At 49.0% G+C, this 70,700-nt stretch overlaps 1 protein-coding gene and 1 pseudogene across 3 annotated transcripts; one reads left to right on the forward strand and one right to left on the reverse strand.

Annotated features, from left to right (window-relative positions):
* Positions 1-7,958: 7,958 nt before the first annotated feature.
* Positions 7,959-11,179, reverse strand: LOC106997199 (non-histone chromosomal protein HMG-14-like; annotated as a pseudogene). The gene is made up of 2 exons (XR_003726965.2): positions 10,220-11,179; positions 7,959-9,046 (listed from the first exon to the last, which is right to left on the reverse strand). The product of XR_003726965.2 is annotated as a non-histone chromosomal protein HMG-14-like (transcript).
* A 21,446-nt stretch (positions 11,180-32,625) lies between these two features.
* On the forward strand, positions 32,626-54,820 carry NRROS (negative regulator of reactive oxygen species). 2 transcript variants are annotated; one of them, XM_015132594.3, is made up of 3 exons: positions 32,626-33,695; positions 46,674-46,794; positions 52,570-54,820. In XM_015132594.3, exons 1-3 carry the CDS (start codon positions 33,589-33,591, stop codon positions 54,538-54,540), a joined length of 2,199 nt encoding a protein of 732 aa, XP_014988080.2. In that variant the 5' UTR covers positions 32,626-33,588; the 3' UTR covers positions 54,541-54,820. The 2 variants fall into 2 exon arrangements, with proteins under 2 accessions (XP_014988080.2, XP_077847260.1); XM_077991134.1 differs by having other exon boundaries at positions 33,531-33,739.
* The last annotated feature ends 15,880 nt before the right edge of the window (positions 54,821-70,700 follow it).

Here is a 70,700-nt window from a genome sequence, read left to right on the forward strand (position 1 = left end):
TTGTTGAAGAGTATGAATCTTAGCCATGTAGTCTTTGAAGAATTTTTTTTTTTTTTTTTTTTACCACGTAATAAACATTGTGCTTTAAGAAGACTAAAATGCTTCAGATACACCAAAGGGAGGAGATGGGTAGTCTAGGCCTCATTAAAAGGCTTCCATCTCAGGTGGGTACCCAACCACCTTATATTTCCTTGATCCCTTTTCACACACCTGTATGCTGATTATAAGCCAGATGTTTCAGACATTTTGTGCAAAGATTTTAGTGTCTGGCTATATTTAAATGCTCTGTTTTATTACCTATCCCTCAGAGTCCCCTCCTGTCCTGCCCCTGATGTGGCCACTCTGAAAGGAGTCCCTCTCCCCGGGATCCAACAGTGTTCTCCCAGCAGGGGGCAGCAGCGGCACATGCCAGGTGCTCAGGGTAGGGTGGGGTGCTATGGGGTGCCCTGTGGGGAGGAACTTGGAGGAGGAAACACATAGAATGGAAAAAGTAAACTAGTTCCTCAGTCCCACTTCAGAGTCAAACCCACACCTGTGGTGAGTTGAGCCACAAATATGTTTTCTCTAAAACTGGCAGCCATTTATTTTGGAAGTAGGAAGACACACTCAATATTACTGAGGACATGGCTTTTTGTTCTTTGCTTTTTCCTAATTTCTTATCCTCTGCTTTGGCCATAAATGTTCTAGTTTCTCTCACTCTTCTCTTTCCCTTCCTTCATGTCCAACATTTTCCCATTTTTTCCCTAATGGTCAGGAGTATAGGTCTGGCCAAATAATCACCTTCTAGTCACTCTGGAAATAAGAAACACAGCATAAGGGAAGGGAAAAGCTGATTGGCTCCCCCCGTTCCTCACCTACCCCAGAGGCATCACATTTATCTCCAAGACTATCATCACCTGGAAGGCAAAGGCCTCTCACAATTTCTTACACATCTCTGAGTTCCCCACTCACTTGCTAGACTGGATGAGAACATGGACACCCACCTGCAATCTGGTCTATACCTTTGTCCACACACGCATGGCATGTGGAGAAGGAATGCCTCGGGGTAGGACCTGGGGGGCTGGGATCAAAAACTGTAATGAGGGGTCGTTTTGCAGAAATCCCCAGAAACGTGATCTTAGGACCTTCTCACTGCTTCTCCCTGAAATCCACTGTTACAATGCCCGTATACCGCCTCGGTACCCCGGTATACCACAGTAGAGGCAGCGTGGCAACTGTGTGACCTCTAACCTAGTCCCACCATGGCCAAGGTGATAAACATGTACATGGGAGTTTATTATCTTGGGCATGGTGGAACTAGGTTAGAGGTCACATAGTTAATTTTGGGCAAGTCACTTGCCTTCTCTGGGACTCAGTTTTTTTTTTTTTTTTTTTGAGATGGAGTCTTATTCTGTTGCCCAGGCTGGAGTGCAGTGGCACGATCTCGGCTTACTGCAAGCTCCACCTCCTGGGTTCATGCCATTTTCCTGCCTCAGCCTCCCAAGTAGCTCGGACTACAGGCGCTCGCCACCACGCCCGGCTAATTTTTTTGTATTTCTGGTAGAGACAGGGTTTCACCGTGTTAGCCACGATGGTCTCAATCTCTTGACCTCGCGATCCACCTGCCTTGGCCTCCCAAAGTGCTGGGATTACAGGCGTGAGCCACCGTGCCCGGCCCTCAGTTTTCTTATCTATAAATTAACAATGCCTTTCTTTTTTTTTTTTTTTTTTTTTGAGACGGAGTCTCGCTCTGTCGCCCAGGCTGGAGTGCAGTGGCCAGATCTCAGCTCACTGCAAGCTCCGCCTCCCGGGTTCACGCCATTCTCCTGCCTCAGCCTCCCGAGTAGCTGGGACTACAGGCGCCCGACACCGCGCCCAGCTAGTTTTTTGTATTTTTTAGTAGAGACGGGGTTTCACCGTGTTAGCCAGGATGGTCTCGATCTCCTGACCTCGTGATCCGCCTGTCTTGGCCTCCCAAAGTGCTGGGATTACAGGCTTGAGCCACTGCGCCCGGCCAACACTGCCTTTCATAAAGGCCTCACAGAGGACAGGCGCAGTGGCTCAAGCCTGTAATCTCAACACTTTGGGAGGCCAAGGCTGGAGGATTGCTTGAGGCCAGGAGTTTGAAACCAGCCTGGGCAACATAGTAAGACCCCATCTCCACAAAAAATACGAATTACCTGGGCATGGTGGTGCATGCCTGTAATCCCAGCTACTTGGGAGGGTGAGGCAGAAGGATCACTTGAGCCCAGAAGGTGGAGGCTGCAGTGAGCTGTGATCGCGCCACTGCATTCTAGTATGGTGACAGAGTGAGACCTTGTCTCTAAAAAATAATAATAAATACCTCACAGAATTGAGATACTCAAGAAAGATAATAATGTGAAAAGTTTGCATTTGTGGTGGAGTGTTTTTAAAACATTATTTATCATTACTAGCTCTTTCTCAAGAGCACTTTGGCCCTTGTCTCATGGGCATATTGCTTGAGTTTAAGCCAAAGAATTAGGTTTTGGGACAAATTGGCTTAAAAAACATTTGTTAATTTATTTTTAGAGATATGGTCTCTCCGTGTTGCCCAGGCTGGTCTTGAATTCCTGGCCTCAAGCCATCCTCCTTGCCTCAACCTCAAAGCCTCACTTGCCTCAAAGTGCTGGGATTACAGGCATGAGCCACCAGGCCAGGTCAAAAATTTTTTATTTGTAATTATTATGGATACATAATAGTTGTACGTCTTTCAGATTGAACTCCTGAGGGGTCCAGGGCCATTGAGAGGAAAAACAACACAGAACCAGGTGGATTTATTTCTAGGGATTTGGCTCCTAGCCCCTTGTCAGGGAAGGTGGCTTCTTTCTTTCCCCGGGGCCAAGAGAGACTCACAGAGAGATGTACCTCTAGAATCCGAGGTCTGAATGAGACCACCAAAGGGTCATTGGTTTTAGGTGCTGTTGTTGTTGTTGTTGTTTGCCCCTCACGTTAAGGCTACATCGAAACCACTCTAAAGGGATCAGAAGGAATATGACATATAGTCTGTCTGTTAAATGTTTCCATATTCTTTCCTGGTAATTCAGGACTAAGTATGTTTTACAGTGAGTTCTTCTTTTCAGCCTTTTGGCTGCAATTGAGGGTTGCAAATGCTTTGAGGGTAGTCTATTCATCTTTATATCCTGTCCAAACCCAGCACAATCAGGTCCTAGGGTCCCATCTATTGACCTGAGCTGCATTGTTCTGCTCTCCCTGGAGCTAGGAAATATGCTGGTCACTGTTTTTTGTTGGCTTTAAATACAGTATTTGCAAAGTTCAAAACAAACCTTATGATCATTCGGCTTGTGGCTTCTCTCCTAAATCTCCCTCGTTTTGGAATGGTCAGGATGGCAGGAGGACGTGCCAAGACTGAGCTTCTGTTTCTGTTCAAGGACAGTCCCTGCCATGGCTTCGTTTGAGTTGCCCTCCCTTTACTTATCAAATGAAATCAGCCACCACAGGAAATTGGCTTCTCCAGATTGTAGGAGACAGGAAGCAGCACCACAAAGCAGGGTCCGGTGGGGAAGCCAGAGATGAGAGAAACAGCTCAAGCTCCAGCTCAGTCAGTGCCTGGCCCCCGCCTTGCTTTCTGCCTCTCTGTCTCATTCTTACCATCTCCAGCCTGATCTACCCTTCTCCTGGGTCCTGGTGTCTGAGGCTGAAAGGCGCTGTAGTAGAAGTTACGTCAAGGCCAGCCTCCCTCCCCACTCAGTCACTCCCAACAAGCCTGCAGCATGTGCTTGACCCTTCCAGGGATGGAAATTTTACTGCTTCCCCTAAGAAACCAGCTCCATTTTGCCTTTTATCCATCTGAACCTCTCTCCTCCAGTGTTCTTCCTTAGGTCCACGTGGGCCTCACTTTTCCACGGGACAGCCCTTTCCAAACCTGAGTCTCCAGGCTAAGCCCTTCCAGGGAGGCCTGTTGGTAGAGGCATGAGTTTCTCAGAAACTCAACCAGAGGGAGTCAGGAAGGGGTCTAAGCAGGAAGGAAAGGCGAGAACAATGCTACTCGTGGGCCCTTTCCTTGCCAAGGAGTTACGTGTGGTGGCTTTAACGTGATGTTTACTACAACCTCCGCATGCTTTTCTTCTGCGTGCCTGGTGCCTTATGGGAAGAGTGTCTTCTCTTTAGCTCACTTCATTAATTTTTTATGAAATATTTAAATACATATATAAAGGTATCATGACATTCCACTCCTAAATACTTCAGTATGTATCTTTAAGACATAAGAATATTGGCCGGGCGGCCAGGCGCGGTGGCTCAAGCCTGTAATCCCAGCACTTTGGGAGGCCGAGACGGGCGGATCACGAGGTCAGGAGATCGAGACCATCCTGGCTAACACGGTGAAACCCCGTCTCTACTAAAAATACAAAAAATTAGCCGGGCGAGGTGGCGGCGCCTGTAGTCCCAGCTACTCGGGAGGCTGAGGCAGGAGAATGGCGGGAACCCGGGAGGCGGAGCTTGCAGTGAGCCGAGATAGCGCCACTGCACTCCAGCCCGGGCGGCAGAGCGAGACTCTGTCTCAAAAAAAAAAAAAAAAAAAAAAAAGAATATTGGCCGGGCACGGTGACTTATGCCTGTAATCCCAGCATTTTGGGAGGCCGAGGCGGGCGGATCACCTGAGGTCAGGAGTTCAAGACCAGCCTGGCCAACATGGTGAAACCCCATCTCTACTAAAAATATAAAAATTAGCCGGGCATGGTGGCAGGCGCCTGTAATCCCAGCTATTCCAGAGGCTGAGACAAGAAAATCGCTTGAACCCTGGAGGCTGAGGTTGCAGTGAGCCAAGATCGCACCATTGCACTCCAGCGTGGGTGACAGAGTGAGACTTTGTCTCAAAAAAAAAAAAAAAAAGAATATTTTTCTGCATAGCCAAAATCAAAATATAACACCCAACAAAATTAACTATAACCTCCTAGCATTATTTAATACTTAATCCACAAAATTTCCCCAGTTGATTCCAAAATATCCTTTACTGCTGTTTTGTTCAAACCAGGATCCAGTCCAGGACCATGCACTTCATTTTGTTGTGATGGAACTTAGGACTCTTTTATGGATGACGCTGATAAATAGAAGAAAGTTTCCTTGTTAAAGTGCTCTCTTTTAAAAAATTCATATCAGGGCCAGGTGCAGTGGCTTACGCCTGTAATCCCAGCCCTTTGGGAGACTGAGGCAGGTGGATCACCTGAGGTCAAGAATTCAAGACCAGCCTGGGCAATGTGGTAAAACCCTGTCTCTGCTAAAAATACAAAAATTAGCTGAGCCTGGTGGTACACGCCTGTAATCCCAGCTACTTGAGACACTGAGGCAGTAGAATGGCTTGAACCCGGGAGGCAGAGGTTGCGGTGAGCTGAGATCACACCACTGCTCTCTAGCCTGGGCAACAGAGCGAGACTCCATCTCAAAATAAATAAAATAAAATAAAATAAATAAAATAAAGTAATCAGGCTGGGCACAGTGGCTCACTCCTGCAATCCCAGCACTTAGGGAGGCTGAGTGGGGCAGATCGCTTGAGCCCAGGAGTGTGAGACCAGCCTGGGCAACCTCATCTCCTCAAAAAAATACAAAAATTAGCTGGGCGAGGTCTGTCGCCCAGTTTGGAGTGCAGTGGCACGATCTCAGCTCATTGCAACCTCCGCCTCCTGGGCTCAAGCAACTCTCCTGCCTCAGCCTCCTGAGCGTGCACCTCCTGGGCATGCCTGTGGTCCCAGCTACTCGAGAGGCTGAGGCGGGAGGATCCTTTGAGTCCAGGAGGCAGTGGTTTCAGCAAGCCGAGATCGTGCCACTGCACTCTAGCCTGAGCCTCAGAACCAAACCCCGTCTCAAAAAAAAAAAGCAAAAAACAAAAAGAAAAACCAAACCAAATAAAATACATATCATATATCATCAACATAGTTCATTACGCCATTATTATATCATGGATATAGTTCACATTACACATCACGAGACAGTTGTACCACTCAGATGTCAGACGCCATGAACCTTCTACTTGAGACAGTGAAATTCAAGAATAATTTTTTCAACCAGGCGCGGTGGTTCGCATCTGTAATCCCAGCACTTTGGGAGGCTGAGGTGGGCAGATCCCCTGAGGTCAGGAGTTCGAGACCAGCCTGGCCAACATGGTGAAACCCCATCTCCACTAAAAATACAAAAATTAGCTGGGTGTGATAGCCAGCACCTATAATCCCAGCTACTGGGGAGGCTGAGGCTGGAGAATTGCTTGAGCCCAGGAGGCGGAGGTTGCAATAAGCCAAGATTGTGCCACTGCACTCCAAACTGGGTGACAGAGCAAGACTCTGTCTCAAAAAAATAAGATTTAAAAAAAATAAAAAAGGATAAATTTTACCAGACTCCATCTCAAAAAAAAAAAAACAAAAAAACATGACCTCATGATCCGCCTGCCTTGGCCTCCCAAAGTGCTGGGATTATAGGCGTGAGCTACAGTGCCCAACCAAGAATAATTTTTTTCAAGAAATATTCAGTCTACAGAGTCCCAGTAACGGAGGTAACAAATATACACATGGTAGCATTTCATATTCATGAATTTGTTCAGCTTGGGAACAATGGAAATTCAGTTTTTTCTTTTCTTTCTTTTTTTTTTTTTTTTTTTTTGAGTGGAGTCTTGCTCTGTTGCCCAGGCTGGAGTGCAATGGCACAATCTCGGCTCACGCAACCTCCACCTCCTGGGTTCAAGCGATTCTCCTGCCTCAGCCTCCCGAGTAGCTGGGATTACAGGCATGCCCTACCATGCCTGGCTAATTTTTTTTTTTCTTTTTTTGATTTTTAGTAGAGATGGGGATTCTCCATGTTGATCAGGCTGGTCTCGAACTCCCTACCTCAGGTGATCCACCCGCCTTGGCCTTCCAAAGTGCTGGAATTACAGGCGTGAGCCACCACACCTGGCCAAGTGATGTTTATTTGAAAGTCACAATTAGTCAGAAAAAGGAAAGGCAGATATGTTAGCATTCTCAAGGACATGTATATAGAGAAAAAGATGTTTCTAAGGAATTGGTTCACATAGATTATGGAGGTTGGCTAGTCCAAAATCTGCAGCGTGAGCTGGCAGGCTGGAGAACTGCCTCTTCCTCCAGGGAGCACCGTCTTTTTGTTTCAGGCCTTCAGCGGACTGGACGGGGCCCACTCGCATTGTGGAGGGTAAATCTGCTTTGCTTGAAATCCACCGATTTAAATATTAATCTTTTCCAAAAATATCCTCACAAAGACATCCAGAATAATGTTTAACCACATACTGCTCTGAAAAGTCAATGGGTTCATTTTTTTTCTATTAAAAAACCCCACCACATAGCTGGGTGCTGTGGCCCAGCTAGATATTACGGCAGCGCTGAGAGAGACAGAGTTTCCATCTCTGCTACTGTGTTCTGTTCTTGTGTAAAAATGTAACACTTAGGGCCTCGGTTTTCCTCTTTGTAAAACAAAGGGTTTGGACTAAAAGATCTCTAAGTTTCCTTCCAGCTTTAAAGTTCTTTTAAAAATTGTAGTAGGCTGGGCACAGTGGCTTGCACCTGTAATCACAGCAATCTGGGAGGCCGAGGCGGGCAGATCACTTGAGGTCAGGAGTTCGAGACCAGCCTGGCCAACATCGTAAAACCCCGTCTCTACTAAAAACACAAAAATTATCTGGGCGTGGTGACGCGCACCTGTAATCCCAGCTACTCAGGAGACTGAAGCAGGAGAATCGCTTGAACCTGGGAGGCGGAGGTTGCAACCTCGTGATCCGCCCGCCTCGGCCTCCCAAAGTGCTGGGATGACAGTCATGAGCCACCGCACCCAGCCTTGTGTGTGTGTTTTATAACAGCCATCCTAATGGGTATAAGGCAATATCTCATTAAGATTTTGATTTGCATTTTCCTAATGACTAGTGCTGTTGAGCATCTTTTCATAGGTTTGTTAGTTATTTGTGTATCTGTTTTAAAGAATTGTCTCCTTAAGCCCTTTGCCCATTTTTTTCATAATTGAGATTTTATTGGTTGAGGATCAGTACAGACATTTCAATTTGTACACAATTCTTAACATAGGTAACGAAATTCTAAAAAGCCATGTATTGTAATTATTTTTTAAAGTTATTCCAGTGACTTTCCAGCTTAAAATTTGAAGCAAATTTTCCTTAAGAGGCTATCAAGTACCAGTATCTTCACATGTTGGTCAGCTGTTACATGTGGCCCACCAGTTCACAACTGAATAGCATGTACACTACATATTCAAATCTGTAATCTTTCACAGCACAGGAACGAAGTTATTAGGAAAACGGGACTAACAACCAAAGATGTTACAGAGTGCACACGATTCCGACAGGGAGCGAGCGCCATGATCGAGGGGTGGTTTGCTTTAGGAAACAATTCTACTAAAACACATGAGAATAGAAAAGTAAAATAAAATGTTCAAGACATTAAATGCAGGACTGACTCCATATTGCCATTTAATATGCTTTGTATTATAGGATATAAAAACTAACTCCCCATCTATGGAATGTTAAGCTGACACCAGAGACAGTCAAAGCCTCCCATAATTCAACATCCCACACTAGTTTCTGGTTGTACCAAAAAATAACCAGCAAATGATTTCACCTCTTAAAAAAAAAAGCATTTACACCTAAAAAATGGGATGAGGTGGGATTCCCTCCTTCGTAAAAATGTTTCTAGAGCTACTAGAACACTTGCATTTACAAAATAGTTGATAAAAATATTCCTCTGGATTGTACAAGAAGGGACACGGGGACCACTGGTGAGACGTGGTACATGGTATTAATCAGACGTGGCTTCTTTCTCTCCTGCTTCGTCAGAGGCTGGACTCTCCTCGGTTTTCATTTCCCCGTTTTCTGCAGGTAAATCTTCTTCAGTTTCTTGGTTAGCCACTTCGGCCTGTTTCCCTTTGCTCCCCTTTTCCCTTTTGTTTGCACTTTTTTGTCTGAAGATTTATCCTTCGCTGCTGCCTTTTTCGGCTTCGCTTCCACTTTTGCGGGAGGTTTAGCTGACAACAGCACCCATCTCCTCTCAGGCTCTTCCTTGGCGGCCCCTTCGGCGGAGCTGACCTGCGGGGAGAAGGAGACGGGGAATGGAGGTGGGCCCCAGTCCCAGGACCCGTGCGCCCGCCCGGCCCCGAGAACAATCCCTTTGCCCATTTTTACGTGAGGTTGTTTGTTTTTGTTGTTGTTGTTGTTGAGTTATAAAGTTCTTGATATATAATCTGGATATTAACTCCTTATCAGATGTGTGATTCACAATGTTCTCTCCTGCCTAGTGGTTTGTCTTAGCCCTCTGTTGATTGCATCCTTTAATGCGCATAAACTCCTTTAAGCCTATGAAATTTGGGGTTGCAACTCTTTCTCCCATAGCTACAGGCTGAGGACCTTAACCTCTCTGTCCTACATGAGTGGTGTTCCTGCCCTCCTATCTCTTCGATGGTACGTATTTCAGAATAGAACTCTAAGTTCTTACTGCTGGAATCGGCTTTGGAATTCTTGTCCAACCTCATTTTACTCATGGACAAACAAGGCCCTTTGTGAGCAACAGCTGGATCTAAAGTGTGAGCTTCTCTCTCCATCCAGCGCCCTCTGCACTGTGATGCAGCTTGACGAGGCATCTGGTCGTTTTAATGAGCTCCTCAGGAATCAGAAGCAATTACAGGAAAAGACAACCAGGCTATTAAGAGGGAATTTCATCCTATTGAAACTCTGCTATGGGGAAACGTGTGTGTTTGTTATAGGTAATCTAGTTACATTTTCAAAACCCTTTTTACTTTCTAAAAGCAACTACATATATTCTAGGACTGTGAGTGCTGGTTTCTGGTAAATGGGGAGTTGCTTAGAAACCAGGAATGAGGGATGGAGACCAGAGGTCTCCTGTGGATGAAGTATAAACAGTAATTCTTCTTTTTTTTTTGAGACAGAGTCTCGTTGTGTTGCCCAGGCTGGAGTGCAGTGGCACGATCTTGGCTCACTGCAAGCTCCACCTCCCGGGTTCACGCTAGTCTGCCTCAGCCTCCCGAGTAGCTGGGACAACCGGCGCTGCCACCATCCCCGGCTACTTTTTTTTTTTTTTTTTGTATTTTTAGTAGACAGGGTTTCACCATGTTAGCCAGGATGGTCTCAATCTCCTGACCTTGTGATCCATCCCCCTCAGCCTCCCAAGGTGCTGGGATTACAGGCATGAGCCACCGCACCTGGCCATATAAACAGTAGCTCTTCTAAGGAATCGGTACTAACCTTGGAAAGAAGATGAACATAATTTTTCTCTGCGCAACCTCTACCCCTCTTCTGATGAAAGCACCTGCTTTTCTTGAGGGCCTGCTCCTCCATAAACCTGAGCCCATGTCGTTTGGGTGGAGCTTCAGGAATCGGCATATGAGTCAGTCCAGAAAAATCCGCACATCTCATCGGCCAGCCACAGCGACTAATTGCAGAAGAGGCGTTTGACCCCAGGTCACGCCAAGGGGATTCCGTCCCGGGACTTTTGCTGCACTGTTTTGAAAGAGGCCCTCTTTCCCCTGGTATTGCTAAACTGGCAGGACGTGGGCCTGAAACTGCCAGAACGTACCTTGATCCCAGCCGGGTAGAGTCAGGGGGGAGCAGGGCTGAGAGCTGGAGACACAGATTCCTGAAAGCATTGTTTGAGCGCACGGATCCAGTCTTGCCTTAAATCAGACTTTTTAGTAACATGAGCCGATCAGTTCCTCTGCTACGCCAATTTGAGTTTAACTTATCGTTAGTTAATAAGTATAATCATTTAAACACTAATGATTAAAATAGTCCTCATTAGTCCAGATTGTACTTTAAGTTGCTTGCATACATTATCTGGAGGAAAGTATAAAAATAATAGGCTATCAATAGTGAGACTAATATTAAGTTCTTTTAGGTAATGAAAAGTCAAACTGATGGGAAAAGTTCTGTGGGAAATTGTGTGAAGCTATGTTAACAGTAAGAAAAGTGACTAGGTTTTGCTGTAAGTAAATGGATGGTCACACTTTCGGGAAATAATAATTTAAATTCTATTTCTAGTATGACAAGTGGCAAGGCAAAGAATGAGTCATGAAGGGCTCTTTAAGAACATACAGTGCAAAGATGCTACTGTACCGTAACATGTTAGAAAAATATAGTAGAACTAAAACAGGTAACGTGATGGACGGTGAAAAGGTGTAAAAACAAACAAAAGGTGGCCAGATGCAGTGGTTCACGCCTGTAATCCCAGCACTTTGGGAGGTCGAGGTGGGCGGATGACTTGAGGTCAGGAGTTCGAGACCAGCCTGGCCAACATGGTGAAACCCCATCTCTACTTAAAAATAGAAAGAAAAAAAAATTAGCCGGCATGGTGGCAGGCGCCTATAATCCCAGCTACTTGGGAGGCTGAGGGAGGAGAATCACTTGATTCCAGGAGGCAGAGGTTGCAGTGAGCCAAGATCATGCCACTGCACTCCAGCCTGGGCAGCACAGCAAGGATCTGTCTCAACACAACACAAAACAAACAAAACCAACAGGTAACATTCATCCCACTGTTGCGTAGACTCACAATGGGCCGAATGTATTCCATCCGAGCTTCCAGATCCACGGTCCACCCCCTCCCACCCTGCTCTCCTCTCAGCAGACCTGCGTCCTTTGGCTTCTAGCTGGAGTCCCTAACAGGGATGCCCGTCAGGGAGGAGAGAGTGGTTGTGTGTGTTCCCCTGGTTTCCTCCTACAGGGGGTTCCTCAGGGAGCTGCTTCCCTAGATCACAGGTCACAGGGCTTCTCAAGGAGCCTCTCCCCGGCGTGTGTGGACTCTGCCTTTTGGGTTCAGAGGTCACAGGGCTTCCCAAGGAGCCCCTCCACGGCGCGTGTGGACTCTCGCCTTTTGGGTTCTGATCACCATTGCCTCCCCCAGACCTAGGGATAGTAACAGCCCTTTGGGGCAAGTCCTGGGTTCCCGCATTCCCATGACCACACTGTGTACTGGTCCCTTTATTAAACCCTCCTCGAACTGCCTAGCTTGCAGGTGCCAACTCTTTGCTATAATATGACGTCATATGTCATCATGCACATTCTTTTTTTTTTTTTTTTTGAGACGGAGTTTTGCTCTGTCCCCCGCTGGAGTGCAGTGGCGCGATCTCAGCCGCTCACTGCAACCTCTGCCTCCCGGGTTCAAGCGATTCTCCTGCCTCAGCCTCCTGAGTAGCTGGGATTACAGGTGCACACCACCACGCCCGGCTAATTTTTGTGTTTTTAGTAGAGATGGGGTTTTGCCATGTTGGCCAGGGTGATCTCGAACTCCTGACCTCAGGTGATCCACCCGCCTCGGCTTCCCAAAGTGCTGGGACCACAGGCATGAGCCACAACACCCAGCCGCACAATGCACATTCTATGTCCATATTTGGAAAATTACCTTTGATTGTGAGTGTTTAGCCTCAAGAAAACAGCAAGGCAGGCAAAGTCGAAAGGAGGGAAGTGAAGAGATCAAGAGATGGGAGTGTGCAGCCATTTCGGGACCGATCAAATGTGATGCCTGAGCTTACAATCTTCACATTAATAACTTACAGTTTGATTATAGACTAGAATATTAGTATAGGGAGCACATCTTAAACCCGGAGATATGCTTTAAATAAATAAAATGGAGTATTACCTCATGCAGAAGTTTGTACACTCACGAAATTCATTACTCTAAGAGGCAGTACAATTTGAAAGTAAAAATCAATTCCAAATGGCTTAAATACACAAATGAAGGAATTTTAAGTCACCCAGGGAAACTTGAATTTTGAGGTTAATATCAAGATATGAGAGAGGTAAATGGACTAGAGCTGATCTGGAAATTCTTATGTTTAATAATAAAGGAAATTTTGAACATAAATAAAACTTACGTTAGCTTCTCATTTTCCGCCTTAGTTGGCACTTCTGAAAACATACACCTTATATAATACATTTACCTCTCTCCTTTGAATTCTGAACTACTATCTGCTGCCCTCTCAGGATGTTTTAACCTGGAGTCCATGGATTCTAGGGGGTTTGTGGATAGAATTGTATTTCAGCGTAGTCTATTTCTTCTCCTTGAGTATGTATTTCATTTTCTACATTTAAAAACATGATTCTGAGGAGTCCACAGGAGCTGCCAGAGCACCAGAGGGCTGTGTGGCAAGATGAAGTTTAAGATTCCCTTGTAGGCCGGGCGCGGTGCCTCACGCTTGTCATCCCAGCACGTTGGGAGGCCGAGGTGGGCAGATCACCTGAGGTCAGGGTTTGAGACCAGCCTGGCCAACATGGTGAAACCCTGTCTCTACTAAAAATACAAAAATTAGCCAGGTGCGGTGGTGCACACCTGTAGTCCCAGCTACTCAGGAGGCTGAGGCAGGAGAATCACTTGAACCTGGCAGGCGGAGGTTGCAGTGAGCCGAGATCACACCGCTGCACTCCAGCCTGGGTGAAAGAGTGAGACTCCGTCTCAAAAAAAACAAAGATTCCCTTGTAGACCAAACCAGCTGTCTGGGTTTCCCAGGGCACTGCCTTGCTTCACAATTCTTGTAAGGGTCCTGGTTAACAGGGCACTTCTCAGCCTTTGGAGAGACAGGGATCTCTCTCCACTTTGGTGTGGATGCAGAAGCACAGAGACTAGAGTTGAGGCAGAAATGAGTAAGAAGCTCTCCCCGCCCAGGGCCTGTTTGGGAAGGAGGAAGCTCAGCTGCCAGGATCATCTTCCAGGCCCAGAACAAGCAGCACCTCCCTTCCCTGACTGCTGCCAGCATGGACTCTCTCTGCAGTTCCACTCCCTGATCCCATCCTGCATGACTGGATGCACTTTCGGACCAAGCACTGGGACAAAACTAAATTTAAAAATTTAAATTAGGCCGGGTGCAGTGGCTCACGCCTGTCATCCCAACACTTTGGGAGGCCAAGGTGGGCAGATCACCTGAGGTTGGGAGTTTGAGACCAGCCTGGCCAACATGGAGAAACCCCGTCTCTACTAAAAATACAAAATTAGCTGGGTGTGGTGGCGCACATCTGTAATCCCAGCTACTCGGGAGGCTGAGGCAGGAGAATCACTTGAACCTGGGAGGCAGAGGTTGCAGTGAGCAGAGATGGCACCATTGCACTCTAGCCTGGGCAACAACAGCAAAAATCCATCTCAAAAAAAAAAAAAAATTATTAGTGGAGTGTGGTGGCACGTGCCTGTAATCCCAGCTACTCAGGAGGCTGAGGCAGGAGAATTGCTTGAACCCAAGAGGCAGAGGTTGCAGTGAGCCGAGATCGCACCACTGCACTCCAGCCTGACAAAGACATGTTCTTGAGAACAAAAGGTTTTTTTTTTTTTTTTTTTTTTTTTTTTGAGGCGGAGTCTCGCTCTGTCACCCAGGCTGGAGTGCAGTGGAGCGATCTCAGCTCACTGCAAGCTCCGCCTCCCGGGTTCACGCCATTCTCCTGCCTCAGCCTCCCAAGTAGCTGGGACTACTGGCGCCCGCTTGTATTGTTTAGTAGAGATGGGGTTTCACCGTGTTCACCAGGATGGTCTTGATCTCCTGACCTCGTGATCCGCCCGTCTCGGCCTCCCAAAGTGCTGCGATTACAGGCGTGAGCCACCGCACCCGGCCAAAAGGTTCTTTAATTCCCTACACAGGCCCCTAGTGACCACCGCCATCTCATTAATAAATGGCTTTCATTCTTGGGCTCAGTGAACAAAATGGCTTGTGGCGTGTGGAACTGAGTGTCTTTACGCTTTTGAAAATTGTACTAAATTCTTGTCTCCAGAGGTTTGGCCCTTAGTCAATGCCTGGAGGGAAATTTATTTGCAAAACTCCCCACTCTCTGGAAAATCATTTATTCTGGTCAGATTCCTGGAATTCATATCTAGATACTGGGGTGTCTCACAACGGGTGTCTGTCACAATTTTTTCTGCCACTTTGGGTTGAGTTTTCCTCCGGGCGTGTCAGTTCTAAGAATGCTCCTTCGACAGAGAAAACAGAAGCAACATACGCCGGGGAGTTTCTGCTTTCTCTTGTCACCCACCAGCATGACAACACTGACCGCAAACAGCGTATCCCCTTTTTTGCTTTGAATATGACTTTATGAAGTCCTTGTACAGGCCTCAGTTCACGTGAGGCTTTCACTTTCTCGGAAGCACACTGCCATTTGTTCCATCTTACGTTCCTCTGCGGGCAAAAGCACCCTCTGTTCAGCTCAGGCTCACCTTCTCCTACAGTCACATCGAAGAACATCTGCAACCTTGGGTTTCTTTAAGCCCCTTCCTTCTTTTTTGCTGAATTGAGATTTCACTGGCACAGTGAATGTTCTTAGGAAGTACTCAATTTTTGAGCATCTTTCCAACGTCTCAAGCCATGGTATGTTCTTTTAATTGGTAAAATCCAGGGACCATGTCTAACTGGGCCCCACCATTTCTCTCGCTATTATATACTGGAAGAAGACACAGTTGCTTTCTCCCAAGCTTCCTGTCACTTCCACTCTGCCAACCAATTCCTCCTTTTGGCCAAATTTAGTTCAGAGTGGCAGTTCCCCTTACTACTTCCTCTACTCGCTGGAAGATGAGATTGTCAGCATGCAATAATAATAGCTGACGCCTACTGAGTTCTTTCTGTGCCAGAGGCACCTTTACTATGAGGAAGCAGAGGCACGGAGATGCGAAGTATCTTGCTCAAGTTCACCCATCTGGCCGGGGTGTGGGCATTCGAGCCAGGGTCTGATGCCAGAGCCCAAGCTCTGTTTCTTGCTCTATGCACCTGAAATTGAAGACTCTGATTTCAGCTGGACAGATTTTCTTTATTATTATTACTATTACACTTTAAGTTCTAGGGCACATGTGAACAACGTGCAGGTTTGTTACACATGTATACATGTGCCATGTTGGCTGCTGCACCCATTAACTCGTCATTTACATTAGGTATATCTCCTAAGGCTATCCCTCCCCCAGCCCCCCACCCTACAACAGGCCCCGGTGTGTGATGTTCCCCACCCTGTGTCAAGTGTTCTCATTGTTCAATTCCCACCTATGAGTGAGAAGATGCAGTGTTTGGTTTTCTGTCCTTGCGATAGTTTGCTCAGAATGATGGTTTCCAGCTTCATCCATGTCCCGACAAAGGTCATGAACTCATCCTTTTTTTTATGGCTGCATAGTATTCCATGGTGTATATGTGCTACATTTTCTTAATGCAGTCTCTCATTGATGGACATTTGGGTTGGTTCCAAGTCTTTGCTATTGTGAATAGTGCCGCAATAAACATACGTGTGCATGTGTCTTTATAGCAGCATGATTTATAATCCTTTGGGTATATACCCAGTAATGGGATGGCGGGGTCAAATGGTATTTCTAGTTCTAGATCCTTGAGGAATCGCCACACTGTTTTCCACAATGGTTGAACTAGTTTACAGTCCCACCAACAGTGTAAAAGTGTTCCTATTTCTCCACATCCTCTCCAGCACCTGTTGTTTCCTGACTTTTTAATGATCGCCATTCTAACTGGTGTGAGATGGTATCTCATTGTGGTTTTGATTTGCATTTCTCTGATGGCCAGTGATGGTGAGCATTTTTTCAAGTCTATTGGGTGCATAAATGTCTTCTTTTGAGAAGTGTCTGTTCATATCCTTCACCTACTTTTTGATGGGGTTGATTTTTTCTTGTAAATTTGTTTAAGTTCTTTGTAGATTCTGGATATTAGCGCTTTGTCGGATGGATAGATTGCAAAAATTTTCTCCCATTTTGTAGGTTGCCTGTTCACCCTAATGGTAGTTTCTTTTGCTGTGCAGAAGTACTTTAGTTTAATTAGATCTCATTTCTCAATTTTGGCTTTTGTTGCCGTTGCTTTTGGTGTTTTAGACATGAAGTCCTTGCCCATGCCTATGTCCTGAATGGTATTGCCTCGGTTTTCTTCTAGGGATTTTCTGGTTTTAGGTTTGACATTTAAGTCTTTAATCCATCTTGAATTAATTTTTGTATAAGGTGTAAGGAAGGGATCCAGTTTCAGCTTTCTACATATGGCTAGCCAGTTTTCCCAGCTGGACAGACTTTCAGCAGGTCCAAGGATGTCAAGATCTCCCATCAGCATCTGCCCACCTTGGGGTTGCCTTTGTGATAGGGATGGGTCTGTGGTCTCTTTCCTGAGTCTGGTTGTGAGAGCTGGGTAGCTCTCGCTGGGGTAGCTCTCACTGGGGTAGCTCTCACTGGGGTAGCTCCCACTGGGTAGCTCTCACTGGGGTAGCTCTCACTGGGTAGCTCTCACTGGGGTAGCTCTCGCTGGGGTAGCTCTCACTGGGGTAGCTCTCGCTGGGGTAGCTCTCACTGGGTAGCTCTCACTGGGGTAGCTCTCAGCTGGGTAGCTCTCACTGGGGTAGCTCTCACTGGGGTAGCTCTCACTGCAGTGGACGGAGATATGCCTCTCTGGTGTCTCTTCTTGTCTTCCACCTTTAGCCTTCTATCCCTGTGACCCACGGCCCCACACCCCCTCCACTCCTCACAGGGCTTTCTTGGTTACTTCCAGGATGTCTTCATGTTCTCCGCGGACGATTCATGCAGACAGGTTTTTCTTAAACACCTTTTCTTCTTCCTGCCTGCGGACCATCTTACACTCATTGTAGACGTGGCTGGCAGAGGATAATGGCAGCCCCGCCTGTGGACCATCTTACACTCATTGTAGACGTGGCTGGCAGAGGATAACGATGGCCCCGCTGTGGACCATCTTACACTCATTCTAGACGTGGCTGGCAGAGGATAATGGTGGCCCCGCCTGTGGACCATCTTACACTCATTGTAGACGTGGCTGGCAGGAGGGTAATGGTGGCCCCGCCTCTGGGACCACTTGATTGGTGGTGGGTTCCCAAGTGGAACAGTTCTTCTTTGTGGATACCTCTCTAAATGGTTCTGCTCTTTTTCTCCCTAAATTTCAATAAGTTTTGGAAATGCCACATTTTCTGCGTTACTTAAGTAATCTCGTTTTAACTAAATGGCTCTCCAAGGCTGCTTCTCTTCCATAGTCATTGAGAATACATCTCACTTTGCCCCACTTAACAAAAACCCTGCAGTCACAATAAAAACAACAAACACGGAGTTCTTAATACGCGTCAGGTGCTGTGTCTAAGGGCTTACAGGATTGATCTGTTAAATTTTTCAAAATTCCATGAAGTAGGTACTCTTATTATCACCATTTTACAGATGTGGAAATGGAGGCACAGACAGGCCACACCACTACTGAATAGGACACTTTTGCTCATAGAACAAAGTCTATGTGAATCTGTTTCTTTTACAAACATTCTATTAATAATTTTCAGCCAGTCCATGTAATCAAGAGGGCCCTAGATTGAAAGAAGTATCATTTCATTGAAATTATTTCAAATTTAGGCCGGGCACGGTGGCTCACGCCTGTAATCCCAGCACTTTGGGAGGCTGAGACAGCAGATCATGAGGTCAGGAATTCAAGACCAGCCTGGCCAACATGGTGAAACCCCATCTCTACTAAAAATACAAAAATTAAGTCAGCGTGGTGGGGGGCACCTGTAATCCTAGCTACTCAGGAGGCTGAGGCAGGAGAATCGCTTGAACCCGGGAGGCAGAGGCTGCAGTGAGGCAAGCTCGCATCACTGCTCTCCAGCCTGGGTGACAGAGCGAGACTTCATCTCCAAAACAAAAAACAAAACAAAACAAAAAAACAAAGGAAAGAAAGATTTCAAATTTAGTATTATCAAATTCCACCTATAGGCCACTGTATACTTAGAATCTATTAGCTTCTGGTCCATAATTTGAATTATCATGTTTGTTATTATAATTATGTAGAATTGTAATTTCAGAACAGCTTAAATAGTAATTTGACCCAAACTGCAAATATTCTTCTCACATAACCAACTGTAAGTCAATTCTATCAGTTTCTTATTTTTAAGTTTGGTTTGAGTTTACTTCACCTATAAACATTTACTGTCTGTTAACCTTTCTGCTAATATTTTGAGCATGCTGCAAATATTTCAGTTTTTCTATCTTATTACGCAGTTTTGGCTAACATTTAACTCCTATTCTTTTACGCATTCCCAGACCTAACTTACCCTAAAGTATAGCCCACCAAGAAACATCATCTCAGAATATCAGACACTACTGCCTCTGTAAATAATCCCATTACTCCGTCTCTCAAGTGACTCAGTTCCCACTGGGGTAGTAGACTGTAATTTTTGACTTTTGCCAATTGAATTGCAGTTCTGGTTTCCCTGGGAGCCCGGTAGCTTTGCACACAGGTGCAGGTGATGCAGTGGGTTACTCTGGCAAGACTTGCTGTCATTGCCTTCCGCTAATTCCAGGAAAAAACGTATTTTACCTTTCCAAATCCTAGTACCTCTTTCCCCTGTCTCTCCTCCTTCCCTCCTCACCTTTCTCAGCTTGGAGGGGTTTCGTGTGCTTTTTTTTTTTCCTACTTGGAGAATGAGTCAGGGTTTTGTTTGTGTTTGTTTTGTTGTTTTTCTTTGTTTGTTTTTTGACAGTCTCGCTCTGTCACCAGGTTGGAGTACAGTGGCGCCATCTTGGCTCTCTGCAACCTCCACCTCCCGGGTTCAAGCAATTCTCCTGTGTCAGCCTCTCAAGTAGCTGGGACTACAGGCGCACACCACCATGCCCAGCTAATTTTTGTATTTTTAGTAGGGACAGGGTTTTACCATGTTGGCCAGGATGGTCTCCATCTCTTGACCTAGTGATCCGCCCGCCTCGGCCTCCCAAAGTGCTGGCATTACAGGAGTGAGCCACTGCGCCCGGCCCATGAGTCAGGGTTTTTAACTGCAAACAACAGAAACTGATTCTGATTCCACTTGAGTGGGAAAGGAATTTATTGGAAGGATAGTGGGTAAATGTCAGTGTGAAGGCTGGAGATGCAGGTGAGCAAATGGCAGCAGCAAGGGGAGGTGGGCAGCTGCACCCACAGCCGTGGTCATGCCAGGGGGTGGCCTGCTTGGAAAGCTGCATCACTGTGACTCCCTGGGACATCAGAGGCTGCAGCTGCCACCCCTGGAGTGAGGCAGCTTCCTCACATACTTGCTCCATGCCCATGTTTCTTAGCACACCTTCAGACAGTTGAGCCCAGATCATGCAACCAAATCCTAATTTTCGAGGCATAGGCCTCTGTTTCCAACCAAAACCATGCAAGAAAAGCCTCCCCTTAGCAGTAAAGAGGTTCAGATGCTGAGCACCCATCAAACACAACCCCTGCAAATATTGACTATTATAGATTCCAGCTCTAGGGACGTCCTTTTATCCCCAAGCAGAAGAAGAGTCATTTCTGCTCTCAAAGGGAGGAGTGCCCCTTCTCCGTAACAAGGAATACCAACTTCCTGCAGTTTTCTGATATTTAACAATATATATTTTTATATATTTAAATATATAATTTAATTTATATATTTATATATTTAATATATTTATATATTTAAATTATATAATTTTTAATTATATAATTATATTTAAATTATATAATTTTTAAATATTTATATTATTCTTAATATAATTATATTTAATACATTATACTAATATGATATATAATTTAATATAGTAGAATGTATTTTATATATTAACGATCTCCTTAGTAATCATCTCCAACGTGGGGTTAAGGATAATTGTGGCAATTCTGAAATTTGGTTTTGTTTTTGAGACAGGGTCTCGCTTTGTCACCCAGGCTGGAGTGCAGTGGCATAATCTTGGCTCACGGCAGCCTTGACCTCCTGGGTGCAAATGATCCTTTTGCCTCAGCCTCCCAAGTAGCTGGGACGACAGGCACGTGCCACCATGCCTGGCTAATTCTTTTGCATTTTGTATTTTTGTAGAGATGGGGTTTTACCATGTTGCCTAGGCTGGTCTCAAACTCTTGAGCTCAAGGGATCCACCCACCTCAGCCTCCCAGAGTACTGGAATTACAGGCATAGGCCACCGTGCCTGGCCCAGATTATTTTACTTTATTTTATTTTATTTTATTTGAGACAGAGTCTTGCTCTGTCGCCAGGCTGGAGTGCAGTGGTGCGATCTCGGCTCACTGCAACCTCCGCCTCCCAGGTTCACACCATTCTCCTGCTTCAGCCTTCCGAGTAGCTGGGAGTACAGGCGCGCACTACACCCAGCTAATTTTTGTATTTTCAGTAGAGAAAGGGTTTCACCATGTTGGCCAGAATGGTCCTGACCTCTTGACCTTGTGATCCACCCACCTCGGCCTCCTAAAGTGCTGGGATTACAGGTGTGAGCCACCATGCCTGGCCGATAATTGTATTTTAAATAAGAAAACTAAAGCTTCAAAATCCTTAAAATGTAATGCTTAAAAACATTTATACAGATATTAAAGGAATAGTTCCATAGCAGTGAAATATTTTTAATTTGAGAAGCCAAATACATATTCATGAATCACTCTACAGCTACAGAGAGAAACTGCAGTATTTCAAAATAGTATGGTCAAAATACTGTGTCATTCTGTTTAACCAGCTTTAAGATGTTGCTAGTTGCTCCAATACTCTATCTGATTTAGACTATAATAGGAAACCACATGTTTTACATAATGTATTTTCCAAATAACTGGAGAGTATCAGTTTAAGCACTAATCTTTTTTATTCTGATTTTCAAAAACTGTTAAACAAATCACACTTCCCGGGCATTATAGATGTGAGCTGCCGCACTTCCCTTTCTTGTGTACTGAGTCTATGTTAATCTATTCTTTTTTTCTGGCGCGATCTCGGCTCATCTGCAACCTCTGCCTCCCCGGTTCAAGTGATTCTCCCGTCTCAGCCTCCTGAGTAGCTGGGATTACAAGCATGTGCCACCACAACCAACTAATTTTGTATTTTTAGTTTCACCATGTTGGTCAGGCTGGTCTCGAGCTCCTGACCTCAGGCGATCTGCCTGCCTCAGCCTCCCAAAGTGCTGGGATTACAGGCGTGGGGGATCTGCCTGCCTCAGCCTCCCAAAGTGCTGGGATTACAGGCGTGGGGGATCTGCCTGCCTCAGCCTCCCAAAGTGCTGGGATTACAGGCGTGGGGGATCTGCCTGCCTCAGCCTCCCAAAGTGCTGGGATTACAGGCGTGGGCCACCGTGCCCGGCCTAAATCATTTTATTTTATTTTATTTTATTTATTTTTTGGAGACAGAGTCTTGCTCTGTCGCCAGGCTGCAGTGCAGTGGTGCGATCTCAGCTCACTGCAATCTCCGCCTCCTGGGTTCATGCCATTCTCCTGCTTCAGCCTCCTGAGTAGCTGGGACTACAGACATGCACCACTACACCCAGCTAATTTTTTGTATTTTTAGTAAAGACAGGGTTTCACCATGTTGGCCAGAATGGTCTCGATCTCTTGACCTTGTGATTGACCCGCCTCGGCCTCCCAAAGTGCTGGGATTACAGGTGTGAGCCACAGTGACCAGTGGTTTATTTTTATATAACAACTTTATTGAGATATAACTCACCTACCATATAATTTACACATTTAATGTGTACGAGGCAATTTTTTTTAGCATATTCACATAGTCATGAAACCATCACCACAATTTTAGAACATTTTCATAACCTCAAAAGGAAACCCCATACCCATTACCAGTCACTCCCATTTTCCCCCAAACCCCCAGGCCTAGGTAACCACTAATCTTTTTTTTTTTTTTTTGAGATGGAGTCTTGCTCTGCCGCCCATGCTGGAGTGCAGTGGCACAATCTTGGCTCACGGCAAGCTCCACCTCCCAGGTTCACACCATTCTCCTGCCTCAGCCTCCCGAGCAGCTGGGACTACAGGGGCCCACCACCACGCCTGGCTAGTTTTTTGTATTTTTAGTAGAGACAGGGTTTCACCGTGTTAACCAGGATGGTCTCGATCTCCTGACCTTGTGATCCACCCGTCTCGGCCTCCCAAAGTGCTGGGATTATAGGCGTGAGCCACTGCACCCGGCTGGTAACCACTAATCTTTCTCTCTCTACATATTTGCCTTTTCTGGACAACTCATATAAATGAAATCATGTATCATGTGATCATCTGTGACTGACTTTTTTCACTTAGCATAATGTTTTCGAAGTTTGTTCCTGTTGTAGCATGTATCAGTACTTCATTCTCTTCCACGACTGAAAAATGTTCCACTGCATGGCTGGATGCAGTGGCTCACACCAGTATTCCCAGCACTTTGGGAGGCTGAGGCGGGTGGATAGCTTGAGCTCAGGAGCTCGAGACCTGCCTGGGCAGAAACCCCATCTCTACCTGTGGTCCCAACTATTGTGGAGGCTGAGGTGGGAGGATTGCTTGAGCCCAGGAGGAGTTTGCAGTGAGCTGAGATAGCGCCACTGAATTCCAGCCTGGGTGACAGAAGGAGACCACATCAAAAAAAAAAAAAAGAAAGAAAGAAAAGAAGAAGGAAGGAAGGAGAAAGAAAGGAATTCCACTGCATGGATATACTGTATTTATCCACTTGTTAGTTGATGGACATTTGGGTTGTTTCTACTTCTCAGTAATCATCACTAATGCTGTTCTGAACATTCATATTCAGGGGTTTGTACAGCATGTCTTCCTTTCTTTTGGGTCTCTAGGAATGGAATTTGTGAGCCACCTGATAACTCCATGCTTTTACCTTTTGAGGAGCTGCCAGACCCCCTTTCCAAAGTCTCTGCACCATCTGACACTCCCACCAGCCATGTATGAGGGTCCCAGTTTCTCCACATACTTGTTATTATTTGACCTTTTGATCCTAGCCATCCTAGGGCATATAAAGTGATATGTCATTGTAGCTTTCTTTTTTGGGGTTTTTTAGACAGGGTTTCACTCCCGTCACCCAGGCTGGAGTGCAATGGCACAATCTCGGCTCACTGCAACCTCTGCTTCCCGGGTTCAAGCCAGTCTCCTGCCTCAACCTCCCAAGTAGCTGAGATTACAGGCATAGGCCACTATGCTCGGCTAATTTTTGTATTTTTTGTAGAGATGGGGGTTCACCATGTTGGCCAGGCTGGGCTTGAACTCCTGGGCTCAAGCGATCCATCCACCTCAGCTTCCCAAAGCGCTGGGATTACAGGGATAAGCCATAGCTCCTGGCCTCTCATTGTAGTTTTGATTTGCATTTCCCTGATGACAAATGATACTAAGCATCTTTTCATATGATTACTGGCCATTTGTATCCTTCTGCAGAAATGTGATAACACCCTTTGCTCATTTTAAAACAGGGTTATTTGTTTATTATTGAGTTGAAGTAATTCCTTCTTTTGAGTGTCAGTGACTGAGGTTCACTGTGACACAGAGGGGCTCTCCTGGACAGCTGTGGCAGACACTCCATATTAAAAGGCAACATGATGCTGTCAGGAAGAACAAAAAAGCAATTATAAAAACATGTTGGGCCGGGTGCGGTGGCTCAAGCCTGTAATCCCAGCACTCTGGGAGGCCGAGGCGGGCGGATCACGAGGTCAGGAGATCGAGACCATCCTGGCTAACACGGTGAAACCCCATCTCTACTAAAAAAAATACAAAAAACTAGCTGGACGAGGTGGCGGGCGCCTGTAGTCCCAGCTATTCGGGAGGCTGAGGCAGGAGAATGGCGTAAACCCGGGAGGCGGAGCTTGCAGTGAGCTGAGATCCGGCCACTGTACTCCAGCCCGGGCGACAGAGCGAGACTCCGTCTCAAAACAAAAAAAAACAAAAAAAAACCAAAAAAAAACCATGTTATTACATATTTATGCACCTTTTTTCTCTCTCTTTGCTATCTATTCTCACAGCTGTAAATATGAATTATTTCTCTAGGTAGAAGCCAAGAGTAAGTCAGCTTCTCCCAAGAACGAGTTGCCTGGGTTTTGAGACAGTTTTCTGCCACACTTTGGGTAACTGCAGTCGCCAGGAGTCTGACTTCTGAGGGCATTGGGTGCCATTTGCCGTAAGTGGAGACAGTAGGTTGAAGAGGGTGGGACTAACTGGGGAAAGTTTTGGGGAGGTGAATCTTTAGTGAAATCTCCAAGAACACAATGGTGAGGACCTGGCAGAGTGGAGGAGATTTTAAGGCTGGGGTAACTGAGTAGTGGCGTCTGGGCACTGGGTCCTGTAGAAGCGAATTGGCAAGATGAATGAGCAGGGCATCACTGGTGTGACTGATCTTGGTCAAGGCGGTGAGAAGTCGTGAAGAGACAGGGTCTGCATGGGAGCAGTGGAAGGTCTAAAATTCAGCCTTTGAGCCCAGGGCTAGGCTTATGCTAGTAACTGGTTCTGATAGGTTAAGCTTCCTCTGGTTTGCTGGTGTGAGAAGAAAGAAAACCTACTCCTCCCTGTTTCCGCCTCACCAGCTTCCCCTCCTCGGCCAGCCCCACCCTGCCCCCAGCCCGTGTGGCTAAACTGCCCAACTGACAATTAAAACCCACACCTCCCAACAGACCTCGCACCACCCAGAAGCCCCAGTCCCCACCATTCCTTCTGCTCCCCGGCTGAGAGTCGCTCCAGCCAATCACCTTCCAGGTGCAGGGCGACCGCTGCAGGGCCTCTGCCTCTTCGGGGGCCTCTCCCTCTCGCCTCCCCTGATTGTGGCTGAACTGTCACCACTTGATAGCAAACCACACTTGACACAGGAAGGAGAACAGGGCCCATCGCCCTGGGCCTCCATGAAATCAACAAGGGCGCGTTCCTCCCACCGCAGGCGCTGCTGAGCCTCCCGCCCTTCCTTCCGGTCGCTCTGGGTCTCGCGAGGCCCCGCAGGGAGCCCTCTGGTGGTCTCGCGAGGCCCCGCAGGGAGCCCAATGGTGGTCTCCCGAGGCCCCGCAGGGAGCCTCTGGTGGTCTTGTCCAGCGAAGGGAGAGGAAGAAAAAATCTCTTTTTCTTACTCTACTTACAACTCCTTTTTTTCTTCCAACTCCTTTTTTGTTCTTCCTGACAGCATCGTGTTGCCTTTTAATATGGCGGCACGTGGGCGGGAGATGAGTCTGGGGCCCTCGGACCTCTGCTTTGTGGCAGTTCTCACCTTGCCCCGCTCGCTGCCGACGCGCCTGCGGGCTGGGTTCGCTCTTCCTCCTCTCCCGCGTCTCAGGAACCTGCCGCTGACCCCCCAGCCCGCGCCCTCCCGGTTCTAGGAATCCACCACTTTCTTGCTTTTGCTTGGGTATCTGGCGGAGGGGCCGTGGGGCCGAGGAAAGAGCAATGAGGGAAGCTCAAAGCCAGAGTCGTCTCCAGTGAGGAGCTGCCGGAGGGTGTTCAAGTTTTTGCAGAGTGAGGAGCAGAGTGATGGGTATAAAGTCAGAGGGAGCAGGGAAGGGCCCGGATCATGCAGGGCCTTGAGCCTGTGGTAAGGACTCTGGGATTTATATTCACCAGTTATGAAAAAGGACTTCTCGGCCGGGCGTGGTGGCTCACACCTGTAATCCCAGCACTTCGGGAGGCCAAGGCGGACGGATCGCCTAAGGTCAGGAGTTCGAGACCAGCCTGGACAACATGGTGAAACCTCGTCTCTACTAAAACTACAAAAATTAGCCGGATGTGGTGGTGCACACCTGCAATCCCAGATACTTGGGAGGCTGAGGCAGGAGAATCGCTTGAACCCGCGAGGTGGAGGTTGCAGTGAGCTGAGATCCTGCCATTGCACTCCGGCGTGGGCAACAAGAGTGAAACACTGTCAAAAAAAAAAAAAAAAAAAGAAAGAAAAAAGAAAGAGAAAGAAAAGAGAGAAAAGAAAGAAAAAAGAAAAGACAGAGGACTTGTCAGTGACCACAAATGAGTAAGTCCTCAACCTCTGCAACGGCTCTAGAGCAAATGACACTTTAGCCTTCATTCATTTAAGAAACCTGTGCCTAGGCCCTACAAGGTGCTAGACTAAGTATTCTTGGGGATACATACAAATATGAACAAGCCAGAGGCCCTCTCTGACAGGACTCGCTGACCAGGGGGAAGGCATAACTGCACAGATGAGCTGCGACGCCCCATGGGAAATGCGGGGCAGAGCCAGCAACAAAGTCCTGTCGAGGCACAAAGAGAGGCTGTCATCCCCCTGCAGCCTCCTCCTTGGCATGGCCTCATTTTCCTTGTCGGATCCTTAGTGTCCCACCCCGTGCCAGGTCCCACCCCAGGAGGGTCCAGTGCACACTTCCAGAAAGTCGGGGCTGCACTGCCCCAGCGGCTGTGCCCTTCGTGCTCTCCCCGTCCCAGGACTCTCCCAGCACCGCATGCCCATTTTCCCCATGGTCCTTTCTGCCCTAGACCAGACTGTGGTTAGTCATGGGTGCCCCTTCCCCTCGCTGTCCCACTGCACGCCCTGGCACGGACAGGACACTTCCATGTCGTCTTTGCACCACCTGAACTCTGATCATAGGTTGATACTGTCGGTGTTTCAGGACAGGAAGAGGCAGTGTCCCCACCGAGGTCAGTCACCGGAGTCAGTGGCTGAGGGAGGCCGTGGGCAGCAGGGAGCCAGAGGAGTTGATCTCAGGATTGGAGACCGCCGCTTCCTCCAGGAGGAGAAAACCTGCCGGGAAAAGCCCCCAGCCCCACCCCCACCTCCGCACTGCCTTCGGCCTCTGCATTGACCCCTCCACTTCTCCAGGACAGGCATCATGAGGCGTTGAATGGTACCAGTGTGGGCGGTGGGCTCTCCTCTTTCCGGTTTTAATTCTTGGTTCTTAAAAACTCCGTTCCAAATGAGGGAAATGAAACTACTGAACACTCTCCCCCAGTAGCCAGCTGACGTGGGGCGAGAGAACAATTCCCAGTTAAGGCCCCAAAGGAAATCCCCTCCCTGCCATGTGCTGAGGCTGGAGAAGTGGGGGCTGGAGAAGTGGGGGCTGGGAGAAGTGGGGGCTGGAGAAGTGGGGACTGGGAGAAGTGGGGACTGGAGAAATAGGGGCTGGGAGAAGTGGGGGCTGGGAGAAGTGGGGGCTGGAGAAGTAGGGGCTGGGATAAGTAGAGGCTGGAGAAGTGGGGGCTGGAGAAGTGGGGGCTGGGATAAGTAGAGGCTGGAGAAGTGGGGGCTGGAGAAGTGGGGGCTGGAGAAGTAGGGGCTGGAGAAGTAGGGGCTGGAGAAGTGGGGGCTGGGAGAAGTGGGGGCTGGGAGAAGTGGGGGCTGGAGAAGTAGGGGCTGGAGAAGTGGGGGCTGGGAGAAGTGGGGGCTAGAGAATTGGGGGCTGGGGTAAGTGGGGGCTGGAGAAGTAGAGGCTGAAGTGGGGGCTGGAGAAGTGGGAGCTGGGAGAAGTGGGGGAGGCTCTAGCTCCCTGCTGAGCCAGGCCCCGCCACCAAGGTGAAGGACCTGTCTGTGGCCAGCAGCTGAGAGCCCACAGCACAGTGGAGAACCCGAGGCAGGAGTGAGAGGACCATGATTTAGCGCCGGATGAGCCACCAGTTCCAGGTCCCATGGCTCCACTGCTTAGGTGCAGTCCAGATGCTCCTCTCTCACAGACCCCTCTGGAGTGCGGAGCAGCCCCAGCTCCCCCCACAGCTCCCTTGCACACTGAGCTGTGTCTCCTCTCACAGTCTGGCTGTAGCCCCCCACCCCTGGTCTCAAATAGGTTACAATCTGGAAAAGCAGTCAGGGGTGGGGGTCAAGGGCAGAAGCTAAGGCTCCCTTTGATCTTCTTGGGAGGCTGAGAAGTCCCACAAGTGACAAACTCTTACGAAGCTTAGTTTAAGAAAGAAAAGAGATCCCCACACCTGCAGAGGGCAGCAGCTAGAGAATTATTATAGACAAAGCGGGTTGACCGCCATCATTCCTTCCTTCTTCCCTCTCTTTGTTTCTTTTCTCCTTTCTTTCTTTTTTTTTTTTGGAGATGAAGTTTCACTTTTGTTGCCCAGGCTGGAGTGCAGTGGCATGATCTCGGCTCACTGCAACCTCCACCTCCCAGGTTCCAGCAATTTTCCCGCCTCGGCCTCCCGAGTAGTTGGGATTACAGGCATGTGCCATCACGCCCAGCTAATTTTTTGTTTTTTTTTTGTTTTTTTTTTTTTTTTTGAGACGGAGTCTCGCGCTGTCACCCAGGCTGGAGTGCAGTGGCCGGATCTCAGCTCACTGCAAGCTCCGCCTCCCGGGTTCACGCCATTCTCCTGCCTCAGCCTCCCGAGTAGCTGGGACTGCAGGCGCCCGCCACCTCGCCCGGCTAGTTTTTTGTATTTTTTAGTAGAGACGGGGTTTCACCGTGTTAACCAGGATGGTCTCGATCTCCCGACCTCGTGATCCGCCCGTCTCGGCCTCCCAAAGTGCTGGGATTACAGGCTTGAGCCACCGCGCCCGGCCAATTTTTTGTATTTTTAATAGGGATAGGGTTTCACTATGTTGGTCAGGCTGGTCTTGAACGCCTGACCTCAGGTGATCCACCCACCTTGGCCTCCCAAAGTGCTGGGATTACAGGTGTGAGCCACTGTGCACAGCCTCCTCCTTTCTTTGAGCAAATAGTCACCAAGCCCCTTTATGTGCATAAAACACTATATTTTTTGGAATAACACATGACCCCTGCCTCCAAAACTTTGTAGTAGGCCAAGCATGGTGGCTCACGCCTGTAATCCTAGAACTTTGGGAGGCCAAGGTGGGTGGATCACCTGAGGTCAGGAGTTCAAGACCAGCCTGGCCAACATTGTAAAACCCCATCTCTACTAAAAATACAAAAAATTAGCTGGAAGTGGTGGCAGGTGCCTGTAATCCCAGCTACTTGGGAGGCTGAGGCAGGAGAATTGCTTGAACCCAGGAGGCGGAGGTTGCAGTGAGCTGAGATGGCGCCATTGCACTCCAGCCTGGGCAACAAGAGCAAAACTCTGTCTCAAAAGAAAAAAAAGTTGTAGTGCAGTTGTGGAAACAAGACAGAAGTCCAAAGAATTAAATCACAATACAAGAGATGTCATGAGGCCGGTGGATACTGGGGACGGTGGCACCATGTGTTCAGAGGACAAGGTGGCAATTGCAGTGGGGAAGGCTTCATGGAGGAGGGAAGTCCAAGCCATGCCTCTGGGATGTGGAGGGTTGGGGTGGGCAGAAGAGGCCATTCCAAAGAAGGGAACCCTCTGCCAGAGAGACTGGAGAGTGGGAAGCGTTTGTTCTGTGTTCAGGGAAATAGTGGGCAGCCCGGGCTGGGGGAACCCACCTGCAGGTCATGTGTGCAGTGATGGTGAAGTGTGGGCGGTAGTCGTGAAGAGAGGCTGGAGGCGAGCTCAGGCTGAATAAGGCATCTGGACTTTCTCCTCCAGCCAGGAGCTGCCTGGTTTGTTGCTTTCACTTTGGATCTCAGAGATGCTGCTGTGCTGCTTAATACTGTACTTGCTTTATTCCTGTTGAGTGGAATAAAGCAAACACCCTAATATGTGGAGCACGCTCAAAGAAAGAGGCACATGGCCCCCCAGAAATTCTCGTGATCCTGTGGAGGGGTGAGCTTGGCCAGGGCAAGTAGGCCGGATGCACCAGGGTTGCATTGGACAAGAAGCACTCTGGTCTCCTCTGCCTCGAAAAGCACAGTGAGCAGGGAGCCCAGAGCTCACGACCAAGTAGGAGGATCCAGAGCTGTGCAGTCAGACTTCCAGCCTTGCTGGCATGTTCTGCTTTCAACTGGAATCTGCGCCGGTTTCAGCTGGACATCCAGGCTTCCACCCACTGAGCCAGCGTGCTGCTAGACTAGCGGAGGGCTGCTGGTGTTGCCAACCAACTGGCTTGTCTCTACACATCCTTCAAGACCACTGGGGCCGGGTGCGGTGGCTCACACCTATAATTCCAGCACTTTGGGAGGCCGAGGTGGGCAGATTGCTTGAGACCAGCCCAGATAACATGGTGAGACCCCTGTCTTTACTAAAACTACAAAAGACATGGTGGTGTGTGCCTGTGGTCCCAGCTACTCAGGAGGCTGAGGTAGGAGGATCACCTGAGCCCAAAGGTTGAGGCTGCAGTGAGCCTTGATTATGCCACTGCACTCCAGCCTAGGCAACACAGTGAGACCCTGTCTCAAAAAAAAAAAAAGAATTAAAAAGAATAAAAAAGACCATTGGTTTACTAAATTTTTTTTTGAGGGGTAGCAGCTGCCTTTCTCAAAAGAAATTCTATGGAGGACCCCAATGTATGAAACATATCAAAGTGGAATTACTGGGATGCGGAGGGAATGGGGTACCTGGATCCCACCTGCCAGTCTTTAGGCATTCATGAGGAACCCCTGAACCTGCTGAAGCCTGTAAAAGGGCTTAAGCAGAGTGTGAGATGACCCAATGCACATTTTAGAAAGATGCCCGTGGTTGCTGGGTAGAGCCGACATTGGAGAGGGACGCGATTGGGGGCGGGGAGCCAGTTTCAGGAGGCTATGAAAGTGGTCCAGACGTGAGCTGATGAGGTCTAGACCCAGGGCAACAGCCTAAGGATGAAGAGCAGGGTTGGATTCCAGAATCCAACATTTCTGAGCTAGAATCAGCAGGAATTTCTGCTCAATTGGATATAAAGGGTGAAGGCTGTGAGGACTGGGCTGCCTGGGCTGAAATGTACCGTAAAGTGTGACAGCCGTACAGGAGAGAAACTGCTGGGACAAAGGATAAGAGTTGAGTTTGGCCGGGCGCGGTGGCTCACGCCTGTAATCCCAGCACTTTGGGAGGCCGAGGCGGGCGGATCACAAGGTCAGGAGATCGAGACCACGGTGAAACCCCGTCTCTACTAAAAATACAAAAAATTAGCCGGGCGCGGTTGTGGGCGCCTGTAGTCCCAGCTACTCGGGAGGCTGAGGCAGGAGAATGGCGTGAACCCGGGAGGCGGAGCTTGCAGTGAGCCGAGATCGCGCCACTGCACTCCAGCCTGGGCGACAGAGCGAGACTCCGTCTCAAAAAAAAAAAAAAAAAAGAGTTGAGTTTGGGGCCAGGCACAGTGGCTTATGCCTGTAATCCCAGGACTCCGTGAGACTGAGGTGGGCGGATCACCCGAGGTCAGGAGTTTGAGACCAGCCTGACCAACATGGTGAAACCCCATCTCGACCAAAAATACAAAAATTAGCTGGGCGTGGTGGTGGATGCCTGTAATTCCAGCTACTTGGGAGGCTGAGGCAGGAGAATCACTTGAACCTGGGAGGCAGAGGTTGCAGTGAGCTGAAATTGCACCACTGCTCTAGCCTAGGTGACAGAGTGAAACTCTGTCAAAAAAAAGAGAGAGTTGAGTTTGGGATACATCATGTTGTGACTCTGGGACATACAGTAGTTGATTGACCAGTAGAGAGTTAAAAAAGCAAGTCTGGATCTTCTGGATCTTCTCTTGTGGGAGAGAATGTTGGAGCTAGAGATTAAAATTGGGGAGTTATCAACAGATTGGTAGACACAAAAGCCATGGAGTAGAGAATGTGCATACCGGAGAGAAAGAGGCCTGAATCAGGCACCTGGGTTTGTGACAATTTGATCTTTATTTAGCTTTTTCACTGGTGTCATTGTTATTACCATTATGAGAGAATATTTTATTTTTTTAATTATTTTTATTTTTTTAAACACATGGTCACACTGTATCGCACAGGCTGGAGCGCAATGGCGTGATCTTGGCTCACAGCAGCCTCAACCTCCCTGAGCTCAGGTGATCCTCCCACCTCAGCCTCCCAAATAGCTGGGACTACAGGTGCGTGCCACCAGGTCTGGCTAATTTTTAATTTTTTGTACGTACAGGGTCTCAGTATGTTGCCCAGGCACTCAAGAGGTCTGCCTGCCTTGGCCTCCCAAAATGCCAGGATTACAAGCCCGCGCCTCTGTGCCCGGCCATGAGTGAACATAGTAGAAAGCAGAGACAATGTGCCGGATGTTTGGAGTGAAAAGGACTTGCTCCTGTTCTCTTAGGATGGACAATGCTACACACAATCATAAATCACAGGCTACAGGAGAGGCACCCAATCCTGCAGGACACTTCAACGTTCCAGATTAGAGGGGGAACGAGAGATCAGAGCTGGAGGTCCCTTTTCTGAGCCCCTGAGTGTGGTGGTCCACGCCACTCACTGCATGCAGCAGACACTAAATATTTCACCTTCTCTAGACGACAGCATTTCCTCAAGACCAGGAGCGCTGGGATAATGCATATAAAGCTCTTAGCACAGTGTCTGGCGCCCCTTCGATGATGGTTATATTATCAATTTTCTTATTCCTTTGAATTACTGGCCAGAGCTGGCAGGGAACTTTGCACACATCAGGCACAAAAAACCCGTCCATGCAGTCTATGATCAGGAAGCTCGCGGCACTCTGACAGTCCACGACAAAGCAGTTCCCCTTCTTTCTAACACAGCGAGGGTCCGTAAAGGAGATTATCCACAAGGACTAGCTGAGTGGATAAAAAGACAGACTAGCTGAGTGGCTGACCCTTCCAGACGGCGGGCTGCCCCTCTACACCTGCGCTGCGGTTCTCAAAGTCGGCCTCAGCTTGGTCCTTGGCTGGAAGCTTGTAGAAAAGTTTCTGGGTCAGCGGACCTCACAGGCAAGGGTCCCCTAGCTGGCCACCCCAGCTAGGCACCAAGGCAGGAAAGCCGGGGGTCCCGTTAGCGTCGCTGGAAAACCATTTAAACATCCCCGCTGCTTGGCCACCAGGCCGGCAGGTGCAGGTGTCGGGCCAGCTCCCCGCAGCCCGCCCATCCCCCGCGCCCCGCGCTGCAGTTCCCTCTGCGCAGCCCGGTCTGAGTGAGCCTGTGCCGAGTCGCCCGGCAGCCCGCTCTCCATGTGACTTCAGTTTCCGTCTGTTCCTTCCGCTGGTGCTAAAATAATCTGATGCCCCACAGAAAGGAGGGAGCCCAGCCCCGCGTTCGGCTGCTCTCGAGGAGGCCGGAGCCCCGGAGAGGATGCGCCCCGCGGAGCCGCCTGCGCCTGCGGGAGCCGTGAGTATTTCCTGCGTGGGGGCGTCCCCGGGGGACTTCTCCAGGTGGGCGAGCTCGAGCGAGGTTGGGCGGTAGGAGGTCAGGTCCGTGGCCGGCAGCTCAGGGCTGAGGAGGAAGCTGTGGCTTGCTGCATCCAGGCGCCGCGCTTCTGTGCTGGGCGTGGGGGCCGCGGCTCTGGGTGGAGGTGGAAATGCCTCCCTCCAGGAGCGCTTAGAGCTGAAAAGCTGGTGCGGTGTAGTGGAAACCACCAGGGCTTCAGACTCAGACGTGGGTTTGAGTCCTGGCTCTGTAGGGAGCATGTGAGCAGACAGTGAAGGTTTCCGAGCCTCAGTTTTCTCATCTGCAAAGTGGGAACAGCCGTGCTCCCTCCCTGGACTGGGCGACTGGATATGATGGGACGGCTCTGTGCACACTCAGCATGCTGAGCGCTGGGCTCTCCTTTCCTGTCCCACAACGTGGACTGAGAACCACTGTTTCATAGATGAAGACGCTAAGGCTGGTTAACAGCTACACCTGTTCACAGATTCCGTCCACGTGCCAGGCCTGTCCAAGGCCCTGGGGATACAGCTGTGAAGATGTGCAAAGCCCCTTCCCCCACAGACGGTTTGTCCTTGGGAGATCCACTGGGGCTCTGTGACTTGGATCCTAGCCTAGCCTTAGATCCATGGCTTATCAGAGGGAAACTAAGAGGAGGGCGACTCAGACTGGGAAGCTCGTTGGTGGCCCTCGTGGCCTCTCCATGTGGGCCGGCTTCTGAAGGGGTCAGCATACTTCCCCGGGTACCCAGGAGCTAGACGGAAAGAAGTAAGGAGCCACCGGTGTGGCTTTGTGCTGCCTCTGAGACAAGGCGAACACGTGCCAGTTAGTGGCTGGGACTGGAGGGGGCCAGGTCCGGGTCCTAAGAATGGAACCTTTGGATGGGGCTGGTCGAGGCTGCTGTGCTTCCGGAGGGGCTGAGGGGACCCCACTGGAGGCTTCTTCGTGATGGGTACAGCCTGTTAGGAGTCTGGATGCTAGAAACACTCAGAGTCTGTGGAGCTGGCCCTCCGTGCTTTCCTGTGTGCTCCTTCCCTGCTGGCTGTGACACACAGACTGTTCCTGTGGATGCTGGGGGGTTGCTGGGCTTTACATACGGTGCATATTTATTCTCCTCACACACCCCTCAGGTTTGTATGTGTATGCCTGATAGTTCCTAAAGATTATAGAATCATGGGCCCAGGAAAAAACCTTAACCCCTGCCTTTAGGTTTAAAAAATAATAATAATAACTTCACAAAGAAGGAACTTTAAAAAAAAGATTATTTATTTTTAGAGACAGGCTCTTGCTCTGGGGCCCAGACTGGAGTACGGTGGCACGATCACAGATCACTGCAGGCTGAAACTCTTGGGCTCAAATGATCCTCCTGCTTCAGCCACCTGAGTAGCTAGGACAACAGGTGCACGCCGCCATGCCAGCTAACTTAAAAAATTTTTTTTGTAGAGACAGGATCTTGCTATGTTGCCCAGGCTGGTCTTGAACTCCTGGGCTCAAGCAATCCTCCTGCCTTGGCCTCCCAAAGTGCTGGGAGTGTGAGCATGAGTCACCACACCCAGCTTTCATGTAATGAGTACCTTCATGGGAACTTCATGAAAACACATGTAAACATAATCTCTCATAGTTTTAAAATTCATCATCCAAGAGATCCTGCTCTTTGATAAAGAGACATAACTTGGTAGGCTCCAAAACAGAGAGTACACGCCTAGTATCTTTGTTCTGGGCATCAAGAATACATTGACCTGGCTGGGCGCGGTAGCTCAAGCCTGTAATCCCAGCACTTTGGGAGGCCGAGACGGGCGGATCACGAGGTCAGGAGATCGAGACCATCCTGGCGAACACGGTGAAACCCCGTCTCTATTAAGAAATACAAAAAACTAGCCGGGCGAGGTGGCAGGCGCCTGTAGTCCCAGCTACTCGGGAGGCTGAGGCAGGAGAATGGCGTAAACCCGGGAGGCGGAGCTTGCAGTGAGCTGAGATCCGGCCACTGCACTCCAGCCTGGGTGACAGAGCGAGACTCCGTCTCAAAAAAAAAAAAAAAAAGAATACATTGACCTTTCTGTCTCTGATCTTGACTCTTTTGGAAGAGAGATGCTAGTACTGATGACAACCTGCATTCTGGCTGCGGTGTGCGTCCACACTGCAAAGTGCGCGCAGACTCTCATACGGACAATGACTGTGCCTCACATCGTGCTCAGGTCCGTTTCAGAGCCTCAGAAGTTAGGGGAGGGTGGACTTCCAACCACGACTGAAAGCACCGTCTGTCTTAGGACATGCTGTGTCTATAACATACTTACAGGTGTCTGCACTCACCGATGCTTGTTGAGGTGTCATTACACATCAGTGACAAACATTTATCATTTTTTTTGCTTTTGGTAGAACTTGTTTATTGTACTCACTTTCCTCCCATACCATTTTTCTTAACTTCATCATGAAACAAATGTCATGTGGTCAGTCTGTCAGTCTGTGATGAGGCTCAGGGCTGGGTTAGGTGACTATTTCTGAAAGCTCAGAGAGGTGAAGGAAAAAGGACATCAGTGCTTGGATCTTATAAGCCTCACATGCAACGATAAACCCGAGTTCAAGGATCAGATTCTTAGACTGGTTTGGCTGCAAATGACAAAAAACCAACTCAAATATGTTTGGAAAAAAGAAAAAAAAAGGATTTATTGTTTCAAATAACTGAAAATTGTATGGGCAATAGTTTCGGGCATGGCTGGGTCCAAATGCTCAAACAGCATTGCCAGGAATCCATCTGTCTCCGTTCCTCAGCTTTGCCTTCCTCTCTGTGGGCCTCATTACCAGGCAAGTCCTGGAGCTGGTGGCAAAGATGGCTGCCTGCAGCTCCAACTATATCCCCACTGGTCTGGCCTCTGAAACAGAAAGAGCAAGTCTGCTTTCCATGAGTTCTAGCAACTGCTCTTGGATTGAGTCTCATGGGCTTGGCTTTTATGATGGGCCTGTGTTAGGAAAATGGAGTTGCTCTCACAGGCCCAGCCTTATTCATAGGCCCCATCCTGGAACCAGAAGTTGGGATCAACATACGCAGACTCTTAAGAAAGGAAGGGGGTTGGTTGCACAACAGTGTGAGTGTACTTAACACTACTGAGTTGGACACCTAAAAACGGTTAAGATGATCACTTTCGGCCAGGCGCGGTGGCTCACCCCTGTAATCCCAGCACTTTGGGAGGCCGAGGCAGGCGGATCACCTGAGGTCAGGAGTTCGAGACCAGCCTGGCCAACATGGTGAAACCCCATCTCTACTAAAAATACAAAAATTAGCCGGGCGTGGTGGTGCGCGCCTGTAATCCCAGCCACTCAGGAGGCTGAGGCAGGAGAATCGCTTGAACCTTGGAGGCTGAGGTTGCAGTGAGCCGAGATCACGCCACTGCACTCCAGCCGAAGCGACAAGAGCGAAACTCCGTCTCAAAAAAAAGATAATCGCTTTCATGTTTTGTGTATTTTACTACAATTAAACATTTTCTAAAGAAAAAAAGGAAAGAAAGGGCTGCTTTTCTCAAAGGGGAATTGAAGAGTTGTTACCAGAAGGAGAAATGAATGTGAGTAGGCGAAACCAACCAATTTCCAGAGCAAACGGAGTCAGGTGCTGAGACCAAACCAATGTGCCACTTCTGACTTTAATGCCTGAGGGATTTTAGACTGAACAGCGTGAAGAAAGGAGGAAGTGGAACCTTGTCATGGTCCTCACCCACGAGCTGGGCGCGAGGAGCGACTGGTACTGGATGGGCTCCATGCGGCCGCAAAGCCTGGTGAGGTCACAGGGACTCCCCTCCTCCAGCCCCAACCCAAAAGGTTGCCTAAGGCAGGTGCTGCGCCATGTGCACCAAACAACTTTCTGCAGCCACCTCCAAGAAAGAGGGATTTCTCCCAGGAGAGAGCACGTAAGGCTCCGTCTTTTCACCTGTCTATTCTCAAGCAGGACCTGAGTATCTGAGGCAGCCCCACACCCACAGTGCCTGGCAGGGGCTCACCCTGGGGTACACATCGTGTTCTCCTAAGCTCATGTCACTCCATTTGAGATATCAACTGGACACGGACTCCTGCTGATCCTCCTACTGTCATTCACTCCTCTCCTGGTCCAGCCCTGATCCCTGAGATTTCTTCTGCCCTTCCAGTGTCTCCCCTCCGTGGTCCTCAGACACCAGGGCTGAGCCTTTTCCCTTGGCCCTGCAGGGTCACCCTCCGTGGTCCTCAGACACCAGGGCTGAGCCTTTTCCCTTGGCCCTGCAGGGTCACCCTCCGTGGTCCTCAGACACCAGGGCTGAGCCTTTTCCCTCGGCCCTGCAGGGTCAGTGGGGAGTGGGGCTTTCCCTGCCTGGCCCTGGACCACCTCCTTCAACTTCAGCAAGTTAGTGGCCTCCCGGTCACCAGCCAGCCTGGCGCCCTGAGACCTCCTCACGGGCCTCCCCCATTGGCCTTTCTCTTGTTCTAGGTCATTGGGCCCTTCCTCAGGTCCTTAAACTGATGCTTCCATTTGGCTTCTCATCTCCTTCCAAATCCCTAGTTTTCTTCTAGGCTCTCTGCCTCCTTTAGAAGGCCTCTGGCAGCTCCCATCTTGCTTCGCCTCCACAGAAGGCCATGGTCCCATGATCTACTCAGGAGCGCTGTTCAGAATATCAGGCACCGTGTGGCACAGCTACTCAGGAGGCTGAGGCAGGAGAATCGCTCGAATCCCAGAGGCGGAGGTTGCAGTGAGCCAAGTTCACGCCACTGCACTCTAGCCTGGGTAACAGAGCGAGACCTTGTCTCAAAAAACAAAAGAGGCCGGGCGCGGTGGCTCAAGCCTGTAATCCCAGCACTTTGGGAGGCCGAGACGGGCGGATCACGAGGTCGGGAGGTCGAGACCATCCTGGCTAACACGGTGAAACCCCGTCTCTACTAAAAAAATACAAAAAACTAGCCGGGCGCGGTGGCGGGCGCCTGTAGTCCCAGCTACTCGGGAGGCTGAGGCAGGAGAATGGCGTGAACCCGGGAGGCGGAGCTTGCAGTGAGCTGAGATCCGGCCACTGCACTCCAGCCTGGGCGACAGAGCAAGACTCCGTCTCAAAAAAAAAAAAACAAAAAAAAAAAAAAAAAAAAAGAAAAGTTAAATCACTTGATATGCATTCTGAAATATTTAGAGGAAAGTATATCAATGACTGCAATGTACTTCAAAATGCACAATGAGGCCGGGCACAGTGGCTCACGCCTGCAATCCCAGCACTTTGGGAGGCCAGGGCAGGCAGATCGCCTGAGGTCAGGAGTTTGAGACCAATCTGGCCAACATGGTGAAACCCCGTCTCTACTAAAAATACAAAAATTAGCCAGGTGTGATGGTGATCTGTGGTGATCTGGTGCCTGTGATCCCAGCTACTCAGGAGGCTGAGGCAGGAGAATCTCTTGAATTCCAGAGGTGAAGGTCGCAGTGAGTGGAGATTGTGCCATTGCACTCCAGCCTGGTGACAGAGTGAGACTCTGTCTCAAAAAAAAAGAAAGAAAGAAATGCAGCGTGGGTGGTGCTGTGTGCCTGTAGCCCCAGCTACTCGGTAGCCTTAGGTGGGAGGACTACTTGAGGAGGAGCTTGCAGCTGTAGTGTGCTACAATCCCGTCTGTGAATAACTACTGCACTCCAGCCTGGGCAACATAGCGAGACCTCTGAAAAAAGAAGAAGAAAGAAAGATGGACAGAAGGATAGATAGATGGATAGTATGTTGTTGGGGAAAAGCTAAATGACTAACAGTACCTAGTAACTGTTCACATTCCTTGTTATAATCATAAAAACCAAATAATAAGAAATTAGAAAACTTCCATTGGAACAGTAACTACCTGAAATACACTGTCACATGAATTACCGGGTTATTGCTCCACTGAACTGTTCGTTTGTGATGAGGAGGTGATACCAGCACTGAGCCTGGCAGGATGAATAAGAGCTTTGTAGGTGAACGAGACCAGCGAAGGAGCCTTTCCCACAGAGGAAAGAGTATGTGGGCATGCGTGATTTAGTCAAGGAGTGCAGGCATCCCAGGGTGGCTGGGGCTTGCGGAATTGAGGTTGAGTTGATGCAGAAGTCACAGACCCGGGTCTGAATTGTGGCTCTAACATTCTCTAGCTCAAGGGCCTAAACCTATGTGAGCCTCCGTTGACCAAGTGTGAAATGGGGATGACAACATTTGCCTGCTAGGATTTTTGTGGGAATTATACGTAAAGCACCTGGTACAGCCATGTTCTAAGGTGAGCACTCGGTAAGCGTGAGCTGTCACAGTGAGGAGCCCGGACAGAATCTGGGAGCCATTATGCAGACCTCGAACAGCACTGAGTTGACCTTTGAATTGGCCTCTTGTCAGGAATCCGTGTCATTTCATTCTTCAGCTGTACAGGTTCTCAGGGAAACCAAGTAGTCGAGGTGGGGAGATGTATTTTCATTGTTTTTCCACTGTGGCCACTAAGCCGCTGTCATCACCCATAGTTGCGGCCAACAGTCTACCCTGGACTCTGGGTGCTCTTTTCCCCCTGGACATCCCAGGGTCCACACGCTGCAGCTCCCAGGGGTGGGAGAAGGGACGAAAGCTCCTCCTCCTTCACTGTATTTCCTTCAACACCAGCTCGCTGTTTGCACAGAAGAACTCCGCTTTCCCTTTGATTAATGCACCACTTTGTCTCACTATAGAAAGTGTCTGTCCCCCTCCAGCGGGGGAGTGTTCTCCCACGGGCCTTGGAGGACTTGGAGGTGGGGGTCCCCCGCCCACTGAACTGGAGCCCAAAACATTCCCTCACACTGACAAAGCCTTTCATCACACACTGTCTCATTCAGCCTTGACACAACCCCGTGAGGTCAGCAAGGCAAGTGTCGTCCTCCACGGCCACCACCAGAGTGAAGGAGCCAGACTTGGGCCCAGGTCTCCTTCCCCAGCCCAGGGTCCCTTCCTCTACACAGATGCCACCTGCTCCTTCGTGTCGAGAAGGGCGGTGGCAGGTGGTCGCTCCCTCGGAAGTGACCAGCGGGAACAAATTAATGATGCTGAAGGGAAATTAGACGCTACTGCGTTATGCGGCTGAGTGCCCATCAGCAGAGGTTATGTGGGTCTCTCCTATAGAAAGGTGACACCGAGGACCCAGCCCCAGCCACCACCAGCATGCAAGGGCGAGGTGTCACCTCCCAGTGGGGGCAGGTTTGCATTCGTTAAGACCTGTGGCCAGATGCAGCCTGTGGGCATGGAACAGGACAAGGGGAACTGCCCTCTGCTGGCCCTACCAGGCCGATGCCGACCACATGGGGAAGCCAGTTGGCTTATTGGTGGCCCTGAGGAAATGAGGGCTGAGCAGGGAGGTGCTCAAGACCGGCTCCTCACAGTGGCTGTCTGGAGTCGCTGTGGGAAGGGCCCAAGGGAAGAAGGGTTGCTGTGGCCCCTAAATCCCCCTCCAGGTGGAGGCAGAGCCTCATGCATTCCCAGAGCATCCCTTGTCACAAGCCCCAGTAGAGCCCAGGCTGACCAGGAGTGTGAGGCTCGGGTGGGAACCAGAGATCTGCGTTTAACCAGTGCTGGGAACCATGGCACTGCCTTCCCCGAGCCACCGTGCGCCTCTCATTTCACCTCTCTGGCCTGCATATTCTTTTAGCAAACTTGGGGATTGTACTACACATTCTGCTTTACACTTTCCATTCCTTGATATTATTTTATTATGAACATCTTTCTGCGTCAATCAATATATTGCTACCAAAGCATTTGTTATCACACCACGTCATTCCTGTCGTGTAGTTTCATCATAAGTGATTCAGCCAGTGCTCCCATTATTGGACTTTTCATGGTTTCCACTTTGTTATTATTATTACTAATGTTACAATGAATACTCCTTTTAAAATATTTTTATGTACATTGTATTTCCTTAGGATAAATTCCTAGACATTGAATCAAAGAGAATCCACACTTTTAAGGTCTTTGATAAATTGTGCTAAATCGTCCTTCAGAAAAAGCGTGCCAATTTTCTGTTCTACCTGCAGGCAGGGTGTGAGACAGTTCTTGGGGGGAAAAATTCAAAACCTTTGTATTGCCTATATTTTAACAAATTCATTATTAAGAGAAAGCTAGAGAAGCAAATCACAAGCTGTAATTCACACATCACAATTCTAAATGTTTGCTGTTCCAGTCCTCAATTTCAGGTTCTTGTTAACGCATCCACCATTTGAATATTCACTTTTTCAAAATACAGGAAGGTATTAATTTACCAAAGATCACAATCGGTTTTTTTCTTTTTTATTTTTTGAGATGGACTCCTACTTCATTGCCCAGGCTGCAGTGCAATGGCAGGGTCTCGGCTCACGGAAACCTCCGCCTCCCCGGTTCAAGTGATTCTCTTGGCTCAGCCTCCCGAGTAGCTGGAATTACAGGTGCCTGCCACTATGCCCCGCTAATTTTTGTATTTTCAGTAGGGACGGGGTTTCACCATGTTGGCCAGGCTGATCTCAAACTCCTGACCTCAGGTGATCCACCCACCTCGGCCTCCCAAAGTGCTGGGATTACAAGCGTGAGCCACCGCGCCCAGCCACCTGGCTAATTTTTGTATTTTTAGTAGACACGGGATTTCTCTATGTTGGCCAGGCTGGTCTCGAACCCCTGATCTCAGGTGATCCACCCACCTCGGACTCCCAAAGTGCTGGGATTACAGGTGTGAGCCACTGTGCCCAGCCTGTATTTCCATTTTTAACATGACAAATGTTTCCTAAGCACCTTTCTGAGAAGAGTGTTTGAAAAAGATACGTTAGTAATTCCTGAAAATATGGGAACAAAGATTACCATAATTTTACCTCTGTTTTCAGGAACATTTATTTCATTTTCCTTGTTTTTAAATGTGAGTACTTTAAAACTTACAGAAAAGTTTACAAGAAAGTACAATGCTAAATTTACTGAGTAGTAATATTTTGCTTTACCATCTCTATTGAGCCATTCGAAGGTAGGTTACATAAATTACGGACACCATGAAAGTGCCCTGTAAGTGCTTCAGCCTCCCAAAGTGCTGGGATTACAGGCTTGAGCCACCGCACCTGGTCGCAAAGAAACATAATTTCTAAAACAAAGGAGACTCTTCGCAGCGGCTGCAGGTTCTTCTTCCTCACTGTCAGTGTTCTCTTGTTGCAGAATACAACCTCCATTCATGTTGTTTTTATGAATGAATCTTTTTACCACTTTGTTGCTATGACCAGGTCTGGAGGCTGAAAACCATGTTGTCTTCTCTGCCTAAAAAGCAACACCACATCTTCATAGACAGGGTTGGTTATGGAGTAGACTCACGGCATTCCATAACTAGTTAGAATGCAGCAGTGTTCCACATGGGCCAAACCTTGTCAAGACAGGAGCAACAGGCAACTCAGGGTCCCGGAACACTCACCAGCTGGCAGCCCCTCGGGAAGCTCCCGGGCTCTCCACCCGTTCCGGGATGCTGGGCACGTGCTGGCTTAGATGCCCTCACAGCTGCAGGCGCTGTGGCGTGGCCCTCAGCCCTGAGGATGTGTGGGGGGAGAGGAAGCAAGTCCTGTACTCGCAGGGGATGAGTCATGGAATTTCGCAGGGAGATACGGCAAGCCGATTGTTTACCTTGGACTCTGCAGTGCTATGGCTCTGAGGAAGCTCTCTGCAGCTACACACTCTAGGAAGTGGGTTTCTCAACCTCAGTGGTCAGTATTTTGAAAGCCTTTTATTTCTTTACAGTCATTACATCTAATTTAGCACTGGGTCATGGCCATTCTCACATGATTGTATCAGGCAAGGTCCAACCAGGAAACAGAAACTGCCCAGATTATTTAAAACAGAGGATATTGAATGCAAGAAAGTGGCAACACATGATGGAAAAGGCTAAGAAGGCGAATCAGCAAATACCCAGTCAACACAGCGACGAGCAGCTTCAGGAAGCTTCTTATCCTCACCCTAACTCGGTAGGGTGAGGATGAGAGGAGGAGGTAGGCCAGGCACCGCGGCTCACGCCTGCAATCTCAGCACTTTGGGAGGTCAAGGCTGGTGGATCACCTGAGGTCATGAGTTCAAGACCAGCCTGGCCATCAAGGTGAAACCTCATCTCTACTGAAAATACAAAAATTAGCCAGGCGTGGTGGCACGCGCCTGTAATCCCAGCTACTCGGGAGGCTGAGGCAGGAGAATGGCGTGAACCGGGGAGGCGGAGGTTGCAGTGAGGCGGGATTGCAACATTGTACTCCAACCTGGGCAACAAGAACAAAACTCTGTCTCAAAAACACAAAAAACAAAAAGAGGAGGAGGTGGTGTCACCAGAGCCTGGGGTCAGCGGAAGAAACTCTAGGATGTCTCTGTCCAAGGCAGAGAGGAAGGGAGAGAAATACTCGGGACTCTTTCTGCCCTCTGCTCTCTGACCTCCAGGAGTGGCTTCCGTTGACTAAACCGCTGGAGGCCAGGTGACAGCCGCGTTCGAGATTCAGAGCCTTCAGAAGTCAGAGCCCTGCCACACCGAGGGCAGCAGGGAAGGGGAAGGCATGGCTCTGGGGACAAACTGCAGTGAGCCAGCACAGTCGTCTGTGCCCAGAGTTAGCCTTGCTCTGCAATTTATGAATGTAGTTTTTGATTGAACCTTCCTGCATACCTTTTACACATCTGGTTGGTGTAATTCATCCTTCCAGCCACATTACTCAGGCCTTTATTTTAGACTTTGTGGAGCTGCTGAATTACCTTGGAGATTACACAGGAACAACCAGTCACTGGTGTTTGAAACTCACAAGTCGTAATTAATAATTGTGTTACTACCTTTACAGCTACGAAGCCCTTTCACATACATGAGACTGGTTTATTCTCATGCAACTCTGGAATAGTTATCGTTACTCCCATTTTGTAGATGGATTCTCCGAGTCTTGGAGACTTTGAATTCCTGAAGGACAAATAACAAACAACAGAGGCGGAATTCAAACTCTAGTCTGCTTGGTTCCAAATTCCCTGATCTTCCCATGATATCCTGTGCTTCCTGCCAGAAGGAGCTACCCAGGGCCACAGCAAGAGTTTTTCTGGGCCAGTTGGCTGAGTTTAGGAGGAAGGAGAGGATATGTTTTAAACTTGCAAAATTCTAGATGATCCATAAATTAAAATGCTGTTGCTGAGTGTGACGCGAGGCCTGTCTTGCCTTCCAGTCTGAAGGTTACCTCCTCACTGAAGGACCTGCACTCTTGCCCCTTACACATCTAGATTCAGTTCTTCAATATACAGGGCTGGCTGTTCTAGAAAGATCGGAGTCGCAGCAGTGGGTGCCACCCCACTCCTGACAGAGGCGGGCAGGGAGGAAGGGAGGGTTCTTACCTCCCCATCTCCCTCAATAAAATTCAGGATGCCCAGTGAAATTTGAATGTCAGATAGACAATTTGTTGGTATAAGGATGTATCTAGCATTGAAATGATGCCTTGTAATTTACTAAATCTGAAACTATGCAACCTCATCTCATGGTGGGCAGTGATGTGATCCCAGGTTTCAGGGGCGTGGGGGCGGGGAAGGGTGATGGGGGATTCTGAGGTCAGGAACCCATACAGCTCTACTTTTGCCCTCTCTCCCCTGTGCCGGCCACAGGGTAGTGATTCCTGTGTGGGTGCAGAGGCAGAAGTGGGTCTGGAAGGGGATTCCCAGTGTCTGGCAAGTTCTGGTGAATTCCGCATTGGAGGTTCTCTCTGTAGTAAGGGGAGTTGGCCTGGCCTGAAGTGAAAGCTGGCTTACCCGGTTTCATTTGGCTCTTCAGTTAGTCTGTTTGCACTGGTGGGCATTCAAATCTGATCAAGAAGGTAAAATGAGCCTTCAGGATCCCTAAATACATGTGAAGAAAGGAAAGAGGAGGCCCCTGAGTGGCTGGAGCGAGCAGGTGGGATGAGCTGGTGCCGCTGGCCCAGGAGAAGATGGGAGGGCACACACTGGGCCTCAGGTGGGTGTCAAGGAAGGGGACAGACGGAATGCTGGGGCCGGCTCTTGCTGCTGGGTCTGCAGAATGCAGAGCTGGGGGCCCGCACCAGGCGTCAGGTCCCCAGCAGGGCAGCAGTGAGTGCAGCCTCACTGCTGGGAGCGTCTGCCCTGCTCACTCATCAGAGCTCAGGGAGCTCGGGCGCTGCTCTCAGCCCTGCCGCTAAGGCCATCCACAACCTCCAGTAGTGTCTCTGGGCCTTTGTTCACCTGGCAAATGCGATGAGTATATTGCGTTTCCTTTTTGGCTCCTCTTAGTTCTGAATCTCTGCTGGTGTGTGTATACCTTCAAGCCTCCTCAGTACCACTGTTCTGTGTGCACCGGCCAGACAAGAGGGCTGGCAACCTCGTTTCGTTAACCGTCTTTATTCTATCCAAAGTTTTCTTCTTCATTTTCCTCTCCATTTTTCCCCCTGTCCAGGCAAAACATCAAACCTCTTTTCCAAAGGGTCATAGTGAAATGAGTTAACCAAAGAGGTCAGCCTCACATCAGCTGCTGAGTAGTAACTCTGTGGGACAGGGGCTCCAATCCGTTTCCAGTCTCAGTCCACTCTCCGATTGTTCATTCACTCACTCAGCAAGGACTTCCTGAGCTCACGGGATGCCTCAGGCCGATCGGAGCTGGAGGCAGGAACACTTCAGCAGAATTACGAAATATGGGAAACTCCAGGTGACCGGAGGCCTGGTTACTCAAGCCTTATGCTTCTCCCTTCTGTGCTGGACTCAGCGAAGTTTAGTGTTCAGCCACCCGTCCATCAAAGGGTAGAGGCAAAATGAAATTGAGTCCTTGTCGACAGTTTCAGTGAAAGGCTGGAAGTCTTGGCTACATGGAGGTATTTGAGTAGCCCGTGGGCTGCACCTCTGTGGAGCTGTGAGCTCCGTCGAGCTCCAAGACCACATAGAACTGGAACTGGCTCCTTCTCCCGAGAATACAAACAGCCCCCCGGGATGTCCTTCTCTGACTTGCTTCTTCCCTGCTCTCCGTCCACAGGGCTGCCCTTGAGATGGAGTTGCTGCCCCTTTGGCTCTGCCTGGGTTTTCACTTCTTGACAGTGGACTGGAGGGACAGAAGTGTAACGGCCACAGCAGCTTCCCTACGGGGCTGTAAGTTGGTGAGTTTTCCCTTGAACCCTGATCTGTCAGTTGCTCCTGTCCTGACAAAGCTTGGTCCATTCAGAAAAAGCTGACGGATTGTCCATCGGGAAGGGCAGAGAATGAAGGAGCCTGAATCACTCTGTGCCTGCCTAGCACAGTGCCATGTGCAGCTGCCCGTTAACCACAGGAGTTTATGCTGCTGCCTGGGAGACAGTCCCTGCCCCACCCTTCTCACACCTGCTGAGGATAGGAGGCATCCAGGACCAGCCTAGGGCAGCCTTCCAGAACAAGAACAACTTGTTAAAAATCTGGATGATTCAGGCCGGGCACGGTGGCTCACGCCTGTAATCCCAGCACTTTGGGAGGCTGAGGCAGGCAGATCAATTGAGCCCAGGAGTTCAAGACCAGTCTGGGCAACATGGCGGAACCACATCGCTACAAAATACAAGAATCAGTCAGGTGTGGTGGCACACGCCTATAGTCCCAGCTACTTGGGAGGCTGAGATGTGAGGATGGCTTGAGCCCGGGAAGTGGAGGTTGCAGTGAGCTGAAATCATGCCACTGCACTCCAACCTAGGTGATGGAGCAAGACCTTGTCTTTAAAAAAAGAAAAGAAAAGAAAAATTCTGGGCGCGGTGGCTCATGCCTGTCATCCCAGCACTTTGGGAGGCCAAGGCGAGTGGATCACCTGAGCTCAGGAGTTCGAGACCCGCCTGGCCAACATGGTGAAACCCTGTCTCTACTAAATTAGCTGGGCGTGGTGGTGCATGCCTGTAATCCCAGCTACTCAGGCGGCTGAGGCAGAGAATCGCTTGAACCCAGGAGGCGGAGGTTGCCATGAGCTGAGATCATACCACTGCACTCCATCCTGGGTGACAGAGTGAGACTCTGTCTCAAAAAAAGAAAAAAACAAACAAAACAAAAAACTGAATGATTGAGCTGCACTGATGGTATGAGAATATCTGGGTGAGGTGCATGAAGGCTGGAGAAGCCCGCCTCAGAGTTTGTGGACGGGTTGACAGCTAAGGCTTACATAGCTGTAGGGAGGGTTTGCTGCCATGTTGTACCACAGAGCAGCAGCCTGGACCATGCTCGGGCTAAGAAGACCCACAGAGTGGATACCCAAGCCTTTACGGGTGCCTTCTCTAGGGCTTTCAGCCTATATGTGAAAATAGACTTGGGTCAAAATTGAGAAATTCCTAGTAATTGTCTCCTTCACCTATATAACAATGATATCAAAAATCTGCTTGAGAAACACATATTTAGGCCAGGTGCGGTGGCTCACGCCTGTCATCCCAGCACTTTGGGAGGCCGAGGTGGGCAGATCACGAGGTCAAGAGGTCAAGACCAGCCTGGCCAACACAGTAAAACCCCGTCTCTACTAAAAATACAAAAATTACCCAGGTATGGTGGCACGTGCGTATAGTCCCAGCTGCTTGGGAGGCTGCTGAGGAAGATCGCTTGAACCTGGGAGGCAGAGGTTGCAGTGAGCTGACATCACGCCACTGCACTCCAGCCTGGGTGACACAGTGATACTCTGTCTCAAAAAAAGAAAGAAAGAAAGAAACACATATTTCTTTTTTTTTTTTTTTTTTTTTTTTTTTTTTTTTTTTTTGAGACGGAGTCTCACTCTGTTGCCCAGGCTGGAGTGCAGTGGCCGGATCTCAGCTCACTGCAAGCTCCGCCTCCCGGGTTTACGCCATTCTCCTGCCTCAGCCTCCCGAGTAGCTGGGACTACAGGCGCCCACCACCTCGCCCGGCTAGTTTTTTGTATTTTTTAGTAGAGAGGGGGTTTCACCGTGTTAGCCAGGATGGTCTCGATCTCCTGACCTCGTGATCCACCCATCTCGGCCTCCCAAAGTGCTGGGATTACAGGCTTGAGCCACTGCTCTCGGCCGAAACACATATTTCATAAACATTTCTTGAACCATATTATATACCAGGCACTGGGAAGACAAATTGGATGTCAGGGCTAACACATTCAAATATGTATTCTTAAAGCAGATTAATCTTTAACACCCAACTGTCATGGTTTTTAAACTCTTTTAGTAGTAACCTATAACCACTGTGCTAGAGTATATTCCAGTATGACATAGGAGTTACGAGCTAGACTGGCCCAGTTTAAAACCCAGCCCCACCCTTAGCTAGTGACATTGGGGCCCTCTAGGCCATAGTTTCTCCATCTGTAGAATATATATGTAATAATAATATCTACCAATAACATCATGCTGTGTTGATTGATGATTAAATGAGTTAATACATGTAAAGCACTCAGGACAGTGCCTGGTAGATAGTAAGTGCTATGCGTTTATCCATTATCACTCATATTATTATTAATCTCTGCTATGTTTGACCTCCAGCATTCTCTTACAGAGGCAATAAAGGATTAACTGCACAGTAGTTATTCAGGGGTTCCCAGGCACAGGAAGAGGAGAGAGAAATGAATAGCCTTTCAGAGTTCAGGCTAGACCCTCTGCTTGGCACTGTCTGGCCCAGTGGGCAGGAGTAGAGAATTGGCTGCCAGGGAGCCCAAAGAGTGGGTTTCCTGCAGCTGTTCCGAGTTGAGGACTGAGAATTGGAGAGTCTGGGTGCCCTTCACTCGCCCTCATCACAGCATCTATTTGACCTCATTAGAAAGTAAACGTTGGGGCCGGGCGCGGTGGCTCAAGCCTGTAATCCCAGCACTTTGGGAGGCCGAGACGGGCGGATCACGAGGCCAGGAGATCGAGAGACGATCCCGGCTAACACGGTGAAACCCCGTCTCTACTAAAAAATACAAAAAAACTAGCCGGGCGAGGTGGCGGGCGCCTGTAGTCCCAGCTACTCGGGAGGCTGAGGCAGGAGAACGGCGTAAACCCGGGAGGCGGAGCTTGCAGTGAGCTGAGATCCGGCCACTGCACCACTCCAGCCTGGGTGACAGAGCAAGACTCCGTCTCAAAAAAAAAAAAAAAAAAAAAAAAGAAAGTAAACGTTGGCCAGGTGTGGTGGCTCACACCTGTAATCCTAGCACTTTGGGAGGCTGAAGCAGGCGGATCACCTGAGGTCAGGAGTTTGAGACCAGCCTGACCAACATGGTGAAATCCTGTCTCTACTATAAATACAAAAATTAGCCAGGCGTGGTGGCAGGCGCCTGTGATCTCAGCTACTTGGGAGGCTGAGGCAGGAGAATCGCTTGAACCAGGGAGGCCGAGGTTGCAGTGAGCTGAGATCACACCACTGCACTCCAGCCTGAGCAAGAGGGCAAGACTCCGTCTCAAAAAAGAAAGAAAAAAGAAAGAAAGTGGACATGGTAAGCTTTTCTGGGATGGCCATATGGTCCTTCTACATCACTTCAGTGGGGCCACTGGGAGTTGCAGAGGTGTGACCCCCAACTGCAGCAGCTGTGGAGAAACAGCGTCCCACAGCGTGAAGAAAGCCCCTGACATTCTCCAGTGAGTCCCCACACAGGGAGGAGGGCAACACTCACTCACATAAAGACACACACCTGGCCGGGCACGGTGGCTTACGCCGGTAATCCTAGCACTTGGGGAGGCCAAGGCGGGTGGATCACCTGAGGTCAGGGGTTTGAAACCAACCTGGCCAACATGGCAAAACCCTGCCTCTACTAAAAATGCAAAATTAGCCTGGCATGGTGGTGGGCATCTGTAATCCCAGCTACTTGGTAGGCTAAGGCTGGAGAATCGCTTGAACCCGGGGGGCAGAGGTTGCAGTGAGCCGAGATGGCACCACTGCACTCCAGCCTGGACGACAAGAGTGAGACTCTGTCTCAGAAAAAAAAAAAAAAGTAAATTCTCTTCCAGAGTAATTTGTAATTATAATGCAATCCCAATCAAAATACCAAAGAGGGAGGGGGGATGTGGAAAGACCTTGGCAAATCCATTCGAATGTTCATCTGGAAATTAGAGAAACCCAAATGCTCAGCAGTAGGAAATGACTTAATTAGATCATCCTAATAATTAGAGCTAACATTCATGAAGCACAGTAAATGTGTTTCACGTAAACAGTTGCACTTGATCCTGAAAAAAAAAAACCCTATGAGAAAATTACGAGTATAATTTCGGTTTTACAGGCAGGGTAATGGAGGTCTTTTTTGGTTCTGTAACCATCCAAAGGTCACCCATTTGATCAAAAGCAGAGCCATGGAGCATTGGCCCTGGAACTCCTGCTCTCAACCACTGTGCTGTTCAAGAAGTGAATGCATATGCTTCCTAAAAGGATCATGATCAAATGTATTTGTACTGCCAAGGCAGTAAGTCTGTCGTATGTTATTGACCAGGAGAAAAATAGGTTACTGAACAGTTTGCAGAGTATGGTTTTATTTTTGTTTTTAGACAAAGGTAGGTAATATCTTAGGAAAGATCCAGAAAAACATGGAACAGAAGGTGACTGGTATTTCTCTGAGAGAGGGGCTGAGGTGATGGAAGAGTTTAGCTTTCCACATGTCAATGCAGTATCCATGTTTAATTACTGGAAGGTTTTCTTTTAATTATCAGATAAAGAACCCGAGGCTCCAAGAAGTTCCATGCTAGTGGTGGTAGAGCCGAGACTCAGACGTGAGTCTGTCCTCCAAACCTGTGCTTCTTCCTCTCTCGGGATGTTTCTCCTGTTGCCGCACTTGCCCTCTGGGACTGAGCCCACAACTGCAGGCAACCACTGCGCTCGTGTTACTGATGAACGTGCACAAAGGAATGTCGTTGCTCCTCTGTCTTACCACTGAAAACTTTTTTCTGGCCGGGCGCAGTGGCTCACGCCTGTAATCCCAGCCCTTTTGGGAGGCCGAGGCGGGCAGATCACCTGAGGTCAGGAGTTCGAGACCAACCTGACCAACATGGTGAAACCCCATCTCTACTAAAAATACAAAAGAAGTTAGCTGGGCATGGAGACGTGTGTGCCTGTCATCCCAGCTACTTGGGAGGCTGAGACAGGAGAATTGCTCGAACCCAGGAGGTGGAGGTTGCAGTGAGGTGAGATCGTGCCATTGCACTCCAGCCTGGGTGACAGGGCAAGACTTCATCTCAAAAAACAAAAACAAAAAAACCATTTTTGTCCTAGACACTTAAATGACATCCTATGGCTGTTGGTTTTGCCAATTTTGCAAAACATGGGGCTGAATTACAGTATCCTGGCATGTGTGCTTTCCGCAGTGTGACCTGGGCGGCCTCGTGCCTCCCGCCTCCTTATTCTGCACAATCAGAGTAGAGCCCTGTTCAGCAAAAGCACTGGACTGGGCATTCAGAGCCCTGGGCTCCAGTCCGAGCACTGCCCCGGCTCTTCGCTTCTCCACTGCAGTCCCACTTTACTTCCCTGTACAATTCAGGATGGTGAAAGCTCTCAAGTCCTTTTTTTTTTTTTTTTTTTTTTTTTTTTGAGATGGAGTCTCACTCTGTCGCCCAGGCTGGAGTACAATGGCATGATCTCGGCTCACTGCAATCTCCGCCTCCTGGGTTCAAGCAATTCTCTGCCTCAGCCTCCCAAGTAGCTGGGATTACAGGTGTCCACCACCACGCCCAGCTAGTTTTTTGTATTTCCTGTAGAGACAGGATTTCACCATGTTGGCCAGGCTGGTTTCGAACTCCTGACCTCAAGGGATCCACCCGCCTCGGCCTCCCAAAGTGCTAGGATTACAGGCACGAGCCACTGTGCCTGGCCTTTTCTATCCTATTTTGAAAATGAACATCCCTAGAGCCATCCCCAGCAGTTGCAGGGACAGTCTGATAAGTGAACTAAGTTTCTGGGCATAAATGCCTGCCTCTGGGCCTCCTCCCTGCTGACCAGTGTGGTTTTGGCCGCAGGTGGGTGGAGACACTGACTGCCGAGGGCAGAGCCTTGCTTCGGTGCCCAGCAGCCTCCCGCCCCACGCCCGGACGCTCATCCTGGATGCCAACCCTCTCAAGGCCCTGTGGAATCACTCCCTCCAGCCTTACCCTCTCCTGGAGAGCCTCAGTCTGCACAGCTGCCACCTGGAACGCATCGGCCGCGGCGCCTTCCAGGAGCAAGGCCACCTGCGCAGCCTGGTCCTGGGGGACAACTGCCTTTCAGAGAACTACAAAGAGACGGCAGCGGCACTCCACACCCTGCCAGGCCTGCAGACGCTGGACTTGTCGGGAAACTCCCTGACGGAGGACATGGCGGCCCTCATGCTCCAGAACCTCTCCTCGCTGCAGTCCGTGTCCCTGGCGAGGAACACCATCATGCGGCTGGATGACTCCGTCTTCGAGGGCCTGGAGCGTCTCCGGGAGCTGGATTTGCAGAGGAACTACATCTTTGAGATTGAGGGAGGTGCTTTTGACGGCCTGACTGAGCTGAGACACCTCAACCTGGCCTACAACAACCTCCCCTGCATTGTGGACTTCGGGCTCACACAGCTGCGGTCTCTCAACGTCAGCTACAATGTCCTGGAGTGGTTCCTCGCGGCCGGGGGAGAGGCTGCGTTTGAGCTGGAGACGCTGGACCTGTCTCACAACCAGCTGTTGTTTTTCCCGCTGCTGCCGCAGTACAGCAAGTTGCATACCCTCCTGCTGCGTGACAACAACATGGGCTTCTACAGGGACCTGTACAACACCTCGTCGCCAAGGGAGATGGTGGCCCAGTTCCTCCTTGTGGACGGCAATGTGACCAACATCACCACCGTCAACCTCTGGGAAGAATTTTCCTCCAGCGACCTCGCAGATCTCCGCTTCCTGGACATGAGCCAGAACCAGTTCCAGTACCTGCCAGATGGCTTCCTGAGGAAAATGCCTTCCCTCTCCCACCTGAACCTCAACCAGAATTGCCTGATGACGCTTCACATTCGGGAGCACGAGCCCCCTGGAGCGCTCACCGAGCTGGACCTGAGCCACAACCAGCTGTCGGAGCTGCACCTGACTCCAGGGCTGGCCAGCTGCCTGGGCAGCCTGCGCTTGTTCAACCTGAGCTCCAACCAGCTCCTGGGCGTCCCCCCTGGCCTCTTCGCCAACGCCAGGAACATCACTACACTTGACATGAGCCACAATCAGATCTCACTTTGTCCCCTGCCAGCTGCCTCGGACCGGGTGGGCCCCCCTAGCTGTGTGGATTTCAGGAATATGGCATCTTTAAGGAGCCTCTCTCTGGAGGGCTGTGGGCTGGGGGCATTGCCAGACTGCCCATTCCAAGGGACCTCCCTCACCTCCTTAGACCTCTCAAGCAACTGGGGGGTTCTGAATGGGAGCCTCGCCCCACTCCGGGACGTTGCCCCCATGTTACAGGTCCTGTCTCTCAGGAACATGGGCCTCCACTCCAACTTTATGGCGCTGGACTTCTCCGGGTTTGGGAATCTGAGGGACTTAGACCTGTCGGGAAATTGCTTGACCACCTTCCCAAGGTTTGGGGGCAGCCTGGCCCTGGAGACCCTGGATCTCCGTAGAAACTCGCTCACAGCCCTTCCCCAGAAGGCTGTGTCTGAGCAGCTCTCGAGAGGTCTGCGGACCATCTACCTCAGTCAGAATCCGTATGACTGCTGTGGGGTGGACGGCTGGGGGGCCCTGCAGCAGGGGCAGACGGTGGCCGACTGGGCCACGGTCACTTGTAACCTCTCCTCCAAGATCATCCGCCTGGCGGAGCTGCCCGGGGGTGTGCCTCGGGACTGTAAGTGGGAGCGGCTGGACCTGGGCCTGCTCTACCTGGTGCTCATCCTCCCCAGCTGCCTCACCCTGCTGGTGGCCTGCACCCTCATCGTCCTCACTTTTAAGAAGCCTCTGCTTCAGGTCATCAAGAGCCGCTGCCACTGGTCCTCTGTTTACTGACCTGCCTGTGTGCCAAGACTCGAAACTTGGTCCGCACACAACAGGACATTTTCTCTTTTCTCTGCCAGCTTTCAAGATGGGATGCAGAGGCCAAGTCTGACGAATTGAAGTTTCAATTAAAATTTAAAATGTTTCCATTCCTCATCTCCACTCCCCACCGCCCACCCAAGTTCTTTTTCCATCATTATAATTCATCCTCATTATCGTGGTAAAATATTTATTAGGTAACATTTTATAGAAATAAAAGGCAACATGTCTCATAAATATTTTTTAAATTAAATGCAGCTTGTGTGTATTTGTTTCATGTTCCTTTGTGGTTTCCCTTGGATTATTTTTTAATGTCCTCCCCTTGGTGACCTCCACAGAGCCGAAAAGGTCGCAATTCAATGCAACCTACTGGAAAAAACTCCAAGAGTGCGTGCTGGAGATGGTGAGTCAGTGCCCTGGTGATGCAGCAAGGCAAGGATTCCATAGCACAATAACAACAACAACAACAAAGAATTTCAAACACAGCCGGAGGGTCTGACGTAAGATGGTAAGATGTGGCCTCTCACCTGCTGTGTGACCGGCCACTGCCGTCAGAACAGGCCTGCGATCCCAGCACTTTGGGAGGCGGAGGTGGGTGGATCATCTGAGGTCAAGAGTTCAAGACCAGCTTGGCCAACGTGGTGAAATCCCCTCTCTATTACAAATAACAAAAATTAGCCGGGCGTGGTGGCCGGTGCCTGTAATCCCATCTACTCGGGAGGCTGAGACAGGAGAATTGCTTGAACCCAGGAGGCAGAGGTTGCAGTGAACCGAGATCACACCACTGCACTCCAGCCTGGGCGATGGAGCGAGACTCTGTCTCAAAAATAAATAAATAAATAAATAAATAAATAAATAAATAAATAAAATAATGGACCTCTAGCTGGACCCTCTCCAGGTGCCCTGGCTTCATACCCAGAGTCTCTGGCAGATAGACATGACTCTTCCGTGGAGAAACTAAGAGAGTAGTAACTGGCCCCGAGTTTATCCAGTCAGTAAGCCGACTGCCAGAGACAGTCCTCGTTCTGAAGGGAAGTAACGAGGAAGCAGAAAGGAATGAATTCTGCTTGTGAACCCTCCTAACTCTTCACAAAAAATTGCTTACAACTTCTTAGCAGATGTTCAGTATCTGTATTCACTAGACTCTCAGCTTCCCTTCTCCTGCTATTCAATGACAAACAATGTTTGTGCTCCTCTCTGAAAGAAAGGAACAAAGACATGGCCCCCGTCCTTCAGTAGTTTAGAATTTACACTGTCCTCAAAGTTTTTAATCCCTGCTTACTAAATCATAAAGGAATTAAACGTAACGGGGGAGGGGTGGGGAGGGAGAGAGGCTCGAAATCCCACAAACTGCTATTACCATGCAGACTGTCAGCAGAAATGTTTAGGCAAACCGAAGAGATAAAATCAGTGGTCTGTCTTTGACAAAGCAGAAACTTCCCTTGGATGCTCTATGGAGGTTTGAACAAGGCCGTCTCAGGCCCCACATTCAACAGCATTAGCGGCAGGTCCTGTTAGGATTTACCCTTATTATGACCCCACCTTTCCCTCCTGCACTGCGCCCAGCCTAGTGCCGGCGATGCCTCTCAGATTACCTTGAAGCCTTCCGGGCAAGTCCCATCAGCCAACGCACCACCAGACCAGACTCTCCTGATTTCCTCTCCCCATCAACAAAAACCTTCCCTGGGGTCCTGCTGTTTCGTGATGTGACAATTAGTTAAATTAGACAAATGTACCTACCTGTGGCTGGTGCACTCTTGAGTCAATGTGTCACCTCTTTTTTTTTTTTTTTTTTTTGAGACCGAGTCTTGCTCTGTCGTCCAGGCTGGAGTGCAATGGCCGGATCTCAGCTCACTGCAAGCTCCGCCTCCCGGGTTTACGCCATTCTCCTGCCTCAGCCTCCCGAGTAGCTGGGACTACAGGCGCCCGCCACCTCGCCCGGCTAGTTTTTTGTATTTTTTTAGTAGAGACGGGGTTTCACCGTGTTAGCCAGGATGGTCTCGATCTCCTGACCTCGTGATCCGCCCATCTCGGCCTCCCAAAGTGCTGGGATTACAGGCTTGAGCCACCGCGCCCGGCATGTGTCACCTCTTGTATCAATCAGTGTTCTTAGTCTCATGCAACTGAAGACGGTTCTGTCTGATTTCAGCAGCTTACGCATTTAGTAAGAGAATATTGGTAAGCTCTGGACTCTCGGGAAGGCTGAGGAACAGGCTTGGAAAATAGGCAGGAACAGAAGATGCCGTGTAGCAATTGGGACCAGCTTGTCTCAAACTCCTGACTGCAGCCCAAATCATGCCATAAGCAGTAACTGTGGGAGCATGGCTGCAGCCACCCCTGCCACCCGCTGCTGAAATAAACGCTCCCTAAATTCTGCTGTGTCACCAGCTCCTGACCCTGGGACATGTGCCCCTGCCTTGAGTACAAGAAGGACTGGCACAGCCATGCTGTACCTCTTGGCGAGGTGTCTATGGCAGAAGATAGGCTCCGTGTCCTCCAAATTCTCATGAGGGGGCAGAGTTCTTGAAACCTAAGAAGGGAAGTAAGATGTTGAGCAAACAAAATGAATGAAAAGTAAGTCCCATATCCTTCTATGGCTGCATGTACATTTTATTCATTTATTTATTTGTTAGCCTGAGTCTCGCTTTGTCACCCAGGCTGGAGTGCAGTGGCAAGATCTCTGCTCACTGCAACCTCCACCTCCCAGGTTCTAGCGATTCTCCTGCCTCAGCCTCCTGAATAGCTGGGATTACAGGTGCCCACCACCACTCCCAGTTAATTTTTGTATTTTTAGTAGAGATTGGGTTTCACCATGTTGGCCAGGCTGGTCTTGAACTCCTGGCCTCAGGGTGATCCGCCCACCATGGCGTCCCAAAGTGTTGGGATTACAAGCGTGAGCCACCGCGCCTGGCCAGCATGTACATTTTAGCAGGCAACTTCTGGAAGGAAATTCTTAGCACAAAGAAATGACTCAAATGATGGAAACTTCAGACAGAATCTCAGGCCAGTGGGGGAGATTGTTTGGGGTTCAGCAGGCCTTTTGAAGCCCCTCAAGTCACACCATGTAGCTGACCACTCTTTCTGTTCTTAGGATCCAGCCCGGGAAGATGGCAAATGGAGCCCCAGCCTGCCTGTGACTGTGACTTTAGAAGGCTGTGGGCTTTCCTTCCTAGTGTTTTCCATCACAAGGATCCAAAGGTGATTTCCCGCTGGGCGCGGTGGCTCACGCCTCTAATCCCAGCACTTTGGGAGGCTGAGGTGGGTGGATCACCTGAGGTCAGGAGTTCGAGACCAGCCTGGTCAATATGATGAAACCCCTTCTCTGCTAAAAACACAAAAATTAGCTGGGTGTGGTGGCGAGTGCCTGTAATCCCAGCTACTCGGGAGTCTGAGGCAGGAGAATCACTTGAACCTGGGAGGCGGAGGTTGCAGTGAGCCGAGATGGTGCCACTGCAGTTCAGCCGGGTCAACAAGACAAAATTCCGTCTCAAAAAAAAAAAAAAAAGGATGATTTTCTAGGTTTCTCTCAGTATATGGAAAGTTACATAGGGAAGGTGCTTTCTGTCTCCAGTCCTCAGCCATGGTTCCCCCAGCAAATTCTGTCCCCTTTCCCTGCTTCTCCCACAGGACAAGGACCCACAGGACAGCGTACTGGCAAGGGAAGGACCCACAAAGCCTGCTACCAGCGTTCTCCGGTGGGGCCAGAATGGTGGTCTGCGTAAGAGCTCCCATTCAGCCAGGTGGGGCACCACGTGGTTCTTCCTCAGTGGGTGGGAAGTAGGGGCCATCCCCAATTGCCACATGCCAGAATATTCAGACAGGAGAATATTCAGAATCACAGATAAATCATGTCAGAGACTGGTCTGTAAACATGAGTAACAGTAACTTAGATTTTGGAAATCCAGTCATAAAACAAAAGCTGAAGGTTTTTCTAGAGGCATTTAAGTTAGGGATCAATTTCAATTGATTCCTTTCTTTCTTTCTTTCTTTCTTTCTTTCTTTCTTTCTTTCTTTCTTTCTTTCTTTCTTTCTTTCTTTCTTTCTTTCTTTCTTTCTTTCTTTCTTTCTTTCCTTCCTTCCTTCCTTCCTTCCTTCCTTCCTTCCTTCCTTCCTTCCTTCCTTCCTTCCTTTCCTTTCCTTCCTCCCTCCCTCCCTCCCTCCCTTCTCTCTCTCTCTCTCTCTCTTTTTAAGACAGAGTCTCGCTCTATTGCCAGGCTGGAGTGCAATGGAGCAGTCTCGGCTCACTGTAACCTCCACCTTCCGGGTTCAAGTGATTCTCCTGCCTCAGCCTCCTGAGTAGCTGGGATTACAAGCATGCGCCACCACACCCGGCTAATTTTGTATTTTTAGTAAAGATGGGGTTTCACCATGTTGGCTAGGATGGTCTTGATCTCCTGACCTCGTGATCCGCCCACCTCAGCCTCCCACAGTGCTGCGATTCCAGACGTCAGCCACTGCGCCCGGCTGATTTTTCTAAAGTGCTGGGATTCCAGGCCTGAGCCACTGCACATGCCGATTTTTTTAAAGGACCCCAATTGCAAGCAACTGGACAAACTCTAATCCTTGGTTTGTATCACTGGTCATGTCACTTTTTATTTATTTAATGTGCCAGAAAGCTTCCATTTGCTCCTCCAGATCCACTTCCCACTCTTTTCCACCCTGCCCCAGGAGGCTGGCCTCAATGGGCTCCCTTGGCCTTTGGCTTCCAGTGGTATTTGGCTAAGAGGGAGGTTTGGAAAATTAGAGGGGAGGAAGAAAGTGAGATGAGAGTATTTATTCTCCTGACTCCTCCCTGTAGATATGTCTCAAACTGGCTGCACCTCTCAACCAAACTCACACTCATCTCAGGGCAGCTCTTTGCACACGAATCTCTGCCTTGGATGTCTGGGAACCACTCACTGCCCTGGCTGTCTTCTCTGGGCCTAGCATGGGTAACAGCTCTGCCTCACCAGCTCGTGTAATTGCATTATCCTTTGTGGTTTGCCTTCCCCTCACCACCCCTTTGTGAATCGTCCCTTTATAAATCCTCCTGACTTGTCCTTGTTTGAATGTGCCATCTGGTTCCTGCTGGGTCCCTGCATGATGCAGCTGGCTACTCATTTAGTAATACTGAGCCCGAGAGATTCCAGCACTTGTATCGGGGAACCACAGAGTGCTAAGGATGCAGCCAGCACTACGAAAGCAAATCTCCCGAAGATGGAGCCCTCTGATTTCCACGGAGTCCATGGGTGTACATGAGGAAGACGGCACGCCTCAGTGTGTTGCAAACATATTCATATTTTACCCAAATTAGAGTGGGAGAACTTTCTAGCCTTGGAGAACTTCTTTAAAAGAGTGTGGGCCGGGCGCGGTGGCTCAAGCCTGTAATCCCAGCACTTTGGGAGGCCGAGACGGGCGGATCACAAGGTCAGGAGATCGAGACCATCCTGGCTAACACGGCGAAACCCCGTCTCTACAAAAAACACAAAAAATTAGCCGGGCGAGGTGGCGGCGCCTGTGGTCCCAGCTACTCGGGAGGCTGAGGCAGGAGAATGGCGTGAACCCGGGAGGCGGAGCTTGCAGTGAGCTGAGATCTGGCCACTGCACTCCAGCCTGGGCGACAGAGCGAGACTCCGTCTCAAAAAAAAAAAAAAAAAAAAAAAAAAAAAAGAGTGTGGGTGTTGTGATGGCCAAAGCAAACAGATGATGGAGCTAGGGGAAAAAAAAAAAAGTGTTATTTTAAAAAATACTTCTCAGCCGGGGGCGGTGACTCATGCCTATAATCCCAGCACTTCGGGAGGCTGAGGCAGGCAGATCACCTGAGGTCAGGAGTTCGAGACCAGCCTGCCCAACATGGTGAAACCCTGTCTCCACTAAAAATGCAAAAAATTAACCAGGCATGGTGGCTCATGCCTGTAATCCCAGCTACTCGGGGGGGCTGAGGCAGAAGAATCTCTTAAACCTGGCAGGTGGAGGTTGCGTTGAGCCAGGATTGCACCACCACACTCTAGCCTGCGCAACAAGAGCGAAACTCCGTCCAAAAAAACCAACAACAACAACAACAACAAAACACAAAAACAAAAAAAAATTAAAAACCTCATCTCACCAACTAGTCACCTTCTATTTCATCCTCATCAACAAGTACCAAGCACTTATTTTGTGCTAAATGCTTTATGTGGATAATTTTGCTTAATCTTGGAGAAAACCCTCAGCTGAGAGCACTTAAGATTTGTTCAAGGTGTCTGGGTGTGGTGGTGGGTGCCTGTAATCCCAGCTCCTCGGGGGGCTGAGGCAGGAGACTATCTTGAACCTGGGAGGCGGAGGTTGTGTTGAGCCAAGAGCGCGCCACTGCACTCCAGCCTGGGCAACAAGAGCGAAACTCCGTCCAAAAAAACCAAAAAACCAAAATAAAAACAAACAAAAAATAAAAATAAGAAACACTTCTCACCAATTCGTCGTCTTCTATTTCATCCTCATTGACAAGTACCAAGCACTTATTTTGTGCTAAGTGCTTTATGTGGATAATTTCCCTTAATCGCAGAGAAATCCCTCGGCTGAGAGCACTTGAGATTTGTTCAAGGTGGCTGGGCGTGGGGGCTCATGCCTGTAATCTCGACACTTTGGGACGCCATAGCGGGAGGATTACTTGAGAGTCAGGATTTTGAGACCAGCCTGGGAACAGAGCAAGACCCCATCTCTACAAAAAAATACAAAAATTAGTCAGGCACGGTAGCATGTGCTTGCAGGCTCAGCTACTCGAGAGGCTGATCACTCGAGCTCAGGAGGTAGAAGCTGCAGGGAGCCATGACTGCACCACTGCACTCCAGCCTGGGCAACAGAATGAGATCCTGTCTCTAAAAAAAAAAAAAAAAAAAAAAAAAAAAAGATGATTTGCCCAAGAACTGTGGTGAAGATATTAATATTACGCAAAGAAGATAAAACAGCTTCAACGACTTGTCGTCTTTATCAAGTCTATCAAACTGTCAGCCGATAGTGGTTAGTGGTTGCTGAACAGCACGTTTGCTGATTAAATGGCAGACATGGAGAAGGCAGGAGAATCTCTTAAACCCGGCAGGCGGAGGTTGAGTTGAGCCAGGATTGCACCACCACACTCCAGCCTGGGCAACAAGAGCGAAACTCTGTCCAAAAAAACCAACAACAACAACAAACAAACAAACAAAACAAACTCATCTCACCAACTAGCCACCTTCTATTTCATTCTCATCAAAAAGTACCAAGCACTTATTTTGTGTTAAGTGCTTTATGTGGATAATTTCGCTTAATCTTGGAGAAAACCCTCAGCTGAGAGCACTTAAGATTTGTTCAAGGTGGCTGGGTGTGGTGGCGGGTGCCTGTAATCCCAGCTACTCGGAGTAGCTGGGTAGAGTGATTGAATTCTCACTCACTTCCACTGAGACTGTTCAAAGGCAGCAGCATGATGTAGTGACAGCTTGGAGGTAATTAACACCAGAGAAACCTCACTCAGTTCCTTCTTCAGCCAAGCAACATCTTCCTGCTGAACCATCAGGATCAAAGGCTGGCGTAGGGGGACCGTGGTTTTCACCATGATTTTAACGGTTCATGGTGGGTGTGGGCACTGGTTAGGAAAACCATTGTGCCAGGGAGGAAACTGTTTCTGAGATAATCACCTGATCCAAGTTTTTCAAAAGTAGAACCCAACTTTTACAGATGTCATTTCTCAGGGAAGAAAGACTAGGCGAAGGCCGGGCACGGTGGCTCACGCCTGTAATCCCAGCACTTTGGGAGGCTGAGGCGGGTGGATCACCTGAGGTCAGGAGTTCGAGACCAGCCTGGCCAACATGGTGAAACCCCGTCTCTGCTAAAAATACAAAAATTAGCCGGGTGTGGTGGCGCGTAGTAGTCCAAACTGTAGTCCAAACTGCTAGGAAGGCTGAGGCATGAGAATCGCTTGAACTCAGGAGGTGGAGGTTGCAGTGAGCCGAGAGATGGTGCCTTTGTACTCCAGCCTGGAGTGACAGAGCAAGACTCTGTCACCAAAAAAAAAAAAAAACCGTCTTCTGTAATTGGTCCCAAAACAACGGTGTCTTTCACTCATTCCAGATACGGCTTTTGTTTTCAAGGTCCCATCGTCCTGCCAGTGCAATCAGTGCAAAGACTGTCCTCAGCAGCTTTTTGGACCTTCTGTCCAAAGTTGGTTCTGTCAAAGGAGAGTCAAACTCTGGAAGAAAAAATAATTTTTTTTTTTTTGAGACAGTCTTGCTCTGTCCCCCCGGCTGGAGTGCAGTTGAGCAATCTTGGCTCACTGCAACCTCTGCCTCTTGTGTTTGAGCAACTCTCCTGCCTCAGCCTCCCGAGTAGCTGGGATTACAGGTGCCAGCCACCATGCCTGGCTAAATTTTGTATTTTTAGTAGAGACCATGTTGGCCAGGCTTGTTTCAAACTCCTGACCTCAGGTGATCCACCTGCCTCGGCCTCCCAAAGTGCTGGGGATTACAGGCGTGAGCCACCACATCTGGCCAGAACTCTGTAAAATATTTGAAGAGCTGTATTCTGAGCCAAATATGAGTGACCATGGCCCATGACTGGTCCTAAGAACATGTACCTAAGGTGGTCAGGCACAGCTTGGTTTTATACATTTCAGAGAGGCAGGAGACATTTAGAGAGCCACCACGCCTGGCTAATTTTAAATCAAATACATTTAAGAAATGCACTGGCCGGGCGCAGTGGCTCAAGCCTGTAATCCCAGCACTTTGGGAGGCCGAGACAGGTGGATCACGAGGTCAGGAGATTGAGACCATCCTGGCTAACATGGTGAAACCCCGTCTCTACTAAAAAATACAAAAAACTAGCCGGGCGAGGTGGCGGGCGCCTGTAGTTCCAGCTACTCGGGAGGCTGAGGCAGGAGAATGGCGTAAACCTGGGAGGCGGAGCTTGCAGTGAGCTGAGATCTGGCCACTGCACTCCAGCCTGGGCGACAGAGCAAGACTCTGTCTCAAAACAAAAAAAAGAAAAAAAAAAAAGAAATGCATTGCGGCCGGGTACAGTGGCTTACACCTGTAATCCCAGCATTTGGGAGGCCAAGGCGGGAGGATCACAAGGTCAAGAGATCAAGAGCATCCTGGCCAACACGGTGAAACCCTGCCTACAAAAATTAGCCGGGCGTGGTGGTGTGCGCCTGTAATCCCAGCTACTCGGGAGGCTGAGGCAGGAGAATTGCTTGAACCCAAGAGGCAGAGGTTGCTGTGAGCTGAGATCCCGCCACTGCACTCCAGCCTGGGTGACAGACTTAGACTCCATGTCAAGAAAAAAAAATTTTTTTTTAATTGCATCATATTTAAAACTCTTATCCCTTTACACACTGAGTTTGCAACCAGTAATCCCTCCCTTTGCTTATGTCAAGGGTGTTTAGCTTATAAATGGCAACACAGCAAACCATTTTACATATAAGGACATTAGGAGCAATTCTGACACTAAGTGAGTCTGAGTCTCGATGACTGACTAACTCTTAGTAACTTTACGTAACAGCATCTTATCTTGCTGAGACTGAGAAGTTCCTTGCATCATCTCAAAATCTTAAGAGAGATGGTATTAGCAGATCACGGTTCAAAAACAGTCTTTCCTTCAGACCTCCAAAAACCTTTGTCTAGGAGAACATGGGAAGGTACACATACAGCTACATCAAATCTCAGTGGGGATAAAGCTGGCACGGACACCGGGGAGGGGGGGCCTGCAAAGTGCAACGCCAATGGGGCCTCCCAGTCACTGAGGGGGAAATGGGGCTGGCATGGGGAGGGCAGAGAGAGCAAGGAGGAGGGGAAAGGTCACGCTCTGGAGGGTGGGTGGGTGCTCTCTTTTCCGGCTACTGTTTTCAATGTGGTAAGCACATCCCTTCAGCTGAATGCCCTGGAGAGGAAGCCCAGTGCTTCCTGTTGTCTTACCAATGCTGCAAAATGCAAGTTAGAAATAAAGCAAAAGGGGGGAAAGGGGAAAAAAATGGGAAGCTCTCCTAGCTAGATCGGAACACCAGCCTTTAGGAGGAAACTCAGCCCACATTTTTTCCCTGGGGATGCAGAAGAAGAGGCACACCTCAATGTAAGCTGTTTCCCAAATCAATCAGGATTCAGAAAATAATTTCTCTATATAAAAAGAGTATTTTTGGCTGGGCATGGTGGCTCACGCCTGTAATCCCTGCACTTTGGGAGGCTGAGGTGGGAGGATCACCTGAGGTCAGAAGTTCCAGACCAGCCTGACCAACATGGTGAAACCCCATCCCTACTAAAAATACAAAAATCAGCCGAGTGTGGTGGTGCACGCCTGTGGTCCCAGCTACTCGGGAGGCTGAGGCAGGAGAATCGCTGGAACCCGGGAGGCAGAGGTTGCAGTGATCGGAGATCGCACCACTGCACTCCGGCCTGAGTGAGAGAGCAGGACTCTGTCTCAAAAGAAAAAAAAAAGAAAAGAAAAAGAAAAAGAAAAAAGAAAAGAAAAGAAAAAGAAAATACAAGAAAAACAGCAGAATAAACTACAGAGTTGAAAGTCTTAAAAGGAAGACTAAGGAGATATGTGTGGGAGATACAGCCAAAGAAATATACCCACCCTGTTTAATGCCCTCAAAATCCTTCCATTCTGTGAGAATCGACCCCAAGGTTTTGTAGTGTTGGAAAGAATCATTTAAATATCAGATTTTGTTTCATTGCTTTGCTGCTCTGAGCATCTTAGCTGCCAATGACATACTTCATGAAATGTAGCAGAAACATCCTGGTCCCCACGGTAGAGGACACGGGCAGTTCTGACAGGTCACCCGTATTCATATACTTATTTATTTATATCGCCATCATTAATATACATACATACATTTATTTATTTATTTATTTATTTTTATTTTTTGAGATGGAGTCTTGCTCTGTCGCCCAGGTTGGAGTGCAGTGGCCCGATCTCAGCTCACTGCAAGCTCCGCCTCCCGGGTTCATGCCATTCTCCTGCCTCAGCCTCCCGAGTAGCTGGGATTACAGGCACCCGCCACCACGCCTGGCTAATTTTTTGTATTTTTTAGTAGAGACAGGGTTTCACCGTGTTAGCCAGGATGGTCTCGATCTCCTGACCTCGTGATCCGCCTGCCTCGGCCTCCCAAAGTGCTGGGATTACAGGCGTGAGCCACCGCACCTGGCCACATTTATTTATTTTTAACATTACCATACAATTTACCACTTACCAAAATAGCCTCTCTTTGGCAGGCATTTCACTGATAAACTTTTTTCTACTATGCTTCAAAAAGCCAATATATCTCCATTCAAATTTTATTGGGCCATTTGCCTTCCCCACACCCCCTTCTTAGATAATGTCTTTGAGAAATCTGTGAGAAGGAACGTTTTTAAACTGTCATCTGCGAATGACACCTCTCCTGAAATTTTGAGATTATACAAGAAACTTCTCTTAAAAGTTTCAAGCGAACCCTGACTTTCTTGATCTAGATTTCTTGAAGAATATCATCTTCCTCTACTGCCTGTGTTTCATTTTGTAGAACATCCTTCCTCTGAAAGAGCGATAACAACAACAAAAATTCCACTTTGATCGTAACAGTCGATTAGAAAAGGAAACGCCCTTCAGTTCTCTAACTTTTCAAAAATGTCACGTGCTTTCGGCTGGGCGGTGGCTCACGCCTGTAATCCCAGCACTTTGGGAGGCCGAGACGGGCGGATCACGAGGTCAGGAGATCGAGACCATCCTGGCTAACACGGTGAAACCCCATCTCTACTAAAAATACAAAAAATTAGCCGGGTGCGGTGGTGGCGCCTGTGGTCCCAGCTACTCGGGAGGCTGAGGCAGGAGAATGGTGTGAACCCGGGAGGCGGAGCTTGCAGTGAGTGGAGATCGCACCACTGCACTCCAGCCTGGGCGACGGAGCGAGACTCCGTCTCAAAAAAAAAATCACGCTTTCCTTTCGAATGCAAGTCAGTGTTGCCTCCCCAACTCCGCTTCCTACAGTTGTCCTAACAGGCAACTATTTTTTCTTCTTTTATTTCTTTATGGTCACTGTCCTGATTTAGTTTATTATTTTTAACTTTTGTGGGTACAGAAAAGTGTATATATTTATGGGGGATGTGAGATGTTTTGATACAGGTGCACAATGTATAATAATCACATCAGGGTAAATGGGTACCCATCACCTCAAGCATTTATCTTTTCTTTGTGTTAGAAACGATTCAAATATACTCCTTTAGGTATTTAAAAATGTACGGTAAATTACTGTTGACTGTAGTCACTCTATTTTGCTATTAAATACCAGATTTTATTCATTCATTCATTTTTTTTTTTTCCCCCTGAGACAGGGTCTTGCTCTGTCACCCAGGCTGAAGTACAGTGACCGGATCTGGGCTCACTGCAGTCTCAACTTCCTCGGCCCAAATGATTCTCCCACCTCAGTCTCCTGGGTACTGGGATCACAGGCGTGCACCCCTACGCCCGGCTAATTTTTTTTGTTTTTTTTTATTTTCGAGACGGAGTCTCACTCTATTGCCCAGGCTGGAGTGCAGTGGCTCGATCTGGGCTCACTGCAACCTCTGCCTGCTGAGTTCAAGCGATTCTCCTGCCTCAGTCTCACGAGTAGCTGGGATTACAGGTGCCCACCACCATGCCAAGCTCATTTTTGTATTTTTAGTAAAGACGGGGTTTCACCAAGTTGGCCAGGCTGGTCTTAAACTCCCGACCTCAGGCAATCTGCCCTCCTTGGCCTCCTAAAGTGCTGGGATTACAGGCGTGAGCCACCGAGCCCGGCCCTTTTTTTATGTTTTGCAGAGATGGTGTCTCACTATGTTGTCCAGGCTGGTCTTGAACTTCCGGGCTCAATCATTCTCCCATATTGGCTTCCCACAGTGCTAGTAGCATGAGCCCCTGCACCCAGTCCATTGTTTCCCTTCCTTCCTTCCTTCCTTCCTTCCTTCCTTCCTTCCTTCCTTCCTTCCTTCCTTCCTTTCCTTCCTTCCTTCCTTCCTTCCTTCCTTCCTTCCTTCCTTCCTTCCTTCCTTCCTTCCTTCCTTCCTTCCTTCCTTCCTTTCTTCTTTTTGAGATGGAGTTTCTCTCCTGTTGCCCAGGCTGAAGTGCAATGGTGTGATCTTGGCTCACTGCAACCACCAGCTCACTGCAACCACCACCTCCCTGGTTCAAATGACTCTCCTGCCTCAGCTTCCCGAGTAGCTGAGATTACAGGCATGCGCCACCATGCCCGGCTAATTTTGTATTTTCAGTAGGGATGGGGTTTTACCATGTTGGTCAGGCTGGTCTCGAACTCCTAACCTCAGGTGATCCACCCACCTTGGCCTTCCAACGTGCTGGGATTACAGGCGTGAGCCACTGCACCCAGCCAATTTTTTGTATTTTTAGTAGAGACAGGGTTTCACCAGGGTTGTTCAGGTGGGCCTCAAACTCCTGACCTCAGGTGATCCACCCACCTCGGCCTGCCAAAGTGCTGGGATTACAGGCATGAGCCACCACACCCAGCCCCAAATAATTTTTTTTAAGTTACGTTTAAAAATGAAATAACTCGGCCGGACGCGGTGGCTCACGCCTGTAATCCCAGCACTTTGGGAGGCCGAGGCGGGCGGATCACAAGGTCAGGAGATCGAGACCACGGTGAAACCCCGTCTCTACTAAAAATACAAAAAATTAGCCGGGCGCGGTTGTGGGCGCCTGTAGTCCCAGCTACTCGGGAGGCTGAGGCAGGAGAATGGCGTGAACCCGGGAGGCGGAGCTTGCAGTGAGCCGAGATCGCGCCACTGCACTCCAGCCTGGGCGACAGAGCGAGACTCCGTCTCAAAAAAAAAAAAAAAAAAAAAAAAAAAAGAAATAACTCTTTGCATAACGCATGTGTTCACGAATAAGAAAGTGGCATATATTAATTCAGTGGCTGAAATATAATTCTGTGTATGAAAGTACAAAGTCTTTTTAAAAATGTGCTTTATTTTGATTGCTAGTGCTTCTCCTGAGGTTCCCATGGTGGGCGCAGTTCTGCTGCTATTCCCCTTTCTATGAGTATTTTGTGTCTCCCATTCTCCTCCCTGTCAAGCCTGCTCCAGCACCCAGCAGGTAGAACATCGTTGTTCATCCTTTTAAAGTTTATTTAGACCAACAGCGAAATACTCTAACAACTCGATTTTTTTTTCTTTCGATGACTATTAACTCAAGTACTCTCCTGTTTTTGGAATTTAAAATCTTATAAATAGGCACAATTTGTTTCTCAGGCTTCAAAGGAAGAAAAGAGCTGATGCATGTTTGAGCAGCTCCGCCTCTGGTGCCTGGCATCAAATTTCATTAACTCATCGTTGAATTTATCGTCTTATCCCTTCCTGACTTATTTAATCTTTTTTTTCCCTCCCAATTTGTACCCACTCAGTCCTTTTTTATTTCATTTTCAAGTGTCCCTCTTGGGTGTATTTTTGTGAGTGAGTTCATGAAAAAATGTTACTTCTATTGGGGTGCTTAGTTTTCCAATGTTGATTTCTTAGCGTGTGAATCTCTCCATAGCCCTTGCAAAATGTTGCACTTACTGTTGTTTACTTTTGTAGTTTGTGGGGTTTTTGTTTGTTTGTTTGCTTGTTTTGAGACGGAGTCTTGCTCTGTTACCCAGGCTGGAGTTAAGTGGCGCGATATCGGCTCACTGCAAGCCCCGCCTCGCGGGTTCCAGTGATTCTCCCGCCTCAGCCTCCCGAGTAGCTGGGACTGCAGACGCCGCCACCACGCCCGACTAATGTTTGTATTTTCAGTAGAAATAGGGTTTCACCATATTGGCCAGGCTGGTCTCAAACTCCTGACCTCACGTGATCCGCCTGCCTCGGCCTCCCAAAGTGCTGGGACAACAGGCGTGAGCCACCGCGCCCCCCCCGGCGAGTCTGTGGTTTTCATCCCTCGGTCACCTGGGGAGCTGCGGATCCAAGATGGCGGCCGCCATGGCTGCTTTGTGAGGACGTGAGTGCTACCTGGGCTTTGATGTTGTGAGGTTTGTTCATTCTCAGAGGGCATTTTAATTTTGAGTTACTACTAGGTTGCCATGTTACTGGGATTCGTGTTAAATTCTGGGTCCTGTTTAATTTTTGGTAGTAGGTGACAGTGCTCATCACCTTTTCTGAGACGAGAGCGTATAGCCTGTTTGGGGAACTTGTATCAGGAGAGGGAGGGTTGCCGGTTGAATGGTATCAATCCTTCGAGTCATCGCCAGTTCACAATTTCTGTCTTCTAATGGGACATACTGTTTTTCCCAACCCCAAGAAGCCTTTTGCTACATACATGATTTTTAAAAATCAGCCTTTTTTTTTTTTTTTTTTTTTTTTTTTTTGAGACGGAGTCTCGCTCTGTCACCCAGGCTGGAGGCAGTGGCGCGATCTCAGCTCACTGCAAGCTCCGCCTCCCGGGTTCCCGCCATTCTCCTGCCTCAGCCTCCCGAGTAGCTGGGACCACAGGCGCCGCCACCGCGCCCGGCTAGTTTTTTGTATTTTTTAGTAGAGACGGGGTTTCACCGTGTTGGCCAGGATGGTCTCGATCTCCTGACCTCGTGATCCGCCCTCCTCGGCCTCCCAAAGTGCTGGGATTATAGGCGTGAGCCACCGCGTCTGGCCCCGTTTTTATTTTTTATTGGCTGTAAGTTTTCCACTGTCAGTTCCTGAGCTTCCGCCGGTGGAAAGGTAGGACAGCCTGCGGTCTGGCTGATGCATCCACGCTGAGGTTCCTCGAGGTCGGGGAGCAGCATGACTGGGCGTTAGCACTGAGGTTACAGTCCCAGGTTGACTCTAAGGAAACGTGTGCTCTTGAGCTAAGCATTTCCCTCCTGGGCTTCACTTTCCTCACCTACAAAATAAGGAGGTTGAACTAGATAATTTCTACAGTTTCCTGCAAATCTAACGTTCTGTGATTCTAAGAGCTTTCTGTTGGATTATCTGGGTGAATTAGGCAGGTATTAGAAATGTTTATAAATAAAATATCAATTGTAAATAAAATTAGAGTGGAAGGGTCAGCTTAGTTAAGCAAGGGAGCAATGTGGAGGTGTTTGGTTTGCTAGAGGCCCAGAGAGGAGGATGAAGCAGGCTTCCCTTCCTGTCCCCACAGCCTGTATTTGATTGTTGATAACGGTGAGTGCTTCCAGTGTGTGAGAACACCTATGTGGATTTTGTTCGTTGTCTCTG

This window comes from Macaca mulatta, chromosome 2 (assembly GCF_049350105.2).
Source record: "Macaca mulatta isolate MMU2019108-1 chromosome 2, T2T-MMU8v2.0, whole genome shotgun sequence".
Lineage (NCBI taxonomy): Eukaryota > Metazoa > Chordata > Mammalia > Primates > Cercopithecidae > Macaca > Macaca mulatta.

What these genes read in the sequence shown, in the direction of transcription:
- NRROS (XM_015132594.3), top strand. Translation starts at nt 33,589, where the DNA reads ATGCCCCACAGAAAGGAGGGAGCCCAGCCCCGCGTTCGGCTGCTCTCG. An exon ending in CGCCTGCGCCTGCGGGAGCC is followed by an intron (nt 33,696 to 46,673) that starts GTGAGTATTTCC and finishes CTCCGTCCACAG; the next exon opens with GGCTGCCCTTGAGATGGAGT. An exon ending in CCCTACGGGGCTGTAAGTTG is followed by an intron (nt 46,795 to 52,569) that starts GTGAGTTTTCCC and finishes TTTTGGCCGCAG; the next exon opens with GTGGGTGGAGACACTGACTG.